The 72089-nt window shown below is 44.3% G+C and overlaps 1 long non-coding RNA gene across 2 annotated transcripts; it reads left to right on the plus strand.

Annotated features, from left to right (window-relative positions):
• The first annotated feature begins 14874 nt into the window (after positions 1 to 14874).
• LOC148773895 (uncharacterized) lies at positions 14875 to 55872 on the plus strand. 2 transcript variants are annotated; one of them, XR_016036368.1, is made up of 4 exons: positions 14875 to 14967; positions 23642 to 23804; positions 29446 to 31832; positions 32859 to 35074. It is a non-coding gene; the product is annotated as an uncharacterized LOC148773895 (long non-coding RNA). The 2 variants fall into 2 exon arrangements; XR_016036369.1 differs by lacking the exons at positions 29446 to 31832; positions 32859 to 35074 and adding an exon at positions 54580 to 55872.
• The last annotated feature ends 16217 nt before the right edge of the window (positions 55873 to 72089 follow it).

Consider the following 72089-nt stretch of genomic DNA (forward strand, 5'->3'; position numbering starts at 1 on the left):
TGCTCCCCAGAACAGTGAGCAAGTTATTAATTTCCAAGGGGAGAGAGGGAGTAGGAGAAACTGGGAGATTGGGATTGACATATATACCCTATTGACAGTATGAATAAAATAGATAACTGACGAGAACATATTGTATAGCACAGGGAACTCTATTTAACACACTGTGATGACCTGAACTGGAAGAAGTCCAAAAGGGAGGGGATATATGGCTGATTCATTTCACAGTACAGTAGAAGTTTACACAATGTTGTAGAACAACCATATTCCAATAAAAGTTAATTTTAAAAATAAAACATGAATTGCTTATTTCTGGAATGTTCCATTTAATATTACAAATCATGGTTGACCATGGCTAACTGAAGCTGCAGATATGGGGGGCCTACTGTACAGACAAAGCACTCACTAAGTGAATATTATTATTATAAAGTGTATGCATGGATATTAGACATCAGGAAAGGACATCAGGTATGAGATTGCTTCTAATCTTGAGCTCCTGGGGTATTTGCAGTAACACAAAATTGGACGACCTAATAGGGTTTCCCTGGTGGCTCAGATGATAAAGAATCCTGCAGTGCAGGAGACCTGAGTTAGATCTCTGGGTGGGGAAGATCTCCTGGAGAAGGGAATGGCAACCCACTCCGGTATCCTTACCTGGAGAATTCCCTGGACAGAAGAGCCTTGTGTGCTACAGTCCATGCAGTCACAAAGAGTCGGACACGACTCAGTGACTAACACTTTCACTTTTACAGTATCTATTAACAGGACAGTGGTACAGCCACAGTATGGACTACTATGCAGCTGGGAATGAAAAGGTGACAGAACACCATCTCCAGGGACAGAGCTGGATCTGCAACCACCATCCCTGTCTGCTCCCCATGGACACCATCAACACCGCCCCTTTACAGGAAATTGACTTCCTTTCCCCTGAGCTTGTTTTCATTTGATTTGTTCACAATTATATTTGTTCCCTTTTTTTAAAAAAAGGTGATAGAATTATACTGATTGTACGTGTAGCACAGAAAGATCCCAAAGACATATCATTAAATGAAGGTAAGGGAGAGAAAACAGCTTGTAATATGTAACAGATACAGATTATCTCACTAAAATATATATGCTAGGTCGCTATTTTAGTCAAGCCCAACTCTTTGCAACCTTGTGAACTGTAGCCCGCCAGACTCCTCTATCCATGGGATTCTCCAGGCAAGAATACTGGAGTGGGTTGCCACTTCCTACTCCAGATTCATGCATGTTATATAGGATGTGTTCAGAAAATGCAATCATTTTCTGTCCCCCCACAGGGGGACAAAGGAGGAGGAACTGTGCCCTGGGTGTAGGCAGTAAGTGGATGCATCAACCGAAGATAACGTGAAATGATAATTTTAAACAATAACTTGAAAATAATAATGTGTGTGTGTGTGTGTTAGTCGCTCAGTTGTGTCCCACTGTTTGTGACTCTGTGGATTGTAGCCTGCCAGGATCCTCTGTCCATGGGATTCTCCAGGCAAGAATACTGGAATGGGTTGCCATTTCCTTTTCCATGGGATCTTTCTGACCTGGGGTCAAACCCGGGTCTCCTGCATTGCAGGCAGATTCTTTACCATCTGAGCCACTAGAGAAGCCCTGAAAATAATGATAAGTAATAGTAACATCTACTTGGTATGCTTTTTATTATTGCCAAGAACTGTGGAAATAAACACTGCCAGTGATAAAATGCTACTCTCTGCCAGGAGAACCTCCTTCTCCCCCAACCTGTAACCCTGTATGCTCCTGCATCTCCCTAAATTCTTAGAAAAACTTAGAGCAGGAATTTACTTACAGTACTTACTAAGTAGGAGGATAATTTACACAAGGAAGTGGAGTGGAGTAGAGGTGTGTAAGATTTTTTTACCTTTTACTTATCAACTTATTTCTAAATTTTTTTGCAAAAAATATATTTATTTATGATTACTGGCTTGTACCATTAAAACATTTTTAATTTGTAAAAGAAATAACATGGTAGGCCAAAGGACTTTTTCTAGGAAGTCAGAAAAATGGAGTAACGATAGTAGCATATAACCATTTTCCCAAATATTTTAGTTCATGGACTACAAGTTTAGGTATAATGATTGCATTTTCAGAACTAAAAATCAGAAGCCAGAATCTTGCAAAAGAATTTTTGGTTGAACTTCTGAGTAGGAGAGGCAGCCTGGGACATTCAATCTGGATGCCAAAATAATAGAATTTTCAAGACAGTCTGATGGTTTATTATCTCAAATAGACTGCTTGATCTGGGCCTGTCTAAAAATCCCCAATCCCACTCCGTTTTTGGATCCTGTTGGCGCTGAACTCCTGACGTGATACCAGCTTAAAACCTACCATTCAGCCTCCTTACCCTAATCTCCCCTAAATCCCAGGCTTCACAGACTTTGCTCCCCCCGAGAACTGCCAAGAGCCCTGACAGAGCATTGCTAACACCTGAGCAGCTGACCTACCATCTGCCCTCACCTAAGAGGGTAGCTGTTTTCCAGACTATCTGCCCCCCTGTTTCCCTACTGACCTCCTGGACACCCAGCTTGGTCTCCTTCTGAACCCCAACTCTCCCAACTATCCCCCCGATCCCCCTGTCCCCCTTTGCGTGCAGCTGAGCCAGTCTGGCCGGAGCTACTGATAGCAATCTCGCTGGGGCTCCTGCGGACACTCTCAGGCACAGGGGCCGCTGAGGCCATGGAGATGAGATCGCTAGGTACAGAAAGGAGGAGGGCGACAGACCCAGAGAAACAGGCAAGAGTTCGCCAGAAGAGCAGGCTGAGTGGAAAAGAGAAGTCAGAGAAGGACTCTCAGAACATCTGGACTTCCCTGGTGGCTCAGCTGGTGAAGAATCCACCTGCAATGCAGGAGACCTGGGTTCGATCCCTGGGTTGGGAAGATCCCCTGGAGAAGGGAAAGGCTCCCTACTCCAGGATTCTGGCCTGGAAAATTCCATGGACTGTATAATCCATGGGGTCACAAAGAGTTGGACACGATTGAGCTACTTTCACTTCACTTCGCAGAACATCTTGGGGGTCAGTAAAGGAAGTGGGAGGGGGTGAGAACTGCGTGCACACAGCAGTTTCAGTTCTAAGCGTGAAAAAGGATGTCAAGGCAAGTGCATGGATTCATCACTGAGAAGGACAAAATGGAAAGGTTCCAGGGGACCCCCGGAGGGTTCTGCTAGGGTACAGGGTAAGAACATGTATCAGGAAGACCTATTCCCTATCCAGGCTGCGTGACGTTGAGACAGTTCATCTCCTGAGATTCACCTGCAAGTTGGGGGTCCTTTTTATTTTTTTGCCTGCACTGGGTCTTCATTTTCATGCGTGGGCTCTTTGTTGCCGTGTGTGGGCCTTCTCTAGTTGCGACACATGGGCTCTTGAGCATGTGGGCTCAGTAGTTTTGGCTGCAGGCTTAGTTGCCCCGTGGTGGATGAAAGCTTGGCTCCATGACCAGGGATCGACCCTGTCTCCTCTGCATTGGAGGATGTGATGAAAAAGTCTCTCAGTCCTGTCTGACTCTGTGATCCCATGGACTCTGCAGCCTACAGAATTCTCCAGGCCAGAATACTGGAGTGGGTAGCTGTTCCCTTCTCCAGAGGATCTTCCTAATCCAGGGATCGAACCCAGGTCTCCTACATTGCAGGCGGATTCTTTACCAACTGAGCCACAAGTGGATTCTTTACCATTGGACCATCAGGCAAGTCCTGGGGGTCCTTTTAAATATGAAATAACTTCAGGTAAGTAAAGCTCTTGGGCCACCATTCAGTAAATCTGAATTTCACTCTCCTTCCCTCAGCCCCTCACTACCCACTCCAGTCCCAGTTTTGAGCAGCGGACACAGAAAACAGTCACTATTTAAGGTAGATAGTGTGATAGGGGAAGAGAAGTGATTGTGATAAGAGGTTATATTTATCATTTGCATTTATATAACATTGCCTAGCTAGCAATGTTATATTTAAAGACTTTAAGGAAATCTCATGAGGGTTAGCTTTATAGCTATTTAAGCTATATATTTTTGTTTTATTCTATGCATAGTTCATCCCATGCATAGGGCTTCCCTGATAGCTCAGCTGGTAAAGAATCCACCTGCAATACAGGAGACCCCAGTTCCATTCCTGGGTTGAGAAGATTGGCTGGAGATGGAATTGGCTATGCAATCCAGTATTCTTGGGCTTCCCTGGTGGCTCAGCTGGTAAAGAATCCGCCTGCAATGCGGGAGACCTGGGTTCGATCCCTGGGTTGGGAAGATCCCCTGGAGAAGGGAACAGCTATCTACTCCAGTATTCTGGCCTGGAGAATTCCACGGACTGCAGAGTCCTTGGGGTCGCAAAGAGTCTGATGTGACTGAGTGACTTTCACTGTGCATAGTTCTGCATGTTGTATGTGTATTATATTTCATAATACAAGACATGAAAAAATCAAGGGAGCATAAAGAGGAGTCACAGTTCTAGATTTATGTAAAGAAATGAGTTGAAAAATAAACTGTTTCAATCCTCTGTATGCTGTGTGTTAGTTGCTCAGTCATGTCCGACTCTTAGCGACCCCATGGAATGTATCCCACCAGGCTCCTCTGTCCATGGAATTCTCCAGGCAAGAATACTGGAATGGGCTGCCGTTCCCTTCTCCAGGGAATCTTCCTGACCCAGGGATTGAATCCAGGTCTCCCTCATTGTGGTCAGATTCTTTACTGTCTGAGTCACTAGGGAAACCCAGAACAAGTAGGGGGAAAAAAGACAGTTACTATGGATGGAGGGCATTTTATTTGCAGGTTCTATTCTAAACCCTTTGCAGCATTAACTCCATCCTCACAACAACTCTGTGAAGTAGATACTATTAATTCTAATTTATGTATGAGAAAATTAAGGCTGAAAAAATTTAAGTAATTTGCTCAAGAGATATACCTAATAAGAAGCAAAACTAAAATAAAAATTGAGCTGTAATTGCAAACCCATGCTCTTTAACACTGAATCAACTACCTTCCAGTAGAAAAGCAGATAACAGAGAGAAGGCCTCCATGGAGATGAGCAGGAAGGCTTCTGTTGTCCTGTGTCCCTGTGTGGAGGATTGCTAGAGTCCTCCCATTTAATAGTGGGACCGAGGAAACGCTACTGATGAGCTGAAGTCATAACCCCCTCCCCTTCTGCCCCAGATGGGTGATGGCATCTGAGCGGAAGCCAAGCACATATGTACCCAGAGCAGATAAAGCTGTAGACAGGGGTAATGCCTCATGTTGTGAAAAGATCTTGCAATAAGAAGTGGGGCAATAAGTCCAAAGAGAAGGGTGATGAGTTGGCAGGCAGTCTAGAACAAGCTGACTCAAAGTTTGCCTATGTGACTACTGCTGAGTCTTCTCTAATTCCAAATGTTCCATCCTGGCTCTCTAGGCAAAGCCTAGAGAAAACTTGCGGTGAAGGAGATGCCACCCAAGTAATGTCAACCACTTGACCAGTAATGTCTATTTTGTAATGCCAATGATATGAGGGCTTTTGTTGTTGTTGCTAACTTTGGCGGCGTTGGGTCTTTGTGTGGTGTGCACGGGCTTCCTTAGTTGCGCATGTGGCCTTTCTCTAGTTGTGGTGCATGGGCTTAGCTGCTCCATGGCATGTGGGAGCTCAGCTCCCTGACCAGGGATTGAACTTGTGTCCCCCCACATTGAAAGGAGGATTGTTAACCACTAGACCACCAGGGAAGTCTCTGAGGTTTTTATTAAGGTTATAATCTTTACCACCACTTCATTTACTCACTCATATGTTATGAGTTACATAATATGACATATTCATATGTCAGTTCAGTTCAGTCGCTCAGTCGTGTCCGACTCTCCGCGACCCCATGAATCACAGCACGCCAGGCCTCACTGTCCATCACCAACTCCCGGAGTACACTCAAACTCATGTCCACAGAGTCGGTGATGCCATCCAGCCATCTCATTCTCCGTCGTCCCCTTCTCCTCCCGCCCCCAACCTTGACCCAGGCAATATTTATAGAGAGCCTCCCGTGCTCCAGGCCCTGTGCTACATGTTAAAGGTCACTAGGAGCTTAAGAGTAGTTGAGAAATGGTAGCTAGCAGGGTCTTTCAACACAGTCAGGTAAAGGTTCTGCTATCAGTGAGCGCCTGCCATGTGCTACACCAACCTTCCCTGCTAGCAGGCGATTGTGCCCTTCAGGAGTCAAGAAATGCCTCCAACAATGTGCAAGCCAGAAAGGGCCTTTGAGAAGCAGTCCAGCTCCCTCCATGCATAGAGAAGGAAGCCATGGACCTGAGTTACAGAAAGGATAAACTGCAAATTTAGACTGCTAAGCTGCTGCTAAGTCACTTCAGTCGTGTCTGACTCTGTGTGACCCCACAGACGGCAGCCCACCAGGCTCCCCTGTCCCTGGGATTCTCCAGGCAAGAACACTGGAGTGGGTTGCCATCTCCTTCTCCAATGTGTGAAAGTGAAAAGGAAAGTGAAGTCGCTCAGTCATGTCTGACTCGTAGTGACCCCATGGACTGCAGCCTACCAGGCTCCTCCGTCCATGGGATTTTCTAGGCAAGAATACTGGAGTGGCTTGCCATTGCCTTCTCCGAAATCTAGACTACATGTTGTCAATTGGGAGGGGAACTTGAGGGAGCATTTATACATGCATATGTATGGCTAAGTCCCTTTGCTGTTACCCTGAAACTAGCACGACATTGTTAATTGGCTATAACTGATTTATTTTATAACACAAAATAACAAGAGTTTTTAAATAAAGAAAAAAAATATTTGGATCTGAAGCATATACACATAAAAAAGACTACATATGCTAAGGATTAGCTGAGTGGCACTATCACAAATGTCCCAGGAGTTTAAGAGAGGCAAGTGTCACTGTGAGTCAAGAAGACTTCCCGGAAGAGGTAGGACATAAGCTGGGCTTTCCTGGGAAAAGAAAGGGTGTGTGTGTGTGAGTGTGTGTGTGTGAGTGTGTGTGTGTGAGTGTGTGTGTGTGAGTGTGTGTGTGAGTGTGTGTGTGTGTGTGTGAGTGTGTGTGTGTGTGAAGGGAAGAAACCTGGTTACAGATATTGATTGATTATTCCTTCAGTTTGTCTTATTTTCTTTTATCTGGTTTATTAACCACCCAAAGTCCTTCAGATCTGCAATTTTTTTGTTTGTTCTTTTTTTTTGAGAAGATGATGCCCCAAGATATGATATGATGAGTTGCACAGACTTTGGGGTCTGACAGACTTGGAGTCATACTCAGACCCCACCGTTTTCTAGTTGTGTGACCTTAGTTTCCTCATCTGTTAAGGGGGAATTGTAATAGAGTTGTTATGAGTATTAAATGAAATAATATACGCAAAGCATGTAGCGTAGGGCCAGACACTTAGGAAACACCTAGCAGAGTTGCTTAAATGTTACTATTTAAACTATTACTCACCTGCATGGACTGTTTGACAAATACTGTGCATTCATTCACTTTCCATTAATTATTTCATAAAACTTTTAGACATAGGGCCAGGCACCAGACTAGATATTGAACATACCCATGTACCAGACAGACATTTTCCCTGCCTGCTCTGTGCAGTCTAGAGGGATGTCAGACATGTGAACACCTGCTTGAACTCAATGTGAGTTGCACTGTTAATAGTGCATGGTGAGTAGTAGCTACTGATGATCAGTTCTGGGTAGGCTATGAATTTGAAAGGCCATACCGGGGCCCGTAGGGCCTGACTTCACCTGGATGCAACTGCCCTGGAGACCAAGCTGAAAGATGCCCTCACTAGCAAGGTCAGTGCCACTTCCTGACAGCTCTATGCTCCTGCATGTCCCACCCTTACGTATTCCCCTCCTGCATTGTACCACGGTTAGTTTTTGTGACCAGCAGAAAATGGCAGAAGTGATAGCATGGCACTTCTAAGGTTAGGTTATAACTTCTCTCTCATACACGCTTTCTCTCTCGGATGACTTGGTTTAGGGGAAGTCATGTCTTGAGCAGATCTGTGGAGAGGCCCACATGGCAAGGAAGTGAAGCCTCCTATCAACAGCCACATGAGTGAGCTTGGAGGTGGATTCTCTAGCCACAAATGAGTTTTCAGAGATGACATCCCTGGCCAACAGTCTGACCCTATGAAAGGCCCTGAGCCAGAAACAGACAGCAAAGCCATTCCCAGGTTTCCTGTTCTCAGTATACAGATGAGATAATAAAAGCTTGCTGCAAACTACTAAGTTTCAAGGTGACATGATTTGTAGCAATAGATAATTAATACAGTGACCCTCCTCTGTGCTTTAGGCATTCTGTTCTTCCCCTATCATGGTACTTACCACACTGTGTTGTAATTACCTGTTTACATGTCTGTCTCTTCCTCAAACTGTGCGCTTAATGGAGATTATGTCTTATTTTTTTTGTACTCTCGTCACCTGGCACGTGTCTGGTCCATAGCAGATGGTCAAAAAACTGAGTTGGATGAATAACTTGCGTTTGTATATAGTACATTAGAATTGACAAAATATTGATATCAAGTGATAACTTGTAATGGAAACTAATCCAAGGGGGGGTGGGATATATATATATATACATAAAACTGAATCACTTTGCTGTATATCTGAAACTAACACAATGGTGTAAATCAACTAACAGTTCAGTTCAGTTCAGTCGCTCAGTCGTGTCCGACTCTTTGCGACCCCATGAATCACAGCACGCCAGGCCTCCCTGTCCATCACCAACTCCCGGAGTTCACTCAAACTCATGTCCATCGAGTCGGTGATGCCATCCAGCCATCTCGTTCTCTGTTGTCCCCGTCTCCTCCCACCCCCAATTATTCCTAGCATCAGACTCTTTTCCAGTGAGTCAACTCGTCGCATAAGGTGGCCAAAGTATTGCAGTTTCAGCTTTAACATCAGTCCTTCCAATGAACACCCAGGACTGATCTTTTGAATGGACTGGTTGGATCTCCTTGCAGTCCAAGGGACTCTCAAGAGTCTTCAACACCACAGTTCAAAAGCATCAATCCTTTGGCGATCAGCTTTCTTCACAGTCCAACTCTCACATCCATACATGACCATGGGAAAAACCATAGCCTTGACTAGACGGACCTTGGTTGGCAAAGTAATGTCTCTGCTTTTTAATATGCTATCTAGGTTGGTCATAACTTTCCTTCCAAGGAGTAAGCGTCTTTTCATTTCATGGCTGCAATCAGCATCTGCAATGATTTTGGAGCCCAAAAAAATAAAATCTGACACTGTTTCCACTGTTTCTCCATCTATTTCCCATGAAGTGATGGGACCAGATGCCATGATCTTTGTTTTCTGAATGTTGAGCTTCAAGCCTACCTTTTCACTCTCCTCTTTCACTTTCATCAAGAGGCTTTTGAGTTCCCCTTCACTTTCTGCCATAAGGGTAGTGTCATCTGCATATCTGAGGTTATTGATATTTCTCCCGGCAATCTTGATTCCAGCTTGTGCTTCTTCCAGCCCAGCGTTCCTCATGATGTACTCTGCATATAAGTTAAATAAGCAGGGTGACAATGTACAACCTTGACCTACTCCTTTTCCTATTTGGAACCAGTCTGTTGTTCCATGTCCAGTTCTGACTGTTGCTTCCTGACCCGCATACAGGTTTCTCAGGAGGCAGGTCAGGTGGTCTGGTATTCCCATCTCTTTCAGAATGTTCCACAGTTTATTGTGATCCACACAGTCAAAGGCTTTGGCATAGTCAATGAAGCAGAAATAGATGTTTTTCTGGAACTCTCTTGCTTTCTCCATGATCCAGCGGATGTTGGCAATTTGATCTCTGGTGCCTCTGCCTTTTCTAAAACCTGCTTGAACATCTGGAAGTTCACGGTTCACATACTGCTGAAGCCTGGCTTGGAGAATTTTGAGCATGACTTTACTAGCGTGTGAGATGAGTGCAATTGTGCAGTAGTTTGAGCATTCTTTGGCATTGCCTTTCTTTGGGATTGGAATGAAGACTGACCTTTTCCAGTCCTGTGGCCACTGCTGAGTTTTCCAAATCTGCTGGCATATTGAGTGCAACACTTTCACAGCATCATCTTGCAGGATTTGAAATAGCTCAGTTGGAATTCCATCACCTCCACTAGCTTTGTTCGTAGTGATGCTCTCTAAGGCCCACTTGACTTCACATTCCAAGAGGTCTGGCTCCAGGTGAGTGATCACGCCATCGTGATTATCTTCATCATGAAGCTCTTTTTTGTGCAGTTCTTCTGTGTATTCTTGCCACCTCTTCTTAATATCTTCTGCTTCTGTTAGGTCCATACCATTTCTGTCCTTTATTGAGCCCGTCCTTGTGTGAAATGTTCCCTTGGTATCTCTGATTTTCTTGAAGAGAGCTCTAGTCTTTCCCGTTCTGTTGTTTTCCTCTATTTCTTTGCATTGATCGCTGAGGAAGGCTTTCTTATCTCTCCTTGCTATTCTTTGGAACTCTGCATTCAGATGCTTATATCTTTCCTTTTCTCCTTTGCTTTTCACTTCTTTTCTTTCACAGCTATTTGTAAGGCCTCCTCAGACAGCCATTTTGCTTTTCTTCATTTCTTTTCCATGGGGATGGTCTTGGTCCCTGTCTCCTGTACAATGTCATGAACCTCCGTCCAGAGTTCGTCAGGCACTCTATCTATCAGATCTAGACCCTTAAATCTATTTCTTACTTCCACTGTATAATCATAAGGGATTTGATTTAGGTCATATCTGAGTGGTCTAATGGTTTTCCCTACTTTCTTCAATTTAAGTATGAATTTGGCAATAAGGAGCTCATGATCTGAGCCACAGTCAGCTCCTGGTCTTGTTTTTGCTAACTGTATAGAGCTTCTCCATCTTTGGCTGCAAAGAATATAATCAATCTGATTTCGGTGTTGACCATCTGGTGATGTCCATGTGTAGAGTCTTCTCTTGTGTTGTTGGAAGAGGGTGTTTGCTATGACCAGTGCGTTCTCTTGGCAAAACTCTATTAGCTTTTGCCCTGCTTCATTCCGTGCTCCAAGGCCAAATTTGCCTGTTACTCCAGGTGTTTCTTGACTTCCTACTTTTGCATTCCAGTCCCCTATAATGAAAAGGACATCTTTTTTGGGTGTTAGTTCTAAAAGGTCTTGTAGGTCTTCATAGAACCATTCAACTTCAGCTTCTTCAGCATTACTGGTTGGGGCATAGACTTGAATTACTGTAATAATGAATGGTTTGCCTTGGAAACGAACAGAAATCATATTGTCATTTTTAAGATTGCATCCAAGTACTGTATTTTGGACTCTTTTGTTGATCATGATGGCTACTCCATTTCTTCTAAGGGATTCCTGCCCACAGTAGTAGATATAATGGTCATCTGAGTTAAATTCACCCATTCCAGTCCATTTTAGTTCACTGATTCCTAGAATGTCGACGTTCACTCTTGTCATCTCCCGTTTGACCATATCCAATTTGCCTTGATTCATGGACCTAACATTCCAGGTTCCTATGCAATGTTGCTCTTTACAGCACTGGACCTTGCTTCTATCACCAGTCACATCCACAACTGGGTATTTGTTTCACTTTGGCTCCATCCCTTCATTCTTTCTGGAGTTATTTCTCCACTGAGCTCCAGTAGCATACTGGGCACCTACCGACCTGGGGAATTCCTCATTCAGTATCCTATCATTTTGCCTTTTGATACTGTTCGTGGGGTTCTCAAGGCATCAAGGGATCTCAAGGTCATCAACTATACACCAATTTAAAAAAAGGAATTGACAAACACAGGTGCATTCATTCTCTCATATAGTCTTCTTGACAACTCTAGAAGGTAAGTATTAATATCATCCCCATTCAGGGAACTCCCTGGTAGGTCAGTGGTTAACAATCTGCCTTTCAATGCAGGGGATGTGGGTTTAATCCCTGGTTGGAAAGCTAAGCACTGGAAATTAATCCTGGGCACTGCCACTTCTGAGCCTGAGCACTCTAGAGCCCGTGGGCCACAAGAGAGAAGCCCATGCAGCTCAGTGCAGAACCTGAGTCCACAGTGAAGACCCAGCGCAGCCAAAAATAAATGCACAGCAGATACACACAAGACGACACATGAAGAGTGCCTGGTGCCTATTGGGTGTTTAATAAACATCGGTTGCTTTGTGTTTTGTTTTTTTTTAAATACCATCCCCATTCCACAGGTAGGGAAATTATGGCTTAGTGCTTTGCTTGATTACTCAAGCAATTAATTAATAAAATCAGGATTCAGATCCAAGTTCATCCAACTCTTAGTCTGTTTCCTCCCCTACACCAACTGGCTCCTCATTTAGCTTGATGGGTGGGTTGGGTGGGAGAAAAATTAATCTGGAGAATGGAGTGCTGTGAGCCTCACAGAAGGGACAGTGGACAAGAACGTGGCTTGTTTATGAACAGACCAGCTCTCTGTGGGCCTTCCCTACACCACACATTCAACATTTCATTTAGTCCTCAGAAAAATCCTAAACTAGGAAATCAATTCTTTTCCTGCCCACTTTACAGATGAGAAAACTAAGGCAAGAGCTTACATATGTTAAGTCATAAAAGCTGGGACTCAAGAAAATGTATTCAGATTCCTAGTTCAAGCTTCTTGTTGTAAAACTCAAACTTCCTCCTTTCCCCAGCACTGAACAAATGGGTTTGGAGTCCAGATAGAATCCCTGATTCCAGGCAGGGTCACGTGGGGTGAGATTTTATAGTGTCAGACAATGACTCACTGGACTCACTGGATCCTACATGTACAGCCATGTCCCACCTCACCTCCACACTGAGCTCCATCACGAATTCTCAGGCCCAAGGTCAAAGGCCTCACAGTATCCCTTTTGCCAACAAAAGGAAACAGGCTATTGTGCTTAGAGACAGTTTCAGTTTGCACATATTTAAAATGGGAAAAGAATGAGGGTGATGATGAAATGAGATGATGTGTGTAAAATGGTTGGTGTGTGATAGGTATTCACAAGCATGTAAATACTCTGCTCCCCCTGGCTCACTCCTGTATCCTTAGAGACATTTTAAAGATTACAGAACACACCTTCCTCTCTTCGCCCCCTAAGCTGAAGGCTCAGAAGTGGCAGTGGAAAGTGGAGGGAGCCGAAGGTACTTCTGAGGATTCTGTGCAGGGTCACCAGCGTGGAGGCAGCTCCTGGCAGATTTCTGTTTTGTGTCTGCTCTGCAGTGGGGCCAGAAATCGTCCATCCTCCGAGGCAGGTATCATGCTGAGAAGAAGAAGCCGCAGCTGTTGTGGGCGCCCCTAACGGAATATGGCTCGGGGCGCTGACGCCTCACTGGTCTGGGTAAACTTGGCTTGTTTGCTTCCATCCAAGAGACCTTTCACTTCCAGGGCTTAGGGACCAGAAAAACATTGCAGAAGCCAAAAATTTCCCATTCTCCAGGGAACCGGGGAACAGAGAGTTTCTGGGCTGGACATCAAGCGCTAATCCATGAACTGTAAGAGGGCCTCTGGGCTGAAGGCTCCATCTGATCCCTGGAAAGGGAGGGCCAGTTCCCTGTGCGAGAAGACACCACTTCCTGCTGGGAGGGGATCTGGGCTTTGTCCCCACATGTGCTGGCACTGAGATGTAGCTGTCTAGGCTTTGATGGGTGAGTTGTGGGGATGGCCAGACTCCAGCTGCAAGCTGGAATGAACCGGAGTGAACCTGACTCTTGCAGTCCTCATCAATGCAGCTCAGAGCAATGAAACGACCAAGTGAACACCCGGGTGCAGGCCTAAGAGGAAGTAGGTGATATTGTGGAAAGGCCATGGGCTTTGGAAGGGGCTTCCCTGGTGGCTCAGATGGTAAAGAATCTGCCTGCAGTGGGGGAGACCTGGGTTCAATCCCTGGGTCTGTTAGAGCAAACACCCTGACTGAAACTGCCCACCCTGTCCAGACACCATCGTATCTGTTTGTGTGAGTCATTTTTTGACAGGAGGTGCTGGAAAGGAACATGGAACTAATAAGCCACCACCAATGGGAAGAGTTCAAGAAAGGCCAAAAGGAGGCGTCACGTGTCCGGCCACCTCCCAGAATCCTCCTTGCTGGCATTCATCTTGGCTGAACAATGTGTGTGCCACCAGGAAGGACCCTGAGTCAGAATGATTGGCCAAAGACAAGCTGGAAACTAATCCCATCACCATAAAACCCAAGAGTATGAGTCGCATGGCAGAGCAGTCCTCCTGGGCTCCCTCACCCTCCTGCTGTCCGCCCGGGCGCCCCTTCCCAGTAAAGTCTCTTGCTTTGTCAGCACGTGTATCTCCTCGGACAATTCATTTCTGAGTGTTAGACAAGAGCCCACTCTTGGGCCCTGAAAGGGGTCCCCCTTCCTGCAACAGGTCGGAAAGATCCCCTGGAGAAAATGGCAACCCACGCCAGTATTCTTGACTGGAGAATCCCATGGACAGAGGAGACCATGGGGTCTCAAAGAATCAGACATGATGGTGCGACTAACACTTCACGTCACACGGGCTTTGAAATTTGAGGGACTTCAGTTTCGATCCCAGCTCTGTGACCAGGACTCAGGAAAGATCCCTAAACTTTTTGGGCCTCAGTTTCTTTATATGTAAAGTAATAGTAATGTCTCCTTTGTAGGGTGGAGATAAGGATTAAATTAAATTGTCCCATGTAAAAGGAAAATACAGCACCTGCTGTCTAACCAGTGCTCAGCAGACTATTTAAAGATTAGATTTCTTGGGGAGATGGAGCAGAGGGAACTAGCAGTCACAGTTAGGAAGACAGGACAAGTAAAATGCAATATAGTGCATATTTTTGTTTTCTAACAGCATATATTGGAGAACCTCTTCAGCACTAGCAACAAAAGAGAAGATATAAAAGTTATGACCCTTGACCTAGAGGAACTCAGTTTTGCAACGGAGATGGATGAGTAAGCAAATCACTTCTATCAGGGTTATACAGAGTCTGAGATAAACAAGTGAAAATGCCATGGGAGAAGGTGTTTATGTTGTCTGGAGTTAAAAGAGGCCTTGCTGAGTCTAAGAAGATGAACAAACAGGAACTCACCAGGTGAAGTGAGAGGGGAAGGTTACTGCTGATATCAGAGACAGCGGATAGAAAAGACACGGGGGCACAAAACAGCTTGGTTTGGGCAATGGGGCTTCCCTGGTGGCTCAGTCAGTAAAGAATCTGCCTGCAATGCAGGAGACTCAGGTTTGAACCCTGGGTTTGGAAGATCCTCTGGAGAAAGAAATGGCAACACACTCCAGTATTCTTGCCTTGGAAATCCCATAGACAGAGGATCCTGGCGGGCTATAGTCCATGGGGTCTCAAGAGTTGGACACAACTTAGTGACTAAACCAGTAACCAAGGGAAGTGGGGACCACGAAGTTAACTGGGTCTAAGGATATGGATAAAGGACAATCAGTCTTGAGAGATATTAAAAAGACCTTGCTCACGTACTAAGGAGTCGAAGCTTTGCTCTGGACTTTGCTTTGGAGGCTAAGGAGTTGAGACTTTGCTCTGGAAGTCAACATGGTTTTTACAATATGATTAATTTGTTTTCAGGAAAGGGTGGAGGAGGGAGAGCTAAGGGGGAAAACTGGAGGCTGGAAGCACGTGCAGATAAGAAGCCCATCTGTGTGACATGATTAGAAAGTTGGTGGGGGGTCAGGAAGAGAGGCTAGACCTCCTGGCTCCTGGTTCAAGCTTTTTTGATGAGATTGCTCCTCCCAGTACATCTTTGAAACCTGCCTACTAAGCAGACCTTGACTTCAAATTACAGTGCTCATACGAACAGGAAAATAAAGCACAAAAAATTGCAACTAGGTTTGAATTGGACTGAAGCACCTGCTTTTTGTCTTTGGTTTCAGTTCAGTCGCTCAGTCATGTCCAACTCTTTGAGACCCAGGACTGCAACACTTCCCTGTCCATCACCAACTCCTGCAGCTTGCTCAAACTCGTGCATCGAGTCAGTGATGCCATCCTACTATCTCATCCCCTTCTCCTCCTGCCTTCAATCCTTCCCAGGATCAGGGTCTTTTCCAATGAGTCAGTTCTTCCCATCAGGTGGCCACAGTATTGGAGCTTCAGCTTCAGCATCAGTCCTTCCAATGAATATTCAGGACTGATTTCCTTTAGGATTGACTGGTCTGATCTTCTTGCAGTCTGCCACCTTATTAAAATAAGTTCAGCAATTTTCTGGGCATCTCCACCCTGAGATATGTATTCCCAAGAAGAATACAAATCCTTGATGATTTGGGCCAATCATTCAACCACTTAATCCATTTATATGCGGATGCAGATTTGATCCCTGCATCAGGAAGATTCCCCTGGAGGATGGCATGGCAACCCACTCCAGTATCCTTGCCTGGAGAATCCCATGGAAAGAGGAACCTGGTGGGTTACAGTCCATGGGATTGCAGAGTTGGATATGACTGAAGTGATGTAGCATGCACGCATGTACATGTTCTAATCTGGGGCTGTGGAGATGGAAGGCAACCTTTGCCCTAAGAGAGCTCGCAGTTTAGTGGAGGGGGAGACAAAAGCAGACAGACAGGACAATCCATCGTGATAAGCACCATTCCAATGGGAGGAAAGTGCTAATTGCTCTGGGAGCTTGAAGCAGGCACTCTTAACAGACTAAGCCACCAGGGGGGGAGACCCTGGTGTCAAGTCTTAAATGGCAAAGAAGAGGCCACAGAGGTGCTTCAGTAGATAGAAGAACACGTGTTGTTTGGGGTCATGGTGCAGTGATAAGAATTCGAGAATTCAGCAGTCTTCCTAGTCCTGAAACCAAACACATGGTTTGCCCATTTTAACTACATTGTTGTCGTTTAGTCACTAAATTGTGTCCAGCTCTTTTTGACCCCATGGACTGTAGCCCGCCAGGCTCCTCTATTCACAGGATATCCCAGGCAAGAATGCTCTAATGGGCTGCCCTTTCCTGACTACATAAACCACACTCATTCTTTTTTAAAATATTTATTTGTTTGGCTACGCCAGCTCTTAGTTGTGGCATGTGAGATCTTTGATCTTCACTGCAACATGTAGTATCTTCAGTTGTGGTGAGTGGGATCTAGTTCCCTGACCAGGGATCAAACCCAGGCCTCCTACCTTGGAAGCTCAGAGTCTTAGCACTGGACCACCAGGGAAATCACATTAATTCTCATTTAACTTATGACTTCCCTCTGGCACCTCACTGTGCAAAACTAAGCCGGTGCCTACTTTCACCCAAATTACCAAATAGGCAGATTCTGCTTGGCCTTGTCTGACCTCTTTCAGCACCTGTCTCAGGGCATCTCCGCCTCTGGCCTCAGTGCGTTGAGTTGTTCCTCCAACGACTAAGGGTTCCCTGCAGGCCCTCCTGGTCCGTGGCCCAGGTTCCCAGCGGCTGTGCATTCTCTCTCACTTTCCCATCACGTCTTAGTGTGTTACACGTGTCAAGTCACTTCAGTCGTGTGCCACTCTGTGTTACACTATGGACTGTAGCCCGCCAGGCTCCTCTGTCCATGGGATTCTCCAGGCAAGAATACTGGAGTGGATTGCCATGCCCTCCTCCAGGGGATCTTCCTGACCCAGGGGTGGAATCCATATCTCTTACATCTACCTGTATTGGCAGGCGGGCTCTTTACCACTAGCGCCACCTGGGAAGCCCATCAAGTCTTAGCTTGTGGGTCAAGTTCTGCCCGGTTTTCAGATGACTTTGCATTGGGAACCTAGGGGTCTGCTGTCCACTCCACTTTGTTGGTATCCACTAGCCAGCTTAAAGCACTGACCCTGTCAGAGAGGTCCGTGCTCAGCGTTTTCTTGCCTCCCCGACTTGTCCTCTGTGAAGTCCATGACTTCATCTTTCTTCCACTTGCGGTTTTCTGTGACTTCCCATTCTCTGGGGTCATCTCCCTCTGGCAATCCCGAAGGTGAAGTTTTCACCATCTGACAAAGGCTCAGAGTTTTAACCATCTCCTTATTTTGATCTTCCCACAAAACGAAAAGCTTTGAGTCCTGCTCACTTTTCTCTCCAGGGTTCCTGCACACAGTGGCACTAATTAACATCTGATGAATGAATGAATGAGTAAAGGGATGGATGGAAGCGTCTGAATCAAACTTCTGCCAAGGAACAGAGGTAGGAATGTCAAGCGTTAGAGGTGGGTTGGAGGACCACCTCTTGAGACCTTCAGCGCCCCTCTGTGCTACAGGCCAGTGCCTACATTGCCTGTGTCTAAGGTTAGCTATGAGAAAAGAAGCACTGCTCCTGAGAACAGGGAAAATGCAGCCTCTTATCCCTTCATTTCTTTGAGCCTTGCTTGGCCTAATTTCCTCAGGCCCATTTCTGTGGGCCTGTGCTACTTTGTAGGGCTCTTATTCATGAACGAGGAACTATTAATGACACCCCAGGAGCTGATATTATACTTGACCTGAATTATGTTTGAACATTAATGCTGTGAAGTTTCACAGAAGAGAACTAAATTGAAGTTAATACTCACTTAAAAAGAAAATGAGTAGTCCCTGGTTTATTATTAGAAAAATCTTGGCCTCTGGTCTGAATTTTTTTTTTTTGTATTAAGATCCAAAAATATTAAAAGGTCCGACTGACTAGCCTTGTAAAGCATATGCTGAAAGTCCCCAGCCAAAGCCAAATATGAGAGAAGTCAAACAGTGTATAGAAAGCAAAGAAATGAATCACAGCATTGGGTAAACTGCTGGTTGGCAAGAATCCATGAACACAGACCAAAACATGTCTCTGTAAAGATGGGAGAAATATCTGTGGAAAATATCTCAGAAATAGATCTCAATTTGACCTGAAGTCTTGAGTATGACTGAACTTTGTCCTGCAGGGACAAAGCATCATTTCCCTTTAGTACATATTTGTTTGTTAATTTGTCCATTGATAGAGGTGCGACTGTACCCTGCAGGGTGAACAACGGTGGCCTTGGTCACTGCTGTGCATGGCCAGCCAGGGTCAGGATGACCCACAGCCATGGGAAGAAAAGGTAATAGAATCTGACGCTGGGAACAGTGGAGCGTGGCAGGGCTGGGAGCTGGGAACCCTGGGTCAAATAGCTGTACGCCACATGCAATGTTCCTTAAAAAGCCTTGTCCTTACCGCATACACTAGCATGCTGCTGACACAAGACTGTTTAGTCTAAGGTCCAATTTGACGTTTAATTACAATAAGCTTCCTTAATTCATGGAATCGCTTATTTCATGGTTCAAGTCATCTTGTAAATATTAGGGATGAAAAGGGAGGAAGGACTTGAGCCGAAGTTTTCTAACACCTGTCAGATAACTAGTTCTGTGTGCTAAGTTCTAGGCCCAAAAGGAGCTCCTCCTAAAATGAACAGGCACAAATCATCGTGTCCTCAGTGAGCCTAGTGTCTAGGAGGAAGCATGAGTCAGGACTATTCTATCTGTAAAATAAGATAGGAGAGGACTTCCCTGGTGGTACAGGGGCTAGGAACCCGCCTGCCAGTGCAGAGGATACAGGTTAGACCCCTGGTCTGGGAAGATTTCACATGCTGCAGAGCAACTGAAGCCCGTGGGCCACATCTAGGCAGCTTGAGCTCTAGAGCCTGAGAGCTGCAACCGCTAAAGTCCACATGCCTACAGCCTGTGCTTAGCAGCAAGAGAAGTTGCCACAATGAGAAGCCTGTGCACTGCAATGAAGAATAGCCCCCACTCACCACATCTAGAGAAAGCCCATGCACAGCAATGAATACCCAGCACAGCCAAAAATAAATTAATTTTTAAAAAAAAGATAGGAGGAGAGAAGTAATGATAGCTAGCATTTATTAAACACTTTCTATGGGCAAGATGCTATTATAAATGTTTTACATTTAAAGACTCAGGTAAAACTAACAAAAACCTGATGAGGTCAGTACTACCATTAGCTCCATTTTACAGATGAGAAAACTGAGGTGTGGAAAGGTTTGTAACTTGCCTAAAATCACAGCTGAGGGGTCAATAGCGATTTGAACTCAAGTGGTGTAACTGCAGATTCTAACTGGACTATTCTTGCCTGCCTGGGACCACCTGAAAGGTACATTCCAGAAGCTTTTGGGAGCTCAGCTGAGGGGCATATTCCATGCACCCAAGGAGAACGATTACCCACACTTTGTGGGAGAAGTGACCTTTGTGCTAAGCCTCAAAGGATGGGGAGAGTTTGGACATATACATGTTGACAGTCCAAGTGGGGGAATAATTCAGGGAAAAGGAGAGAAGTGTTTCCAGATTGAGAACAACCTTAATAAAACACTGAGCAGGATTTAAGGAAATAGTAAAGCTGAGTCTGGGTATTAGAATGTGCCAAAACAAAGTAGTGGGGGGTACTTCCCTGGTGATTCAGTAGTTAAAACTCTGCACTCCCAATACAAGGGGCTGTGGTGGCTCAGACTGTAAAGAATCTGCCTGCAAGGCAAGAGACCTGGGTTCGATTCCTGGGTCAGGAAGATCCCCTGGAGACGGGATTGACAACCCACTCCATGGGTCACAAAGAGTCAGACATGACTGAGCGACTAACACACAGTTTCAGTCCCTGGTGAGGGAACTGAATCCCACATGTCGCAACTAAGAGTTTGCATGCTACAACTAAAGATCCTGCAGCTGCAATGAAGACCTGGTGCAGCCAAATTAAGTAATTAATTAATTTTTTAAAAACAGCGGGGAAAGTGCTAGGGGTTGAGCCAGAGCTGGACTGGAAAAGTTTGCTTATAAAATTGATTTTTCTAACCTACTCCCAATGCTTTGCCAAACTAATTTATCACCAAAAGCCACTCTCAGAGAAAAACTTTGACATTACACATGAACAGATGAGAAAGTTAAAAAAAAAAGAAAGCTTTCCTCTAAGGACTAGCAAGTACAAGGGGACTCAACCTCTGGTTCCAGTTTTCTGTTTCTCAGCTATGAACATCCTTCCAGATGTTCTAAATCAGTTTTACACTATCAGATCATTAGATAAATAAAGGCATACATCACATAGTGTTGGCTTAGTTGCTAAGTCATGTCCAACTCTTTCAGCTGCATGGACTGTAACCTGACAGGCTCCTCTGTCCATGGGATTCTCCAAGCAAGAATACTGGAGCGGGTTGCCATTTCCTTCCCCAGGGGATCTTCCCAACCTAGGAATAGAACCTGCGTCTCCTACATCGGTAGGTGGATTCTTTACTGTTGAGCCACCAGGGAAGCCCACACATCACATCTTGGATGGTAAACAGATTTTTGGCAATGATCCTTAGTAATCATGAAAGATTCTAGAGCTTCTTTAGAAATAACTGGGGCTTGACTTAGTGTCATAGCCACACAAGTAATATGTAATTTGAGTGTAAAATAAATTCATGTATTTATTTTAGAGTCATAAGGTCTTTAGAAATCATGCCCACTTATTTTGCAGAGGAAGCAAACAGATCTGAAAAGGTTAAATGGGTTTAAGTCAATTCACCGAATCAACAGCAAAATCACTTCTCGAACACAACAGTTTTGGAATGTAGAACAAATGCTTTTATTGCACATTTATAACATCTGCACGTAGACCTGTGTCCAAAGTTCTCCTGTTCCATCATTCATTCATGAGTTTTTGAAATTTGGTTAAAACAAAACATTCAAATAAGAGACTTTAAAAATGTTGAACACAGAATGTTTTATGCTTTCGAAAGTGATCTTTTTCTTTTAGTACACCAAGTTACAAAATAATTCAGTAGAGATATTAAAGTTAACAATAGCTGACTAGGACTTTGCTGGTGGCCCAGTGGTTAAGAATCTGCCTTCTTAACCACTGGAGGAGGTGCAGGTTTGATCCCTGATCGGGGAACTAAAATCCTGCTGGCATTCAAAGTCAGATTCCCTGGGGATTCCCCTTCCCAGATCCCCAGGCTGGGCAGCCTGAGGTGGGGCCCAGAACCCCCACAACAGTGTGAGAACTTCTGGTATTATTGCTCTCCAGCTTGCGGGTCGCCCACCTGGCGGGTGTAGGATTTCTTTGTATTGTGATGGTGCCTCTCCTACTATCTCATTGTAGCTTCTCCCCTGTCCTTGGACGTGGGGTATCTTTTGGGTGGGTTCCAGTGTCCCCTTGGCATTGGTTGTTCAACGGCTAGCTGTGACCTTGGTGGTCTCTCGGGAGAAGCGGAACATCTACTACTCCTGTGCCATCTTGAACAAATCTCCCCCTGGTTGGAGAACTAAGATCGCACATGCCGTGGGGCAACTGAACCCATGCTCTAGAGCCTGTGCCCCACAACTTGAGAAGAACCGACACAACACAACTACAGAAGCCCATGTGCTGCAACAAGGGCCCATGCAGCCCAGCATCCCCCATGCCACAGCGAAGACCCTAATTGCCACAGCCAAGACCTGAGACAGCCAAATAATGCAATATTTTTACAAACCCATCTGACCCTCCTTGCGCACTTGCTCTGAGCACTTAAAACACTTCATCTTATATCATCAGGACAACAATCGTTAAAAAAGTAGTACTGCTGTTCCATGTTATAGTTGGGTTAACGTCAAGGGATTTAGTAGTGGGCTCAAGATTACACAGCTAGTGAGTAACAGTCAGTACTCAGACCCCAGGGTCGCCTGACTGCAAATTCTGTGTTATGAACTACTCTAAATAGGGGCTTCCCAAGTGGTTCAGAGGTAAAGACTCCGCCTGCCAATGCAGGAGATGCAGGTTCGATCTCTGAGTCAGGAAGATCCCTGGGAGAAGGAAATGGCAACCGACCCCAGTATTCTTGCCTGGAGAATCCCATGGACAGAGGAGCCTGGTGGTCTACAGTCCACGGGGTCACAAACAGTTGGATACCTCTTAGGGACTAAACAACAACAACTATTATAATACTTGAACTCTGTATGCAGCAGTGGACGGAACTTAACCTTCCGACCAGGAAATGTTAATTATTCAGACAAAGTATAGAAACTAGAAGGCTTAATCTTCAAGAATTTTTGCCGTTCACTGAAACACTTCTTTATTTTTTTATTTTTGGCCTCACTGCACGACTTGTGAGCTCTTAGTTCCCTGACCAGGGATTGAACCTGTGCCCCCTGCAGTGGAAGTATAAGTCTTAATCAATACATGGCCAGGGAAGTCCCCTAGAAAACCCTGCTAATAGGACTTTCTGTGTCACAACTGACCATCTTTGCGGCCCTTTGCTGGGGAGACCGACACCCCGGTTATTACACAGTCAGAATGCCAGTGGCCACTGTGCCTGTTAGCCTGTGGCCTACCCAGTGCCAAGGCCACAAAGAGCCGCCCTGCCACGAGTGAAGCCAGGGACCCTGGGCAGGAGACTAGAGGCTTGAGGAGCCCAGCCTTCGGCCCCTCCTCCCGGCCCCACCCGAGCTTCACTGACCACAGGCCCCACTGACTGCGCTGCAGCCATGGCCTTTGGTGCCTCTGCTTCTTCTCTGTCCCTGGCCACCGCCCTTCACCGGCAACCAGCTCTTGCCGTACATATTAAGTCGCTTCAGTCATGTCGGATTCTTTGCGACCCCATGGCCTGTAGCCCACCAGGCGCCTCTGTCCGTGGGGATTTCCTAGGCAAGAATACTGGCGTGGACTGCCATGCCCTCCTCCAGGGGATCTTTCCCACCCAGGGATCGAACCCAGGTCTTCTGTATTGGTAGGCAGGTTCTTTACAATTAGTGCCCCCTGGGAAGCCCCATCTCTTGCCAGGACTATTAGAAAAGGCCCTTATATCCTCATGCAGCGAACCTAACACTTCCAATTCATTCTCCCCTCTGCAACCAGAATGAGCTCTCTCAAATCATTGAAATGATCATGCCAATCCTCTACATTGAAATCTTTGATGGCTTCGTGTTTCCTGCAAAGGAGGATTCATACTCTCAAGCATGGCATTCGATGCCCTTCATGATTTGGCCCTTCCTGACCCTCTGGGACTCAGAAGATATTTGTAAGTGCTCTCCTGCTTGGGTATCGTGTTAGCAAACATTTCCTACACTTGTTATTCAACAGTCAGATCTGAGTATCCACAATGTGTTGAATTCTAATAATCACTATTTTTTTTTCTTTTACAGTTAGGAACATAGAATCTAGAGATCTGAGTTTAGGACCAGTTCTGACCCTTTCTCTCTATGTGAATTTGGGCAAGTCTTTTCCCTCCTCTGGACTCCAATTTTGCTATATGTATAAAAGGTGGATTGAAGTGATCTTTAAGGTCAGAACAGCCCATGTCTACCTATTCCGGTCCTTGATATTAGATTTTCCTTGAAAGAACAACCAAGAATACTAGCCCTTAATCAGCCCAAGGTGTGTGTTCTGTAGCTGAGTCCTATGCTTAGCAACTTGGAGACATGTTCGGTTTTGTTTTGTTTCTTTTTTTTTTTTTATGAGAAACTTAAGTCTATTTATTTATTTGGCTGCCTGGGTCTCAGTTGCATGATGTGAAATCTTCTGTTGAGGCATCCAGGCTTAGTTTCCCTGTGGCTTGTGGGATCTTAGTTCCTTGACCTAGTTTGGAACCCATGTCCCCTGCATTGTAAGGCAGATTCTTAACCACTAGACCAGCAGGAAAAGTAAATCCTTGGAGACAGCCTTTCTTTACCCTCTCACCACTTCAGCACTGTCTCTTGGACTCTCCTGACTGGAACTGCCCTGAATCTCAACACTAGCATTTACATCTTCAATGTAATAGAACCTGAAGCTGAGCCAATGGAGCGCTTAGAACCTTCAGCTGTGATCTCATCTTCTGACCAAGATTTTTCTTGGCCTGTGATTGCTCAGCCCCAACCAGGGGTGGGGGAAAAAAGCCCCTACTCCAGGAAGTGCTGGCGCTGACTCAGAATGTTGTAGGTCTAGATTGGAGCAGAAATGTGTGGACCAGCAGGGACCATGTAAGCTCCAGCAGGAAAGACAGAGAAAAAAAATCCAGGCAATCCCCAAGGGGAAAGAGACTTCCAGATATGGTGTGAGGGAGAAGTCCTCTGTTGAGAACCTTCTGTGTATCAAGAGCTTTCAATCTGAATTTCAATTTTGCAAGGCAGGTATTATTATCCTACTTTCAAAACTCAGATTCAGTAAGTTTTCCAGAATCCCATGACTAGTGAGTAGCTGCGGGATGCAAACCTAGGCCTTGAGAGGCTTGCGTTCTTTCACACATTCTGAGAACTATTGGGGAGGAACTTAGGAAGTCTTGAGAGTAAGACCGAAGGCTCAGGGAACACTCACTGGATGGCTGTTCCAAGGAAATGGGCAAAATACTGATGGGAAAATATTGAACCTGAAATTCCCAGCATTAACTATGAAAATTCTCCAAGACAGGCTTCAACAGTATGTGAGATATGAACTTTCAGATGTTCAAGCTGGATTTCGAAAAGGCAGAAGAACCAGAGATCAAATTGCCAACATCCTCTGGATCATCGGAAAAGCAAGAGAGTTCCAGAAAAACATCTACTTTTGCTTTACTGACTACACCAAAGCCTTTGACTGTGTGGATCATAACAAACTGTGGAAAATTCTTCAAAAAATGAGAATACCAGACCACCTGACCTGTCTCCTGAGAAACCTGTATGCAGGTCAGGAAGCAGCAGTTAGAACTGGACATGGAACAACAGACTGGTTCCAAATTAAGAAAGGGGTATGTCAAGGCTGTATATTGTCACCCTGCTTATTTAACTTATATGTAGAGTACATCATTCGAAATGCCAGGCTGGATGAAGCACAAGCTGGAATCAAGATTGCCAGGAGAAATATCAATAACCTCAGATATGTAGATGACACCACCTTATGGCAGAAAGTGAGGAAGAACTAAAGACCTCTTGAGGAAAGTGAAAGAAGAGAGTGAAAAAGTTGGCTAAAACTCAACATTCAGAAAACTAAGACCATGGCGTCCAGTCCCATCACTTCATGGCAAATAGATTGGGAAACAATGGAAACAATGACAGACTATTTTGGGGGCTCCAAAAATCACTGCAGATGGTGACTGCAGCCACGAGATTAAAAGATGCTTGCTCCTCGGAAGAAAAGCTATGACCAACCTAGACAGCATATTAAAAAGCAGAGACATTACTTTGCCAACAAAGGTCCATCTAGTCAAAGATTATGGTTTTTCCAGTGGTCATGTACGGATGTGAGAGTTGGACTATAACGAAAACTGAGCACCAAAGAATTGTTGCTCTTGAACTGTGATGTGGCGAAAACTCTTGAGAGTCCCTTGGATTGCAAGGAGATCCAACCAGTCCATCCTAAAGGAAATAAGTCCTGAATATTCATTGGAAGGACTGATGCTAAAGCTGAAGCTCCAATCCTTTGGCCACCCGATGGGAAGAACTGTCTCATTGGAAAAGACCCTGATGCTGGGAAAGATTGAAGGCGGGAGCAGAAGGGGATGACAGAGGATGAGATGGTCGGAAGGCATCTCTGACTCAATGGACATGAGCTTGAGTAAACTCTGGGAGTTGGTGATGGACAGGGAGGCCTGGTGTGCTGCAGTCCACGGGTTGCAAAGAGTTGGACGCGACTGAGCGACTGAACTGAATTGAACTATGAAAAGGGCTCCCCTGGTGGCTCAGTGGTAAAGAACCCACCTGTCAATGCAGGAGACAAAAGTTCTATCCCTGGGTCAGGAAGATCCCCTGGAGGAGGAAATGGCAACCCACTCCAGTATTCTTGCCTGGAGAATTCCATGGACAGAGGAGCCTGATGGGCTACCATCTATGGGGTTGCAAAGAGCTTAACATGACTTGGCAGCTGAGCAGCAACAACAAACTGTGAGGAACGGTAGAATGACACCACACTAAAGAGCTTCAGGTCCTTGGTGGGGGGAGGTGGACAAAATGATGCTGGTGATTCCATGAACACGAATGTGACTCAGAAGCCGGGTGTGGCCTCAGGCATCTGGTCCCCCCATCTGTCTGGGCAGGCTAATCTGTGGCTGGAGCCCCCGTCTGCCCGGGGGTGCGTGGCACTCTAATCTCCTGGCTTCACGGCCAGCTTGACATTTCTGCTGAGTCTGACTCACTCGCTCCCAGCCTCAACTGTTCTGTGCCAGTGCAGACTTCTTTTACAGTTGGCCTACTTAGAAACACAGGATGTTAGTGTTGGAAGGGATCTACCTCAGAAGTCACCTAGCATAACCCACCCCCTCCACGTCACAAATGAGAGAAGGGGCCCCAGGCGAGGGTTGGCGATGCCTGAGCTCGGGTGAGCTGAAGTGTGAGACATGGCGGGACCTCAGCCACACAGACCTGTGGGGCAGCTGGAGGACGCTGGGGTGCAGCAACCCTGGAGCTGGCAATGCGCATTCTGCCGCAGGATGTGGGGGGCTGGTGGGGGGCATGGAGAGTGCACCCAGCGCTCAGGAAGGACTGGCTGGGATGGAGAAGCAGAGTGTCGGGATCCTAGCCAAGCTCTCTGGAGTTCAGGGTGGTGTTTCTGTTCCAGCGTGGGAAACATGAGGTTTGGAGAGGAGAGTTAGGCTTGAAGGTTAGTTGTCAGGAATCAACCCATAAGTTCAGGAGTGTGATGGAGTGTGAAGATAAAAGTCATAATAAAGAGGCTGCCTCCCCGGTGGCCCAGGGGTTACGAGTCCACCTTGCAGTGTAGGGGACCCTGGTCTGATTCCTGGTCTGGGAAGAGCCCACCTGCTGAGAGGCAACTGAGCCTGCGAGCCACAACTACTGAGCCCCTGCACCGCAAGTATTGAAGCCCGCGTGCTCCCCAGCCTGTGCTCCACAACAAGAGAGGCCTCCACGGTGAGAAGCCTGGAGAAAGCTTGCAGGCAGCGATGAAGATCCAGCACAGCCAGAAATAAAAATAATAAATTAAAAAAAAAGAGGCTGTCAGGGTATGCAGAGTTCACCAAAAGCACAACCAAGTCCTGATTAGAGTCAGCACACCCCATCCCCGTTGGGGATTGTGGCTGATGCCCTTCTCACCCTTTTCAAGCAGGCCTCAGCGTGAAGCTGCAGGGAGCAACTGACTCCAGATATCGCTGGGGAGCCAGGGAAGATAGCCCCGAAGTGTTCTATCCATTCTGCCTCCCAGATGTCTCTGGAACGTCCCTGTCCTCCGTTTCTACTGTCAACATCCTGAGCCCACCTGAATTATTACAGCAGAGTTTTGGTTCTTGTCTTATGAACCAAAAGAGGTGGCTCACCCTCTGCCTCTACTAAAGCATTCTTACTGTCACCAGAGCAACGTTTCTACAATACATGAGGATGTCATTTGCTTTCTCTAAGTGTTGGGTGGCTTACTGTTGTCTTGTAGCCTTTCTCGACCTGGAGAGTCAAGCCCCACTGAGAAGAGGGCTGTTCTCTCTAGGATGGTATAAAGCTAGTATTATTCTAGGCATAGAGCGGGTATCTTGATTTGTACAATGGATATCTGGAGTCAAATGGGCTTAAAAAGTTCAAAAGTCTAAGCCTGACTTTCCAGGTCCCACATAGCCTCAGCCCAAGCTTCCTTCCCTCATCTCCTGCCCTCCCTGCCACGCCTCCTATGCTCTGGCCACCAAATTCAACCCATTCTCATGCTACTTTGCATTTCATGGTTTAATATTCTTCCTTCTACCTGGCCTCCCTATTGACTTTGTAAAATCTTAATTATCCTTCAGGGCCTAGCTCAGAGGTCACCCTCCTCTTTCTTTGAACTGGTGCCTCTATAATTGTCAAAGGTTGATCAAATTATTCTTTCCTCTATGTATCCATATTATTTGGTATCTGTGCCACTGTACAGAACATCACTCACAGTTGGAGGTTTCCTTATCTCTTTGTGACCAACAAAACCTCGAGTTTCTGAGCAGTAGGTAGCATCCCCCTCCCATCCCCTCCTCCAACCTGAATAGATGTTTATCGAACTGAATGGTCCATTAGTGTTAGTCGCTCAGTCGTGCCCGACTCTTTGCGACCCCATGGACTACAGCCCACCAGGCTCCTCTGTCCATGAAATTTTCCAGGTGAGGATACTGGGGTGGGTTGCCATTTCCTTCTCCAGGGGATCTTCCCAACCCAGGGATCAAACCCGGGTCTCCTGCACTTCAGGCAGATTCTCTACCGACTGAGCTGGTCCATAGCTCCCTAGAAATTAAAAAGCATTGGTAATTCTGGAACACAGGGGCCCTTGACTCTTAGTCCACCATTATTTGGGTTTCTGGGGCTTCCCTGGTGGTTCAGCAGTAAAGACTCTGCCTACCAGTGCAGGAGGTGCAAGTTTCATCCCTGGATGGGGAAGATCCCCTGGAGGAGTGCATGGTAACCCGCTCCAGTATTCTTGCCGGGAAGATCCCATGGACAGAGGAGTTTGGTGGGCTACGGCCTGGTGGGGTTGCAAAGAGCTGAACACTGAAGCAACTGAGCACAAGCATGCTTTGGGTTTCTACACATGACAACAACTAGATCAAACATTAAATATGCAGGTGCGCATGGTGATACTATGGGCTGGGAGGAACCTTCCTGAATAATTACTGACAGAGCAAGGTAGTAAGGGCTGGAAGGCCCCACTGGGAAGGGAGAATGGAAACAGAAGTCAGGATGAGGAGTTAAACCCCATCAGGACTGACTTTATCCCGCATGGGATTGACTTTATCATTTTTCCAGGAAATAAGAAAAGAAAAAGAAGGAGATGTAGTTGGTGGTGGGATTAAATGAAGAACACCTACATCGAGAACTGATGTTTGAAATGACTCATCAAAGCTGAAATGTGATAACCAAGAGAACTTACATTTGCATGTTGCAGAATTCCGTCACATATCTGATCTCATTGAATTCTCAGAATGACCGTGTGGCCGAGGTGATGGATAAGGGTGTGTGTGTGTGTGTGTGTGTGTGTGTGTGTGTGTGCGCGCGCACGCACACACTCTGTTGTTGCACTCCTCCCTTAAATTGGAGATGACTAAGGTTAAGAGAGGAGAAATGATGTGTCCACTGCCCCTAAGGAAAGCTGCTGGAACCAGAAGGCAGGCCTGCAGATCTCTCGGTCCAGAGCCACATCCCCTTTATTTAAGACCAGGGAGCCATCTCCTCTGGTCTAAAAGCTGAAGGTCTTTGTCAAATCAAATCAGATAACACATAGAGGTTTTTCTGAGTCATGACTCGGAGGGACTCGCCACAATCTCAAGACTTCTTAGGGTGTTTTAAAAGGAAGATAGAAACCCATGAGTCAGCTGACTTGCTGGCTGATACAGAGCAGTCCTCGGTTTGAACTGGGCAACAGTTTGACTTGACTACAGAATCTGGGGCAGGAGACAAGAGCTGGGGGTGGTTTGTTTTAACCTGCCTGTGGCAGCAGGAGGCATATAGGGCAGCGGATGAGGGCCCTGCTCCTGCTGTTCTTTTCGATCGGCTTCAGATGGAGCAAGAGAGAGAGTCAGGAAAATGGAGTGGAAGAGTGGAAATCACACGAGACTGCCCAGCTGGTCCTTGCCACCTCAGATTTACCCATGAACTTCGGAACCTGTGAGACCACAGAACAGAAGTACCACCCGGCTCCCCAGACATCCCTTCTGCTGTCATTTAGTATCTCTGTTTTACATGTCCTATCGCCCTAACAAAGTGATGAGACCTTCAGGGGCACACAATTGGTTTAAATAACTTCTCACCCCACTGTGTAGTGTTCTGAATGGATAAAACAAATCTCAGGGGACTTCCCTGGTGGTCCACTATGTGCTAGGTACTACTATGTGTGGGCAATGTGTTAAGTGCTAGGTTGTTGTTTAGTCGCTAAGTCGTATCTGACTCTTTGTGACCCCAAGGACTGTAGCCCACCAGGCTCCTTTGTCCATGGGATTTCCCAAGCAAGAATGCTAGACCGGGTTGCCATTTCCTCCTTCAGGGGATCTTCCTGGCCCAGGGATTGAACCCATGTCTCCTGCTTGGCAGGCAGATTCTCTACTACTGAGCCACCAGGGAAGCAGGTGCTAAGTATCTGGTGGTAAATAAATCTGCCCACCTTCTCGACAGTTAGAGTTCAGGTGATGTAGACTGGCTTGGCTGAAAGAAAGCCCAGAGATTGTCTAATTCAACTGCCTCATTTTAACAGTGAGAAAATGAAAGACCCAGAGAAGGGTGGTATCTTGCTGAAGGTCATACGACTAGTCCAAGGCAAAGCCAGATAAAGAAAATAGTTCTCCTTTTCAATTAAGATCTTGATCTGTAGTTATTCTGGAGGCCAAGAAAAGCATTATCTCTCTTCCCTTCTGTCCCAACTCAACAAATCTCTTTCTTGGCTTCTTGATTATTGGAGAAAGTGAATGTTTTCCTACCCTGTCATTTCTGGAACTAAGCAAGGTCTGTTAGCAATAAACCAGAGTTCCCTCATTCTCTGGAATTCTTTCTTCTATGTCCCTTGCAAACCCCGCTCTCCATTGAGGCTCTTAGTCTTGTAACTGGAGCCCCAGGACCAGGGGAAACAGGCTGCTTGACTTTTTTTTTTTTTTTAACAAGAAGCAGAATATATTAACTTCATCTCAGAAAACACCATGAAGTTCCATTTCACTGTTGTCTAAAAGATTCATTATGGAAGGAATACCCATACTATATGTATTAGGATTCTCTAGAAGACTCTTGAGAGTCCCTTGGACTGCAACAAGATCCAACCAGTCCATTCTAAAGGAGATCAATCCTGGGTGTTCATTGGAAGGACTGATGCTAAAGCTGAAACTCCAAACTTTGGCCACCTCATGCGACGAGTTGACTCACTGGAAAAGACTCTGATGCTGGGAGGGATTAAGGGCAGGAGGAGAAGGGGACCTGGATGGCATCAGCGACTCAATGGACGTGAGTTTGAGTGAACTCCGGGAGCTGGTGATGGACAGGGAGGCCTGGCGTGCTGTGATTCATGGGGTCGCAAAGAGTCGGACACGACTGAGCGACTGAACTGAACTGAACTGAGAGAAACAGAACCAACAGAGGAGTGAGAGACAGAGAAAGAAAGACAGAAAGAGAGATTTATTTTAAGGAACTTGCTCCTGTAATTATGAAGGCTGGTAAGTCCAAGCTCTGCAGGGTAGGCCAGCACACTGGAGACCCAGGGAAGAGCCAGTATTGTAGTTTAAATCCAAAGGCCATCTACTGGCAAAACTCCCTGTTGCTTGGGAGAGGTCAGTCTTTGTTCTAATCAGGCCTTCCATGGATTGAATGAGACCCACTCCCATTATGGAGACAATCTGCTTTACTTTAAATGTTAATCTCATTATCATGAGGTATCATGTTCATGCCCTCATAGAAACATCCAGAATAACATTTGAGCAAATATTGGGGCACCACGGCCAGGCAAGTTGACACATAAAGTTAACCATCAGAGGAAGTGCAAGAGGAAAGGAACATAGGTGTACCTAGAGCTGATTCATGTTGATGTTTGGCAAAAACCAACACATTGTTGTAGAGCAATTATCCTTCAATTAAAAATAAATAAATTTAAGTATTAAAAAATTAACCATCACGATAATATAAGCTGAAAATTTTACCACCCCTAGAGTCATATTAGGATCTTCCCTGGTGGCTCAGACGGTAAAGCGTCTGCCTACAATGCCTACCATGTGAGAGACCCGGATTCAATCCCTGGGTTGGGAAGATCCCCTGAAGAAGGAAATGGCAACCTACTCCAGTACTCTTGCCTGGAAAATCTCATGGATGGCGGAACCTGGTAGGCTAGTCCACGGGGTCGCAAAGAGTTGGACACGACTGAGCGACTTCACTTCACTTCACTTCACTTTAGAGTCATATCAGAATTCTGAAGTCATCATGTGGGTGTCAGTTGCTGGGGGAACCACCAGATACAAAGTCCTAGAGATCAGCATCAAGGGAGAAGGACGCCTGGGGAGACTAAAAAGCATCAGTGTACAGAAGGCTGATTCTAAAAGACCAATCAGAAGAGGGTTTCATTTTGGCAAACCTAGAGGCTCCCTAGCCCTCATTCTTTTTCTTTTTTCTATTCTGTGTCATAGATGAAGGGGAGGAAAATTCACAAACCAAAGACCAGATATGAGGACATTGCCTCACTCTTTTTTCAGATATGCCGGTGGACCAGAGTTCCAACAACCAGACCTTTTTGGCTGAGATCCTTCCTCCCTATATAGAGAACTGAGACACTTGGCTTTGCACTCAGAGTGAACTTGCAGCTGTAGAAGAAGGTCTGTGAGGCTTAGTGAAGCTGCAGCAGCCTTCCTGCACATGTCCCACGAAGGGCTTGGAACCAGGAGAATCATATGCAATCTACTAGCATCACTGTGCCAGCCACTGCTCCAGATGTTGGCTACACCACAGTGGACAGAAGCCACCAGAATCCTTGCTTTCCCGGAGTTTGCATTCTACTTTGTGAGGCAGACAATACACACTATACATAAGTGCAATGCAACCTAGAATATGCTAATGACAAGGGCTAAAGACAAAAATAAAGCAGGGAAGGGAACTGGGAAATGTTGGGGAATGGATGTTTCCATTTCACATAAGATGGCTAAAGAAAGCCTTACTGAGAAAATGATATTTGAGTAGAAACCATGGATTTCCCTGGTGGTCCAGTGGTTAAGACTCAACGCTTCCACTGCAGGGCATCCCAGGTCAGGAACCAAGATCCCACATGCCACATGGCATGGCCAAAAAAAAAAAAAAGACCAGACACAAGTGACAAAGTGAGGAAAAGTGTGGAATGCAGACATCTGGGGAAAGAGCATTTCAGGCAGGCAGAAGACCATTGTGGGTTGAATAGTTACCCAACAGATACCTTGAAGTTATATTTCCTGGTACCTATAAAATTTGTCCTTATTTGGAAACAGAGGCTTTGTAGATGTAATCAAGTTCAGATGAGGTCAGTAGGGTGGGTCCCAATCCAATAGGTATGACTGGCATCCTTATAAGAGGACACAGAGACGCAGATACAGAGCGGGAAGGCCGTGTGATGATGGCGTCAGAGACTGGAGAAAGGCAGCTGCAAGCCAAGGACGGCCAAGTATTCCTGACCGCCCTCAGAAACCGGGAAGAGGCAAGGAGGCGTCCTCCCCTACAGGATTCAGAGGGCACACAGCCCTGCCAGCACCTCGATTTTGAACGTCTAGCCGTCAGAACTGTGAGACAATTCATTTCTGAGGTTTCAAGCCACCCAGTTTGGGGCACGTTGCTAACAGCCACCCTGGGAAATGAATACAGCCATGAAGCAGAAATGTGCCTGGTGTGTTGAAGGAATACGGAAGCCAGGGTAGCAGGGTGGGAGTGACAGGAGATCAGAGAGGCTACATGACAGACAGTGAGATGAGAGCACTGTATGGTCAGAGAAGTCCTGTGATCTTTTCTTCCACGGGCTCACATGCACTGTGTTTATGGCGGAAAGGAAATGTACAGGAGAACCTGGATTACATTAGGTAGAAGAAACAATCCTAAGGAGTCATGAAAAAGTTCCCAAATTGTACAAATATGAATGCTTAGGATTAAATCTTTCATTTGTTCGTTAAGTCTATCTTTGTCTATAGTGCCAATGCACACTTAATTTTTAAAAGGATGAAACTTTTATTTTCAAAACAGATCATTAGGTGGCAAAGCATGAACTCTTATCTCTTATCGCTAGTTGATGACACCAGTGACCAACTGGGTTGTTCAGATCATAATCACATGACCCGAAAGTTCCAAATGTTGGCCTCAGTTGCCCCTCTACCACCTTACAGGTTTGGTGTCTGCAGCCAACACATCTGGTCTCTCTGTATTTCTTGGAGATCTGTGACCGAGCTTTCTCCTGGGTCAGATATCCACTTCTGAACCAAGGCCCAGATCAGGGCTGAGAACTGGGTCATTTTGGATGGAAAACTGTCCTCCATCCTAGACTGTGGGTGGAGAGTTTATTTTCTAAAAAAGAGGATACGTGAGTGGGAAGGATATAAAGGGCATCTCTAGCACAGAAATCTTGCCTAAGACTGTGCTCCCAATGCAGGGGGCCCAGGTTTGATTCCTGGTCAGGGAACCGAAACCCACATGCTGTAACTGAGACTTGGCATAGTCAAATAAATAAATGAATATTTTAAAAAAACCCTCGCCCATGGTATTACAGAAGAAATCTTCAACTTGAAGCCAGAGATCATCTTTGAGCTCCCCCTCTGCCATATTATTTGTATGATTACTTGTAGTATTAATTTGTATGATTATTATAATTATTATAAATAATTATAATAAATTATCTATAATAATTATACAACAATTATAAATTATATATTTTATTAAATTACAGGTTAATTATAATAATAAACATAGTAATAATTATAAATTAATTATTAATTTGTATGATTATTTGTATGTATTAATTGTATGAACTTGAATGGAGTCAATTAAACTTTGAGTCGGTTTCCTTAAATGAAAAAAAGAGGGAATACCCCAACTTCACATGTTTGCTTTCATTTACTTATTTTTCAAATAATTCTACATTTTTTGAGATGCTCACTAAGTTAAGCACCAGAAATACAGAGATTAAAGTTATAACCTCTGCTGCAGAGATGTCCACAGGCTAGTGAAGGAGGTAGGTAAGAAAACAAATTCCTTTTCTTTTTTTTTTTCATAGTCCAATTAGATTTCTTTTTTTTTTTTTTTTTCATTTAATTTAAATTATTTTTTTTCTTTTTATTTATTTATTTTTTATTGGAGGCTAATTATTTTACAATATTATATTGGTTTGTTTTGCCATACATTGACATGAATCCACCCCTGGTGTACATGAGTTCACCCTCCTGAACCCCCCTCCCACCTCCCTCCTCCCTTTATCCCCCCCCGGGTCATCCCCGCACACCAGCCCCAAGCATCCTGTAACATGCATCGACCCTGAACTTGTGATTCGTTTCACATATGACAACATACATGTTTCAATGCCATTCTCCCAAATCATCCCACCCTCACCCTCTCCCACAGAGTCCCAAAGACTGTTCTATACATCTGTGTCTCTTTTGCTGTCTCGTATACAGGGTTATCATTTGCATCTTTCTAAATTCCGTATATCTGCGTTAGTATACTCTATTGGTGTTTTTCTTTCTGGCTTACTTCACTCTGTATAATAGGCTCCAGTTTCATCCACCTCATTAGAACTGATTCAAATGCATTGTTTTTAATGGATGAGTAATACTCCATTGTGTATATATACCACGGCTTTCTTATCCATTCGTCTGCAGATGGACATCTAGGTTGCTTCCATGTCCTGGCTATTATAAACAGTGCTGCAATGAACATTGGAGTACATGTGTCTCTTTCAATTCTGGTTTCCTCGGTCTGTATGCCCAGGAGTGCAATTGCTGGATCATATGGCAGTTCTATTTCCAGTTTTTTGAGGAATCTCCACACTGTTCTCCATAGTGGCTGTACTAGTTTGCATTCCCACCAACAGTGTAAGAGGGTTCCCTTCTCTCCACACCCTCTCCAGCATTTATTGCATGTAGACTTTTGGATAGCAGCCATTCTGACTGGTGTGAAATGGTATCTCATTGTGGTTTTGATTTGCATTTCTCTGATTATGAGAGATGTTGAGCATTTTTTCATGTGTTTGTTAGCCATCTTTCTGTCTTCTTTGGAGAAATGTCTGTTTAGTTCTTTGGCCCATTTTTTGATTGGGTCATTTATTTTTCTGGAATTGAGCTGCAGGAGCTGCTTGTATATTTTGGAGATTAATCCTTTGTCAGTTGCTTCATTTGCTATTATTTTCTCCCATTCTGAAGGCTGTCTTTTCACCTTACTTATAGTTTCCTTTGTTGTGCAGAAGCTTTTGATTTTAATTAGGTCCCATTTGTTTATTTTTGCTTTTATTTCCAATATTCTGGGAGGTGGGTCTTGGAGGATCCTGCTGTGATTTATGTCGGAGTGTTTTGCCTATGTTCTCCTCTAGGAGTTTTATAGAATTTAGCTCTCTAATCCATTTTGAGTTTATTTTGGTGTATGGTGTTAGGAAGTGGTCTAGTTTCATTCTTTTACAAGTGGCTGACCAGTTTTCCCAGCACCACTTGTTAAAGAGACTGTCTTTTCTCCATTTTTATATTCTTGCCTCCTTTGTCCATAGGTGCATGGATTTATCTCTGGGCTTTCTATTTTGTTCCATTGATCTATATTTCTGTCTTTATGCCAGTACCATACTGTCTTGATGACTGTGGCTTTGTAGTAGAGCCTGAAGTCTGGCAGGTTAATTCCCCAGTTCCATTTTTCTTCCTCAAGATTGCTTTGGCTATTCGAGGTTTTTTGTATTTCCATACAAATTGTGAGATTATTTGTTCTAGTTCTGTGAAAAATATCATTGGTAGCTTGATAGGGATTGCATTGAATGTATAAATTACTTTGGGTAGTATACACATTTTTACAATATTTATTCTTCCAATCCATGAACACGGTCTATTTCTCCATCTATTAGTGTCCTCTTTGATTACTTTCACAAGTGTTTTATAGTTTTCTATGTACAAGTCTTTTGTTTCCTTAGGTAGATATATTCCTAAGTATTTAATTCTTTTCCTTGCAACAGTGAATGGAATAGTTTCCTTAATTTCTCTTTCTATTTTCTCATTATTAGTGTATAGGAATGCAAGGGATTTCTGTGTGTTGATTTTATATCCTGCCACTTTACTGTAATCATTGATTAGCTCTAGTAGTTTTCTGGTAGAGTCTTTAGGGTTTTCTGTGTAGAGGATCATATCATCAGCGAACAGTGAAAGTTTTACTTCTTCTTTTCCAATTTGTATTCCTTTTATGTCTTTTTCTGCTCTGATTGCTGTGGCCAAAACTTCCAGAACTATGTTGAATAGTAGTGGTGAGAGTGGGCACCCTTGTCTTGTTCCTGACTTTAGGGGAAGTGTTTTCAGTTTTTCACCATTGAGGATAATGTTTGCTGTGGGTTTGTCATATATAGCTTTTATTATGTTGAGATATGTGCCTTCTATTCCCACTTTCTGGAGGGTTTTTATCATAAATGGATGTTGAATTTTGTCGAAGGCTTTCTCTGCATCTATTGAGATAATCATATGATTTTTATTTTTCAGTTTGTTAATGTGGTGTATTACGTTGATTGATTTGCGTATATTGAAGAATCCTTGGATTCCTGGGATAAAGCCCTCTTGGTCATGATGTATGATCTTCTTAATGTGTTGTTGGATTCTGACTGCTAGAATTTTGTTAAGGATTTTTGCATCTATGTTCATCAGTGATATTGGTCTGTAGTTTTCTTTTTTTGTGGGGTCTTTACCAGGTTTTGGGATTAGGGTGATGGTGTCCTCATAGAATAAGTTTGGAAGTTTCCCTTCCTCAGCAATTTTCTGGAGAGTTTGAGTAGAATAGGTTTTCAGTTCAGTCACTCAGTCGTGTCCGACTCTCTGCAACCCCATGAATCACAGCATGCCAGGCCTCCCAGTCCATCACCAACTCCCAGAGTTCACTCAAACTCATGTCCACAGAGTCGGTGATGCCATCCAGCCATCTCATTCTCTGTCGTCCCCTTCTCCTCCAGCCCCCAACCTTTCCCAACATCAGAGTCTTTTCCAGTGAGTCAACTCGTCGCATGAGGTGGCCAAAGTATTGCAGTTTCAGCTTTAGCATCAGCCCTTCCAATGAACACCCAGGATTGATCTCCTCTAGAATGGACTGGTTGGATCTCCCTGAAGTCCAAGGGATCTCAAGAGTCTTCTCCAGCACCACAGTTCAAAAGCATCAATTCTTCAGCGATCCGCTTCCTTCACAGTCCAACTCTCACATCCATACATGACCACGGGAAAAACCATAGCCTTGACTAGACAGACCTTGGTTGGCAAAGGAATGTCTCTGCTTTTTAATATACTATCAAGGTTGGTCATAACTTTCCTTCCAAGGAGTAAGCCTCTTTTAATTTCATGGCTGCAATCAGCATCTGCAGTGATTTTGGAGCCCAGAAAAATAAAGACTGACACTGTTTCCACTGTTTCCCCATCTATTTCCCATGAAGTGATGGGACCAGATGCCATGATCTTTGTTTTCTGAATGTTGAGTTTCAAGCCAACCTTTTCACTCCCCTCTTTCACTTTCATCAAGAGGCTTTTGAGTTCCTCTTCACTTTCTGCCATAAGGGTAGTGTCATCTGCATATCTGAGGTTATTGATATTTCTCCCGGCAATCTTGATTCCAGCTTGTGCTTCTTCCAGCCCAGCGTTCCTCATGATGTACTCTGCATATAAGTTAAATAAGCAAGGTGACAATATACAGCCTTGACGGACTCCTTTTCCTATTTGGAACCAGTCTGTTGTTCCATGTCCAGTTCTGACTGTTGCTTCCTGACCGGCATACAGGTTTCTCAAGAGGCAGGTCAGGTGGTCTGGGATTCCCATCTCTTTCAGAATGTTCCACAGTTTATTGTGATCCACACAGTCAAAGGCTTTGGCATAGTCAATGAAGCAGAAATAGTATTTTTCCGGAACTCTCTTGCTTTCTCCATGATCCAGCAGATGTTGGCAATTTGATCTCTGGTGCCTCTGCCTTTTCTAAAACCTGCTTGAACATCTGGGAGTTCATGGTTCACATATTACTGAAGCCTGGCTTGGAGAATTTTGAGCATGACTTTACTAGCGTGTGAGATGAGTGCAGTTGTGCGGTAGTTTGAACATTCTTTGGCATTGCATTTCTTTGGGATTGGAATGAAGACTGACCTTTTCCAGTCCTGTGGCCACTGCTGAGTTTTCCAAATTTGCTGGCATATTGAGTGCAGCAGTTTCACAGCAGCATCTTTCAAGATTTGAAATAGCTCAACTGCAATTCCATCACCTCCACTAGCTTTGTTCGTAGTGATGCTTTCCAAGGCCCATTTGACTTCACATTCCAAGATGTCTGGCTCTAGGTCAGTGATCACGTTATCATGACTATCGTGGTCATGAAGATCTTTTTTGTACAGTTCTTCTGTGTATTCTTGCCACCTCTTCTTAATATCTTCTACTTCTGTTAGGTCCATACAATTTCTGTCCTTTATCGAGCCCATCTTTGCATGAAATGTTCCCTTGGAATCTCTAATTTTCTTGAAGAGATCTCTTGTTTTTCCTATTCTGTCGTTTTCCTCTATTTCTTTGCATTGATCACTGAGGAAGGCTTTCTTATCTCTCCTTGGTATTCTTTGGAATTCTGCATTCAGATGCTTATATCTTTCCTTTTCTCCTTTGCTTTTCGTTTCTCTTCTTTTCACAGCTATTTGTAAGGCCTCCTCAGACAGCCATTTTGCTTTTTTGCATTTCTTTTCCATGGAGATGGTCTTGGTCCCTGTCTCCTGTACAATGTCACGAACCTCTGTCCAGAGTTCATCAGGCACTCTATCTATCAGATCTAGTCCCTTAAATCTATTTCTCACTTCCACTGTATAATCATAAGGGATTTCATTTAGGTCATATCTGAATGGCCTAGTGGTTTTCCCTCAGTTCAGTTCAGTTCAGTCACTCAGTCGTGTCTGACTCTCCGCGACCCCATGAATCACAGCACGCCAGGCCTCCCTGTCCATCACCAACTCCCGGAGTTCACTCAAACTCATGTCCACAGAGTCAGTGATGCCATCCAACCATCTCATTCTCCGTCGTCCCTTTCTCCTCCCGCCCCCAACCTTTCCCAGCATCAGAGTCTTTTCCAGTGAGTCAACTCGTCGCATGAGGTGGCCAAAGTATTGCAGTTTCAGCTTTAACGTCAGTCCCTCCAATGAACATCCAGGATTGATCTCCTCTAGAATGGACTGGTTGGATCTCCTTGCAGTATAAGGGACTCTCAAGAGTCTTCTCCAACACCACAGTTCAAAAGCATCGATTCTTCGGCGATCAGCTTTCTTCACAGTCCAACTCTCACATCCATACATGACCATGGGAAAAACCATTGCCTTGACTAGACGGACCTTGGTTGGCAAAGTAATGTCTCTGCTTTTTAATATACTATCAAGGTTGGTCATAACTTTCCTTCCAAGGAGCAAGCGTTTTTTAATTTCATGGCTGCAAATAAGCATCTGCAGTGATTTTGAAGCCCAAAAAAATAAAGTCTGACACTGTTTCCACTGTTTTTCCATCTATTTCCCATGAAGTGATGGGACCAGATGCCATGATCTTCGTTTTCTGAATGTTGAGCTTCAAGCCAACCTTTTCACTCTCCTCTTTCACTTTCATCAAGAGGCTTTTGAGTTCCTCTTCACTTTCTGCCATAACGGTAGTGTCATCTGCATGGTTTTCCCTACTTTCTTCAATTTCAGTCTGAATTTGGCAATAAAGAGTTCATGATCTGAGCCACAGTCAGATCCTGGTCTTGTTTTTGCTAACTGTATACAGCTTCTCCATCTTTGGCTGCAAAGAATATAATCAATCTGATTTTGGCTCTTCTCTAAATTTTTGGTAGAATTCAGCTGTGAAGCCATCTGGACCTGGGCTTTTGTTTGCTGGAAGATTTCTGATTACAGCCTCTAGTTCTGTGCTTGTGATGGGTCTATTCAGATTTTCTATTTCTTCCTGGTTCAGTTTTGGAAAGTTGTACTTTTCTAGGAATTTGTCCATTTCTTCCCGGTTATTCATTTTATTGCCATATAATTGCTGATAGTATTCTCTAATAATCCTTTGTATTTCTGTGTTGTCAGTTGTGATCTCTCCATTTTCATTTCTAATTTTATTGATTTGGTTCTTCTCCCTTTGTTTCTTGATGAGTCTGGCTAGTGGTTTGTCAATTTTATTTACCTTCTCAAAGAACCAGCTTTTGACTTTGTTAATTTTTGCTATGGTCTCTTTTGCTTCTTTTGCATTTATCTCTGCCCTAATTTTTACTATTTCTTTCCTTCTACTGACCCTGGGGTTCTTCATTTCTTCCTTTTCTAGTTGCTTTAGATTTAGAGTTAGGTTATTTAGTTGACTTTTTTCTTGTTTCTTGAGGTGTTCCTGTATTGCTATGAACTTCCCCCTTAGCACTGCTTTTACAGTGTCCCAGAGGTTTTGGGTTGTTGTGTTTTCATTTTCATTCATTTCTATGCATATTTTGATTTCTCTTTTGATTTCTTCTATGATTTGTTCATTATTCAGCAGCGTGTTCTTCAGTCTCCATATGTTGGCATTTTTAATAGTTTTTCTCCTGTAGTTGAGATCTAATCTTACTGCATTGTGGTCAGAAAAGATGCTTGGAATGATTTCAATTTTTTTGAATTTACCAAGGCTAGATTTATGGCCCAGGATGTGATCTATCCTGGAAAAGGTTCCATGTGCTGTTGAGAAAAAGGTGAAATTCATTGTTTTGGGGTGAAATGTCCTATAGATATCTATTAGGTCTAACTGGTCTATTGTATCATTTAAAGTTTGTGTTTCCTTGTTAATTTTCTGTTTAGTTGATCTATCCATAGATGTAAGTGGGGTATTAAAATCTCCTACTATTATTGCATTGTTGTTAATTTCCCCTTTCATACTTGTTAGTAATTGTCTTACATATTGCGGTACTATGTTGGGTGCATAAATATTTATAATTGTTATATCTTCTTCTTGGATTGATCCTTTGATCATTATGTAGTTTCCTTCTTTGTCTCTTTTCACAGCCTTTGTTTTAAAGTCTATTTTATCTGATATGAGTATTGCTACTCCTGCTTTCTTTTGGTCTCTATTTGCATGGAATATCTTTTTCCAGCCCTTCACCTTCAGTCTGTATGTATCCCTTGATTTGAGGTGGGTCTCTTGCAGACAACATATATGGGGGTCTTGTTTTTGTATCCATTCAGCCAGCCTTTGTCTTTTGGTTGGGGCATTCAACCCATTTACATTTAAGGTAATTATTGATAAGTACGATCCCGTAGCCATTTTCTTTATTGTTTTGGGTTCGAGTTTATACACCCTTTCTGTGTTTCCTGTCTAGAGAAGATCCTTTAGCATTTGTTGGAGAGCTGGTTTGGTGATGCTGAATTCCTTCAGCTTTTGCTTGTCTGTAAAGCTTTTGATTTCTCCTTCATATTTGAATGAGATCCTTGCTGGGTACAGTAATCTGGGCTGTAGGGTATTTTCTTTCATCACTTTAAGTATGTCTTGCCATTCCCTCCTGGCCTGAAGAGTTTCTGTTGAAAGATCGGCTGTTATCCTTATGGGAATCCCCTTGTGTGTTATTTGCTGCTTTTCCCTTGCTGCTTTTAACATTTGTTCTTTGTGTTTGATCTTTGTTAATTTGATTAATATGTGTCTTGGAGTATTTCGCCTTGGGTTTTCCTGTTTGGGACTCTCTGGGATTCTTGGACTTGGATGATTATTTCTTTCCCCATTTTAGGGAAGTTTTCAACTATTATCTCCTCAAGTATTCTTTCATGGTCTTTCTTTTTGTCTTCTTCTTCTGGGATTCCTATGATTCGAATGTTGGAGCGTTTAACATTGTCCCAGAGGTCTCTAATATTGTCCTCATTTCTTTTAATTCGTTTTTATTTTTTCCTCTCTGTTTCATTTATTTCTACAATTCTATCTTCTAGCTCGCTTATCCTGTCTTCTGCCTCTGTTATTCTACTGTTTGTTCCCTCCAGAGTGTTTCTGATTCTGATCTCATCTATTGCATTATTCATTGTATATTGACTCTCTTTATTTCCTCTAAGTCCTTATTAAACCTTTCTTCCATCTTCTCAATCCTTTTCTCCAGGTTATTTATCTGTAACTCCATTTTGCTTTCAAGATTTTGAATCATTTTCACCACCAAAATTCGAAATTCTTTATCAAGTAGATTCCCTATATCTTCCTCTTCTGTTTGTGTTGGTGGGCATTTATCTTGTTCCTTTACTTGCTGGGTATTTCTCTGCCTCTTCATCTTGCTTATATTGCTTTTCTTGGGGTGGCCTTTCCCTCTTCTGGCAGTTTGTGGAGTTCTCTTTATTATGTAGTTTCCTTGCTGTGTGTGGGGTTGGACGGGTAATTTGTTAAGGTTCCCTGGTTAGGGAAGCTTGTGTCGGTGTTCTGGTGGGTGGAGTTGGATTTCTTCTCTCTGGAGTGCAATGAAGTGTCCAGTAATGAGATGTCAGTGGGTTTGGAGTGACTTTGGGCAGCCTGTATATTGAAGCTCAGGGCTATTTTCCTGTGTTGCTGGAGAATTTGTGTGGTATGTCTTGCTCTGGAACTTGTTGACCCTTGGGTGGTGCTTGGTTTTAGTGTAAGTATGGAGACATTTGATGAGCTCCTATCAATTAATGTTCCCTGGAGTCAGGAGTTCTCTGGTGTTCTCAGGATTCGGGCTTAAGCCTCTTGCCTCTGGTTTTTGGTCTTATTCTTGGAGTAGCCTCTAGACTTCTCTATCTGTCATTTCCTAGGTGGTTCCCTCTGTTTTAGCTTCTGTTTGCTGGTCTCGTCAGTGTCTAATTTCCGCCCTGACACTAGGGTGCAGGTGGACACTTTTTAAAGGCTCAGTTGTTCAGTCCTGTTCTGGGAAGGGAGGAACACTGCAGACAAATATATCTGGCGTCTGTGGGGAGTACTCGCAGCGTCTCGGCCACACTGGGTTTGCCCCCACTCACATCACGTGTGCTGTCCCAGTCTACAGTGCACAGGCTCTAGGTTGCTCTGCTGGGAACTGTCTGAGGCCGGCGCTGGGTTGTATGCACTTCCCAGGTCTGAGCGGCTCAAGTTCAGTTTCTTGGGTACTCCACAAAGGCGCAGACTTGGTTGGGCCTGCGTTTTGTGCCTTCCCCGGTCCAAGCAGCTCAGGTGGCCAGGTGTTTGGCGAGCGTGGTCGCTGAGACTTATCGCCTCCCCAGTCCCTTCCACTTGGTTTTCTGGGTGTACAACCGGCGCACCTTCTCGGGGATATCAACCGGCCCAAGCCCAAGAAGTCTTGATTAGCAACAAGCCTGCCTGCAGTTTGTATCGGATGCCTTTCTGGGGCCGCGGTTGCCCCCTCTGGCTCTGGCTGACCTCCCTGCCTGTCTCGGCGGGCGATGGGGGATGGGCCAACCACAGCCGGCTGGCTCTGCTCAGTCGTTTGTTCTGTGAGCGGGGCTGGTGGAGTCTTAGGTTAGAGCTTTCCGCCTTTTTGTGGGGAAGCTATCCCTAGTTCTGCTTTGCTATCCCCAGTTCTCTCAGATTGTTCTTGCGGCATTTAAGCCCAGTCCTCTCTCTAAGCAGTTCAGCCGGGTCCTCCCTGCCCAGCCCCTGCTTGCTAATGGCGTATGCAGGCGTCTGTGCTGCTTCTCCACTGGGAGTTACCATTTGGCGGGTAATCTGTGGGTTTTAAAAAAATCTTAAAAAAAAAAAAAGAGGGTTATGTGGCCCTCAGGTTGCAAGGCTCGCCACAGATTTGCCAGTGAGAGTGTTTCCTGGTGTTTGGAAACTTCTCTCTTTTTAAAGCCTCCCTTCCCGGGACAGAGCTCCGTCCTTACTTCTTTTGTCTCTCTTTTTATCTTTTATGTTTTTTCCTACCTCCTTTTGAAGACAATGGGCTGCTTTTTTGGGTGCCTGATGTCCTCTGCCAGGATTCAGAAGGTGTTTTGTGGACTTTACTCCACGTTCAAATGTTCTTTTGATGAATTTGTAGGGGAGAGAGTGGTCTCACTGTCCTATTCCTCCACCATCTTGTTCTTTCTCAACAAATTCCTTTTCTGATTAAAATAGCCAGAGTTGGCTTCTGGTATTTGCAACCAGGAACTCTGACTGATACAACTGGTGGGCCCAGGTAGGTGGTCCTGGATCCTAGGAAGCCAAAGGCCAACAAGTAACTTCTCCCTGATGCAAAGCCAAGACAGAGATACAGGGTTGCCTTCAGTCTGCTGTCCTTTTAGCTGTCCACTCCACATTTCATCCTCACAACAGCTCTACCTGTAGGCAGGTGGGCTAAGTGGAAAAACAAGATTTTAAGATAAGGAAGGTGAAGCTCAGTGAGACTAAATGGCTTCCCTGATGTCCCCAGACTTGTGACAGAACCCAGACTACAATCCAAATTTCTTACTTTCCACACAGAGGCTCTTTTACCCTGATAACACTGAATGAGCAACTTGTACTGAATTTTTAAAGCTTCATTCACAAATACTCATTAAAGATCTGTTAGGGGCCGGTCATTGATTAGGACAACGGGCTCTCTTTATCCTAGGCTACATATTATGTTCTCTGAAAAGTACTATAAGGATGAGTAGGAAGGAATTCCTTGGTGGTCCTGTGGTTAGGGCTCAGCATGTTCATTGCTGGGGTCTGGGCTCAGTCCCTGGTCAGGGAACTAAGATCATGCAAGTTGCATGGTGAGGCCAGACCAAAAAAAAAAAAAAAGTATTCCTAAACATATTCAGTTCAGTTCAATTGCTCAGTCGTGTGCGACTCTTTGTGACTCCATGGACTGCAGCACACCAGGCCTCCCTGTCCATCACCAACTCCCAGAGTTTACCCAAACTCATGTCCATTGAGTTAGCGATGCCAGCCAGCCATCTCATCCTCTATCGTCCCCTTTTCCTCCTGCCTTCAATCTTTCCTAGCATCAGGGTCTTTTCAAATGAGTCAGTTCTTTGCATCAGGTGGCCAAAGTATTGGAGTTTCAGCTTCAGCATCAGTCCTTCCAATGAACACTCAGGACTGATCTCCTTTAGGATGGACTGGTTGGATCTCCTTGCAGTCCAAGGGACTCCCCAAAGTCTTCTCCAACACCACAGTTCATTAGGAATATATTTATTAACTATACTTTTAGGAAGCAGCATGATGTTGTTAAAACCTGAGTCAGACTGCTTGGGACCACCCCCATTTCCCCCACTTACTACCTATGTAGTAAGAGAGCTTCCATGTCTACACCCTGAAATTGCCTACAGAGAACACCTGTGACTTCCTGCTTAAAGGGCGCGTTTGTCCCTTTTGCAGGAGAAACTAGGAAAAGTGGCTATTTTAATGAGAAAAGGAATTTAAGAGACATCCACAGAATTGGCAGGAAGGCTAGAGAGTCAAACCGGAAATGGACGTGAAGCAAAGGAGATCACCTAAAAAGACGGAAAGACCACATCACAGAAACAACTCAGTGCATAGGCTGCCGCTGCTCCCACCGAGCAGTGGACTCCAGCGCTGCCACAGCATTCAATCTAAGCTGTCCCCATGACTTAGGTCACCGGCTTCAAATTCAGGGTCTTGACAGGCACATAAGCAGGACCCAGCTCAGATCATATGCTTGCACTCCAGCTGCCAGTGATTCAGGAGAGCAACAGTCTGGCCTCTTTTCCAGCTTCCATAAGGGGAAGATATACTCTTGCCTCCCATGAAACCCATATTTCCTGCAGTACCAATTCCCCCAGACATAGAAAGGGGGCTCAGATGCTAGGCAGCCAATAAAATATGGAACCCCTGACAAATGTTCTATCCTAGAATTCTTAAAAGTCCCAACCAACTCAGGATGTGGGGAAAGTGAGGATGTGTGCGTACTGAGTCATGTCTGACTCTTCAAGACCCCATGGACTGTAGCCTGCCAGGCTCCTCTGTCCATGGAATTTTCCAGGCAAGAATACTGCAGTGGGTTGCCATGCCCTCCTCCAGGGGATCTTCCCAATCCAGGGATCAAAGTCAAGTCACCTGCGTCTCCTGCATTGGCAGGCCAGTTCTTTACCAGTTCTTTACTGAGCCACTTGGGAAACCCTGGTTCAAAATTGGAAAGCTAAAGCTAAGAGATCTTGATTTACTGAGTAGCAACAGTGACTTGAGACTTTATTTACCAGGAACTGTTCAAGGCACTGGGTACAAAGATGGCTAAGACAGAGATACTGGCCTCAGGGTGCTCCTGTTGGGTAGGGAAGAAAGATAAACAAAACACTAAAATAAAATATGATAAGGAAAATCCATAGGCGACAGACTACAAAGCAGAAAGGGAACCCAAGAGTAAAGGATTAAAGCTGGGGACCGTGGGGGTGGTCAGGAAAGCTTTCACAGAGAAGACAGGTCTGGGAGGAAGGAAGGGGAGAGGAGGAAAGAGCATTCGAGGCAAAGCCACGTCTGGTATGATTTAATCTTCTTCATCAGCCAAAATCTGGTCCTGGCATTTCCTGCTCGGTTCTTCCCCGCTGCCACCAACCACAGCACACATGTTACGATGATTAAGCTCTAAAATTAGTATCAGTACGGGCCGAGTGTCATTAGAGCACTGTTAGAACCTCGTTCTGCTTCTGCTGGTCTCCCCCCCTCTAATCTCCAGTGCATAATGCTATTGGCACACGCTTACTGCTGCTGCTGCTGTCCTTAGATACAACCAACCACATGCTCAGTCAGGTCTGGGTTTTAAATAATCGGCCAGCCATTGACTAATTGTAAGGCCTCTCCACGCCTCGATTTCCTGGAAAGTAAAATGGGAATCAAGCTTACTTGCCTCCCTAAGTCTGGATGGGAGGGGAGTTTGGGATACATGTATATGTATGGTTGAGTCCCTTCCCTGTTCACCTGAAACTACACAATATTTGTTTATTAACTGGCTATACCTCAAAACAAAAGTTAAAAAAAAACAAACTCATAGAAAAAGAGATCAGATGGTGGGTTGCCAGAGGAGAGAGGAGGAGAGAAGGGAATCGGAGGACGGTGGGCCAAAGGTACAGGCTTTCAGTTATAAAGAAGTACTGGGGTAATATGACATATGGCAAGAGCTTTTAAAAATATTTATTGATTTATTTGGCTTCCCTGGGTCTCAGTTGCAGCATGAGGAATCTTTAGTTGGGGCACATGGTTACTAGTTCCTTGTCCAGGGATTAAAACTGGGCCCCCTTCATTGGGACTGTGGAGTCTTAGCCTCTGGACCACCAAGGAAGTCCCACAACATGATTAATATATCTAAAACACTGCTCTATATTATAGATGAAAGTTGGTAAGACAGTGACTCCTAAGTGTTCTCATCACAAGGGAAGAATATCTTTTTCTTTAGTTCTGTATATATATGAGATGATGGATGCTCACTAAATTTACTGTGGTAATCATATCATGGAAGAAAAAGCTATGACCAACCTAAACAACATATTAAAAAGCAGAGAAACCGGCTCTGTGGTGCAATGGATAGCGCATTGGACTTCTAAAAAGTGGAGACATTACTCTGCCGATAAAGGTCTGTCTAGTCAAAGCTATGGAGAAGGCAATGGCACCCCACTCCAGTACTCTTGCCTGGAAAATCCCATGGATGGAGGAGCCCGGTAGGCTGCAGTCCATGGGGTCGCTAAGGGTCGAACATGACTGAGCGACTTCACTTTTCTTTTTACTTTCATGCATTGGAGAAGGAAATGGCAACCCACTCCAGTGTTCTTGCCTGGAGAATCCCAGGGACGGGGGAGCCTGGTGGGCTGCTGTCTATGGGGTCGCACAGAGTCGGACACAACTGAAGTGACTTAGCAGCAGCAGCAGCAGTCAAAGCTATGGTTTTTCCAATAGTCAGGTATGGATGTGAGAGTTGGACCATAAAGAAAGCTGAGCACTGAAGAATTGATGCTTTTGAACTGTGGTGTTTGAGAAAAATCTTGAGAGTCCCTCGGACTGCAAGGAGATCAAACCAGTTCATCCTGAAGGAAATCAGTCCTGAATATTCATTGGAAGGGCTGATGCTGAAGCTGAAACTCCAAAACTTTGGCCACCTGATACAAAGAACTGACTCATTGGAAAAGACCCTGATGCTGGGAAAGTTTGAAGGCAGGAGGAGAGGGGAATGACAGAGGATGAGATGGTTGGATGGCATCACTGACTCGATGGACATAAGTTTGAGCAAGCTCCGGGAGTTGGTGATGGACAGGGAGGCCTGGTGTACTGCAGTCCATGGGGTCGTAAAGAGTCGGACATGACTGAGTGACTGAACTGAACTAAACTGAATCATATCATGATGTATATAATTCAAGTCATTAAGCTATACTCCTTAAACTAGTCAGTTCTGGATGTCAAGTCTATCTCAATAAAACTGGAAGGAAAAACTACTTGCCCTCCAGGACTGTTGTGGGGATTAACTGACGTAATGTTTGCAAAGTGTCATAGCTCAGCTGTTAGCCATGATTGCTGGGTTGAGGCCCTTCTCTGCAAGTCTGGTGAAGATGAGAATACCTCTCTGTTCTTTTCCTTTGACCTAAAGGTTTTTGTAGAGAAGCTGAGGAGATCACAAGAAGGAAACATCTTCCACCAACAGATGAATGGATAAAGAAGACATGATACATACACACAGTAGAATATTACATAGCAATAAAGAGGAATGAAACTGGGTTATTTGTTAGACATGGATGGACTTAGAGAGTGTCAAACAGAGTAACGTTTAGTCAGAAAGAGAAGAACAAATACTGTATATTAACATGTATATACATAGAGTCTAGAAAAATGGTATGGACAATCTTATTTGGAAAGCAGAAATAGAGACACAGACATAAAGAACAAATACATGGATACGAAGGAGGAAAGGGATGGTGGTGGGAAGAATTAGGAGATTGGAATTGACACAAAAACACTATTGATACTGTTCAGTTCAGTTCAGTCGCTCAGTCGTGTCCAACTCTTTGCGACCCCATGAATCACAGCACACGAGGCCTCCCTGTCCATCACCAACTCCCGGAGTTCACTCAAACTCATGTCCACAGAGTCGGTGATGCCATCCAGCCATCTCATTCTCTGTCGTCCCCTTCTCCTCCTGCCCCCAACCTTTCCTAGCATCAGAGTCTTTTCCAGTGAGTCAACTCGTCGCATGAGGTGGCCAAAGTATTGCAGTTTCAGCTTTAGCATCAGTCCTTCCAATGAACACCCAGGACTGATCTGCTTTAGGGTGGACTGGTTGGATCTCCTTGCAGTCCAAGGGACTCTCAAGAGTCTTCTCCAGCACCACAGTTCAAAAGCATCGATTCTTCGGCGATCAACTTTCTTCACAGTCCAACTCTCACATCCATACATGACGATAACTAATATAACATATAGAGAATATACTATATAGCACAGGGAGCTCTTCTTAATGCTCTGTGGTGACCTGAATGGGGAGGAAGTCCAAAAGGGAGGGGATATATATGTATATATATGTGGGTGATCCGTTTTGCTGTACAGAAACTAACACAACGTTGTCAGGCAGCTATACTCCAATAAAAATTAATTTTAAAAAGAGAGAATTGTCTTCTGAGAAAGAAGGAGATAGTTTGTGCCAACTGAGACGGGAGTGATATGAAGTTTATTATGAGCTCTGAGCCCCTTTCAAAGCTTGACTTCATGGAGGGACTACAAGTCTGGTTCCTGGAGCTGAAGAAGGTTTTCCAGTCCCACAAGAATGATTTCAAAAGCAGTCCTCCTGGCACTAAGAATGTTTGTCTCTGCCCGTGATGAGGAGGAAATGACTTACCCAGATGCAGGCCTGGTCAAGCTCTCTTCTCTATCAAGATCAGGCAGCAGAGCTCAGAAGGGTGCAGGACAGCAAGCCCATCCACTGACCAGCCGTCTTCACACACTGTTCCCACACGGTCACCCTAACAGGTTGAATAACACTGGTGGAGTGACATGGTGTCCTTTCAGGATAATGAGCAGGATATCTGAGGGGAATTTGCTACAGGATGAAGTGGCTTAACAAATGGGGCATCTCCAGATGTGAAAACGCTGTGTGGCTTGGAACAGACACCAAATTATGCGAAGTATGAATTCAGACCCCCTTTCTGAAATTCCTGGTGTACAATTTGAATCTCTTCTTACTAATAAACAATGCTGTTCTAGTCCTACCTTGGATTTCTAGGTAAATTCTGATCGTTCATTCACTCCACAACTCTAACACTGAGTACTTAGCACATGCCAGGCGCTGAGAGATGGTTACTGGATTTTTACTCTGGTTCTGAAGGAAGGAGGGGAGATCAGTTTGTAAAAATTCAGAGGTCTTCCCCCTTCAAACAGTATTTGTGAGGGAAGTGTGAATGTCCCCCCACTCGCAGAGGGAAAAAACAATTTCATGCAGAATGGCTTAGTTCCAGTGTTCAGCGGGCTCCTTGGCTTGTCTGGGGGCAGGCTGAGGAATGGGACCGTTGCTATGGCAACTTGGCAGGAACACACCTTTGTCTTAGCTCCACTGTGTTGCCCCCAGATTACCTTTACAACCAGTCACATTTTCAGAACATGGAAGGCTTTTCCTAATGTCTACACAGCGAGATTCAAAGCATTATCCAGGGCAGATAGACAAGGGAGTGTCCTTCATTTATGACACTGAGGCTCTGCTGTCGCTGCTTCTTCAGGCACAAGTATAGAATCAGGATCTAAACTCTCGGTTTCTTTTAGGGAAGATTTCATTTTCAAATCTGTCTTATAGCCTATCTCATTTTTCACTGCCATGTTTTTTAACCTCAAGCTTAAGCAAATCAAAAAAGAAGAAAAATGAACCTCCTTAACATTTATGCCTCAGGATAACTATGTAGTTAGGACTTAATATCTCCCTTGCACAAACGAATTTTCCATGATGTGTCCACGGTCACATGGTTAGAAATGGTGAGATGAGGCATAGAACTACGCCTTTAGGTTCCAGATCTGGTGTCTTTCTGTTAAATCTCTACTGGCTCCCAGTCTCTTGCAGCCTTCATTGTTTTACAAAAACACAGACATATACAAAAAAAAGAAAAAAGGTGTTGCTTTGCTTTTTAAAAAATGGCTTTATTGAAATATTATATATATAGTTCATAAAATTCACCCATTACAAACATACAGTTCAATGATTTTTAAGATCTTTCTGCAATAGCTTTATTGAGATAAAATCATATGCCATATAATTCACCCACTTAAAATGTACAAGTGAATGGTTTTTAGTATATTCACAGAGTTGTGCAGCCATCACCACAATCCTCCAATTGTTAGAACACTTTTATCACTTCAGAAAGAAACCTGTGCCCTTTAGCTAGCCATCACCTCTAGTCCTCCCCTCTCCCCCCGAACCCCTGAGCAACCACTAATCTACTTTTTATCTCCGTTGATTTACCAGTTCTGGAGTTTTCATATTAATGGTATCATACAATACACGATCATTGTGACTAGCTTCTTTCACTTAGTATAATGTCGTCAAGGTTCATCCACGCTGAAGAATGTAACAGTACGTCATTGCTTTTTATGGCCAAAAAGGATTCCATCATGTGGATATATTCCATCTTTTATTTATCCATTCTTTAATCTATGGACATTTGGGTTGTTTCCACCTCTTGGCTACTATGAATAATATTGCTATGAATATTCATGTACACATTTTTGAGTGCACATAAGTTTTCTTTTTTCTAGAAATGAGATTGCTGTGTCAACTTTCATTCCTATCTCTCTAGGAATAATTTTAAATTTCTATCAACAATATGCAAGGGTTCTAGTTTCACAACACCCTCATCTTCATTTGGTGTGCTTTCTTTTTTTCGCTTAACACTATTTCTTACACATATTTCCATATGCACCGTGATTGTCAGTTTTAATGGTTACATAGTGTTCCAAAGCATTGGACGTTGTTTAAGTATTATGTTAAAGCTGAGGGTTAGTACTGTTTCCAGTTTTACTTTAAGTAGTGGGAGGAGGCTCTGTACCACTTACTACTTTTTTCCTTTAGTTTATATCCTTCAGATATGCTCTGAAGTGGAACAAAGGGCACACACAGCCCTTTGTCACTGCTTCCCAGGTTACTCTGCAAAGATTGGCTGTGGTAATAATGCCACCTGCAAATCTTATGCCTTCCCACTTCCCCATCGTCTCTGCCAACATAACACTTTATGGCTTTATTCACAGTACCCTTGATCTTAAGACAAAAAGCCAAGAAGCGATTTTATTGCTTTATTCATGTGTATTAATAATGCAATATATAATAGAATCTTAAAGTTCAATTTGCATCTCTTTTGTTGTTGGTTAAGCTTAACATTTTTTTTAACAGCCTTTAGTCAGTCTGAGTCTTTGATCTAAAGAGGTCAGGCAGTGCAGGAGCACCTATCGTCAGAGCAAAGGGTCGCAGAAGGAGCTGGGTTTGGGAATGTGGGTCCAGCTATGTTTGATTGGGGGCGGGGGTTGCAGGACCTCAGCAGTAGTTGAAGACAATGCTACTAGGGTGCTATGCTGACTTCGGCAGCTCCTTTTTCAAACTCCCCCTCCATTTGGCATCTCTTCTGGTTCTGCTCCTCCCTCTCTGACCTTTCCTTCTCAGTCCTCTTTGAGAGTTTCTTTGCCTTTACTTGCCTTTTAGAGATCGGTATTCCAAAAGATTTCATTCACGGGATTCTTTTCCCACTTAGTACTCTGCATAAGCTTAACCACTCCCATAGCAGGAATGACTACAGAAACGCTGACCACTCCCCAGCATTTATCTCTAGGCAAGGCTCCTCTCCTATGACATCCAGATACAGTAAGTCCTCTGCACACAAACCTTCAAGTTGTGAAAGACACAAATGTGTATTTGCATGTCCAGTCACCTAATTTAGTTCTATTGGAGGAGGTACTGTTAATTTTCAAGGCACAAGACCCGAACTTAAATTAGTACAAAGAATGTAGCAGCCGTTCAGAATGCAGGCCAGTGGTACTGTGCCATCTATGACAAGGAAAAAAAAAAAAAAAAGAGCTACTACCCAGAATCACTGGATTTTTTGTTCAAGAGGGTAGATAGAGTTGAATCCAGCAAGGAACCAGAACCTGTGCTATCAACATCAGGCAGGAGTGAAATTGCAGCCTGCCCTCCATCTCTGTTCCTGACGATCCTTCAGCTCTACCAACTCCCACCTCCACTTTCCCCTCCAGTCAGTAGCTCTTCTTGCCTGTTCACCCGATGCCAGCCCCCGTGTGCCTGCTGTTGTACTGTGCTACTGTACTTTTCAAGGTCCTGTACTGTAAGACTAAAAATGTTTTCTTTCGGATTTCCCTGGTGGCGCAGTGGATAAGAATCGGCTTGCCAATGCAGGGGATGTGGGTTCAATCCCTGGTCCGGGAAGACTCCACAAGCAATAAGTCCATGTGCCACAACTACTGAGCCAACATTCCAGAGCCGGAGAGCTGCAACTTCCGAGCCCGGGTGCTGCAACTCCTGAAGCTCCTGCACCTAGAGGCTGTGCTGCTCAACAAGAGAAGCCGCTGCAATGAGAGGCCCGCGCAGGGCAGTGGAGGGCAGCCCCTGCTCGTCACAACTGCAGAAAGCCCACACAGAGCAATGAAGACCCAGCGTAGCCAAAGATTAATAATTAACTTTAAAAATGTTTTCTTTCTTTTTGTGTTTGCTTTACTGGGTCTTACTTGTATGAAAAGTACTATAAACTTATTACTGTACAGTACTAGATAGCCAATTATATTAGGTGAGGACCTCGTCTTTGTAAGCCTAACTTTGCTAGACTTACGCACAAATTGGACTTACAAATGTGCTCTTGGAAGGGAGCTCATTCGTATGTAGGGGACTTTCTGTACATATGTCTAGCTTCCTGTTGTACATCTCCATCTGAATGTCCCCTCGACATCTCAACTCCAGTATTTCCCCTTCCAACCAACTCCTTCTCTTCTCACATCTTTGGTGATGGTGGCAACATCTACCCAATCACCCAAGTCAGAAACCTGGAAGTCACTCCTCTCCCACCCTACATATCCCTACATGTCTCTCAACTGAGTCTTCTTATCTCCAAACCTATTGCATTAATTTCATTCATGTTTTCATTATTTCTCCCAGTAATTGTAGCAAATAATAATGTCTATTAGATAGGGTTTTATTGGTCATAACTATGTCATTTGAAGAAGGAAAAGAAAAAAAGATTTTACTGAATGGATACACATGCATGGAATCAAAGGAGGAACTGAGCAATCATGGGAAAGGCAACTCCAGGGCTGCTCCAGGGACCTTGAAAGCAAGGAGGTTGCCCATGGACTGTCTCTCGAACAACCGCTATGAACGTGACTTGGTTCCAAAATTGCTTAACCTCTGCCTCTCTCAATTCAAAGTACTAAATTTCTGGGAGAGTCTGGAGACCAGTGAAGATCCTGAGGGTGGAGGGATTGAGTCATGTGAGAGAAAAACAGATGCTGGAGGATAGTCTTCACGTATCAGAGGCAATCATCAGAGGAAAAGAGAGGGTGTGAGATGGACAGTCTTTCCAGAAATTGTCTACTATATTGTCACAATCTCAGGACTGTTCTTCCTGCTCTAGCCTTTCCCTTCACCACCACCCCCCCACCACCCCCCAGATATGCCAGAATGATCCTCCACAATACAAGTCCAGGAGAAAAGAGAAGTATCGGGGAAAGCGTGGGCCCGAAATCCTCACTCAGCTCTTACTAAGTCTGGGACTTTGAGCAAGAAAAACTCCCATCTATTTGAGTCCTTGCTGTTGGCCAATGCTGTGTGGGCACTTCGTATCTGTTATTTCTGCTTGTACAGTTCTGCAAGGTGAATACTGTAATTTTTGTGCAGGGGAGCGCAACCTCAGATGGCAGAGTAGAAAGCCCGTGAGCTCACCTCCTCTCATGAACATACCAAAATCACCCCTAACTGCAGGACAATCATCAATGAAAAAGACCGGAACCTACCAGAAAAGGTCCTTTACAATTAAAGTCATAAAGAAAGGACCACAGTGAGGAGGGTCAGAGCCAGGGACTCGTGCTGTATCAAATCCCATATCCCCCAGGTGGATAACCCCACAAAGCAGAAAATACATATATTGAGGAGAATCCTCCCACTGGAGTGAGAGTTCTAAGCCTCAGCCCATGGGTCTGGCACTGGAAGGATGAGCCCACAGAACATCTGACTTTGAAGACCAGTGGAACTTAATTGCAAGAGCCCCACAGGACTAGGGGAAGTAAATTTTGTTTTTTTTTTTTCCCTATCTTGAGGAATCTCACAGGAGTTCTGTAGGGGGAAAGCCAGAGAGAGCCGGAATGAGAAATACTCAGTGATCAGAGGCCCCTTGTCTTAGACTTGTCAGTAAGCATTATGGTTCATGCTGGACTATAAAGTTCTTAGAGAGATGGGAACACCAGACCACCTTACCTGTCTCTTGAGAAAACTGTATGCAGGTCAAAAAGCAGCAGTTAGAACCCTGTATGGAACAACTGATTGGTTCGAGATCAAGAAAGGACTACGATAGGGTTGTCTCCTGTCACCCTGTTTGATTAACCTATATGCTGAGCATATCATGAGAAATGCCGGGCTGGATGAATTACAAGCTGGAATCAAGACAGGCAGGAGAAACAACAACCTCAGATAGATGGATGATACCTTTCTCATGGCAGAAAGCGAAGAGGAACTAAAGAACCTCTTGATGAGGGTGAAGGAGAAGAGTGGAAGAGCTGGCTTAACACTAAATATTAAAAAACCTAAAATCATGGCATCTGGCCCCATTGCTGCTACTGCTGCTGCTAAGTCACTTCAGTCGTGTCCGACTCTGTGTGACCCCACAGACGGAACCCCACCAGGCTCCCCCGTCCCTGGGATTCTCCAGGCAAGAACACTGGAGTGGGTTGCCATTTCCTTCTCCAATGTGTGAAAGTGAAAAGAGAAAGTGAAGTCGCTCAGTTACGTCCGACCCATAGCGACCCCACGGACCGCAGCCTACCAGGCTCCTCCATCTATGGGATTTTCTAGGCAAGAGTATTGGAGTGGCTTGCCATTCTCTGGCCCCATTACTGCATGACAAATAGAAGGGGAAAAGGTGAAAGTAGTGACAGATTTCCTCTTCTTGGGCTCCAAAATCACTGTTGATGGTGACTGCAGCCATGAAATCAGGAGACAATTGCTAATCTTGGCAGGAAAGTGATGACAAACCTAGACAGTGTGTTGAAAAGCAGACACATTACTCTGATGACAAAGGTCCATATAGTCAAGGGTATGGTCTTCCCATTGGTTACATACAGTTGTGAGAGCTGGACCATAAAGAAGGCAGAATGCCAAAGAATTGCTGCCCCTCCACCAGGAAGCCTACGCAAGCCTCTAGACCAGCCTCACCCGCCAGGGGGCAGACACCAGAAGCAAGAAAACGATGTTCCTTCAATGCAGGCTGGATGCTCCCCTGGGACCAGCTGGGCCCTGCTCCTGCCAATGCAACATTAGGGACACCTCTGACCCTATACCCAGCCAGTGATCTGAAACAAGCTCTGCGATCCCTGGGCCCTGCAGCTAGACTCAGGAACCAGCTCTGCCACCAGGGTGTGTATGCGTGCTTTGTTGTTTGCTCAGTCACTAAGTCGTGTCTGACTCTTTACGACCCCACAGACTTCAGCACACCAGGCTTCCCTATCCCCCACCATCTCCCAGAGTTTGTCCAAGTTCATGTCCGTTGAGTGGGTGATGCTGTCCAACCATCTCATCCTCTGCCACCCTCTCCTCCTTTCGTCTTTCATCTTTCCCAGCATCGGGGTCCCCATGGGCTTCCCTTCTGGCTCAGTTGATAACAAATTCCGCCTGCAGTGCGGGAGACTTGGGTTCAATCGCTGGGTTAGGAAGATCCCCTGGAGAAGGGAAAAGCTATCCACTCCAGTATTCTGGCCTGGAGAATTCCATGGGTTGTATAGTCCATGGGGTCACAAAGAGTTGGACATGACTGAGTGACTTGCACCCACCCAGCATCAGGGTCCCAGCATTAGCGTGCGTGAATGCTCAGTTGCTAAGTCATGTCTGACTCTTGGCAACCCCATGGACTGTAGCCTGCCAGGTTCCTCTGTCCATGGGATTCTCCAGGCAAGAATACTGGAGTGGGCTGCCATTTCTTTCTCCAGGGGATCTTCCCGACCCAGGGATGGGCAACAGTTCCAGAGTCTTTGGGACCCTGACGCCACCACCAGTGAGCCAGCGCTAGTCCAGAGCTCACAAGGCTTCCAGAACCAGCCACCTCACGGCCAGCACCCACCAAACAGTGGCCAGCACCATCTACACAAGGTTGGACCTGATAACCAACCAGACTAGGGGCCAACCAAGCCTCCCTGACCACCCACATAGTTAGCCCACCACAACAGAAGGACCCACACAAGTCTCTTAGGGGGAACCCCTAGAGCATGTGGCTTAGGCGGCCAGAGGGGACTGCACAGGTGGGATGCATCAGCCAAAGGGCCACTTCTCCAATGTAACTCACTCACTACACACACAAAAATAAAAGCGGAACTTACACAAAATGAAGCAGCAGAAGAATATGTTCCCTTTGAAGGAACAAGAGAAAAATAACATGAAGAAGGACTAAGTGAAGTGGAATGGACAAAAGCAATTTACCTGAGAAAGAGCTCAGAGTAATGGTAACAAGGATGATGTGAAATGAAAAAATAGGACGAAAGTTAAGTTAACTCAGTCATGTCTGACTTTTTGCAACCCCATGGACTATACAGTCCATGGCATTCTCCAGGTCAGAATACTGGAGTGGGTAGCTGTTCCCTTCTCCAGGGGATCTTCCCCTCACAGGGATCGAAGCCAGGTCTCCTACATTTTAGGTGGATGCTTTACCAGCTGAGCCACAGGGGAGCCCAATAGAGGAGCATAAGATGGCCCCTTGTAAGGTAGTTATTAAAAGTTTCAAGTCAACACCAGCAGAGCATTAAACCAAGTGCAGATCGCTCCTAAGTGTGGGGTTTGTGTAACTGCATAGGTTGAACACCCATTAAGTTGGTCCTGGAGTTAGGGTTAACGTACATGTGATATTTTGTGCAGAATAGATGCTCTTTAAATTATAGTTGTAATAATTATATTAGCTTCTTTTTGCTGCTGTAAGAAATTACTATAAAATTAGTAACTTAAAGCAACACAAATTTACTCTCTCGCAGTTCTGGAGTTCAGAAGTCCAAAAGTTTTACAGGCCTAAAATGAAAATGTCAGTTAGGGTCACATTCCTCCTAGAAGCTGTAAAGGACAATCCCCTTTCCTGTCTTTTCAAGTTACTTGAGGCTACTTACATTCCTTAGCTCATGGCCCCTTCTTCCGCCTCCAAATTCAATCTCTCTCTCTGACCTTTGTTTCCCTTGGCATACTTCCTTCTCTGACTTTGACTCACATGCCTTCCTCTCACAAGGACTCTTCTGATTACATTGGACCCACCCTGATTATCCAGGAAATCTCCCCATCTCAAGATTTTTACTCAATCACAACGGTAAAGTCCCTTTTGCCATATAAGGTAGCACATTCAGAGTTTCCAGGAATTAGGATGACAACATCTTTGGGAAACCAGTATTCAGACTATAAATAACAATATTTTGTCATGGCTGCATTGTTCCTTTATTGAAGTATAGCTGGATTTACGAAGTTATGTTAATTTCTGCTATACCAGCAAAGTGATTCAGTTTTTATACACACACACAAATATATGTAGGGGCTTAGGGGCTTTCTTGGTGTCTCAGACGGTAAAGAATCTGCCTGCAACTCAGGAGACCCATGTTTCATCCTTGGGTCAGGAAGATCCCGTGAAGAAGGAATGGCTACCCACTCCAGTATTTGCCTGGAGAATTCCATGGACAGAGGAACCTGGCGGGCTAGTCCATGGGGTCACAAAGGGTCGGACACTCCTGAGTGACTAATACACCACACTATGTATATGGCAACCCACTCCAGTACTCTTGCCTGGAAAATCCCACTGACAGAAGGGCCTGGCAGGCTACAGTCAATGGGGTCACAAAGAATCAGACACATCTGAGTGAATAAGCACACATGGCACACATATATATTATATAATATATCCTTTTTCCATTTTCTTTTCCATTATGGTTTATCACAGATATTGGATGTAATTTCCTGTGCTATATAGTAAGACCTTGTTGTTTATCCATCCTATGCATAATAGTTTGCATCTGCTAATCCCAAACTCCTAATCCTTTCCTCCCCTACCCCTCTTTCCCCTTGGTAATCACAAATCTGTTCTCCATGTCTGTCTGTTGTTGTTTCATAGATAAGTTCACTGGTGTCGTATTTTAGATTTCACTTGTAAGTGACATCATATTGTAATTGTCTTTCTGTTTCTAACTTACTTCACTTAGTAAACAGTCTTTGCTGCTGCTGCTGCTAAGTCACTTCAGTTGTGTCCAACTCTGTACAACCCCATAGACAGGCTGCTCACCAGGCTCCTCCATCCATTTCCTTCTCCAATGCATGAAAGTGAAAAGTGAAAGTGAAGTCGCTCAGTCCTGTCTGACTCTTCAAGACCCCATGGACTGCATCCCACCAGGCTCCTCCGTCCATGGGACTTTCCAGGCAAGAGTACTGGAGTGGCGTGCCACTGCCTTCTCCAACAATAATCTTTAGGTCCATCCATATTGCTACAAGTGTGGTATTATTTCATTCTTTTTAAGACTGAGTAACATTCCATTGTATAAATACACCACTTTTTCTTTATCCATTCATCAGTTCATGGGCATTTAGGTTGTTTCCATGTCTTGGTTATTGTAAATAGTGCTGCTATGAACATAGGGGTGCATGTAGATTTTTAAATTATAGCTTTGTTTGGATATATGCCCAGGAATGGAAGTGTTAGATCATATGGCAACTCTATTTTGTTTTTTTTAAGAACCTCCATACTGTTTTCCATAGCGGCTGCAATTTATGTTCCCACCAACAGTGTAGGAGGGTTTCATTTTCTCCACACCCTCTCCAGCATTTGTTATTTGTAGACTTTGTAATGATGGCCACTCTTACTGGAGTGAGGTGGCATCTGATTGTAGTTGTTTTAAGTTTTTAATCGGAGGATAGTTGCTTTACAGCGTTGTGTTGGTTTCTGCTGTACAACAACATGAATCAGCCATAAGTATACATATATCCCCTCCTTCTAGAGCTTCCCTCCCATCCTCCACCCCCATCTCACCCCTCTAGGTCGTCACAGAGCACCAGGCACGCATATATATGGAATCTTTAAAGACGGTACTGATGAACTTATTTACGGGGCAGGAATAGAGATGCAGATACAGAGAATGGACCTGTGGACACAGTTGGGGAAGGAGAGGGTGGGACAAATTGAGAAAGTAGCGTTGAAATCTATGCATTGCCATATGTAAAACAGATAGCTAGTGACTGCAGTTTTGATTTGTGTTTCTCTAATAATTTGTACTCTCCTTTTTTCAAGGACTTTAAAATTTTGTACTTATTTATTTTAATTGGAAGATAATTACATTACAATATTGTGATGGTTTTTGCCTACATCAACATGAATCAGCCATAGGTATACATGTGTCTCCCCCATCCTGAACCCCCCTCCCCACCCCATCCCTCTAGATTGTCACGGAGCACTGGCTTTGGGTACCCTGCTTCATACATCAAACTCAGACTGGTTATCCATTTTACATGTGGTAATGTATATGTTTCAATGCTATTCTCTTAAATCATCCTACCCTCTCCTTCTCTCACTGAGTTCAGAAGTCCTTCAGCAATTTCAGGATAAAGTCCAAACACTTGCAGGACATGATAGCTCACTGTCATCTGACCTGTGCTTATCTTTCTAGCTTCATTCACTTCTGCTCCCCCATGTGCATGGAACACTCCAGGAACACTGAAGCACTTGTAATTCTTCTATTGCAATCTGCTTTTATTCGCTAACTGGTCTCTTTTCTACTGTTATTTCTGCACAAAATACACTCTACCATTTTCCCCCTTCAACAGCCTTCTTTCCTTTCAATTCCTTTTATTACTTTTTTTAACATTTAGCCCAGATTTTCTCCTTGGGAAATCTTCAATTTGCCACTTACCAGTGACCTTACTTCACTTCTCTAAGTCTCAGTTTTCGTACCTAAAGAATGAGAATAATAAAATAGTATTACGTTATTGTAAGGATCTAATGACATAACCCACAGAAAGCTCTTAGCCGACTGCCTGTCAGGTTTAAGTGCTCACAAATAAGTCATCTACAGTTGTCATCATAAAGATTTCTCCCAATGGGATTTAAGAGCTTTCTCTTCTGTCTTCTATTAGCAGACAGTACATGGAAGAGAGTAGTCTCTCCCATTACTGCCTGCTGATTTGTAAGTCTTTTCTGCTGTACTGACCATTCTTTGAGATCAAGGATCAATCATTTATTTCCATATCCCCAGTGTCTAGCACAGGATTTGTGCCTGTAGATTAGTATTTATTGAGGCAAAATAGGAAAATAATTATTAGGAGGACACTGTGCTAAATCACTTCAGTTTTGTCTAACTCTGTGTGACACTATGGACTGCAGTCTGCCAGGCTCTTCTCTCCATTGGATCTCCCAGGCAAGAATACTGGATGGATTGCCATTTCCTCTTCCAGGGGATCTTCTTGACCCAGGGATCAAAGGATCTTCTCTTTCGTCTCCCTGGATTGGCAGGTGGGTTCTTTACCCCTAGAGCCACCTGGGAAGCCTTATTTAGGAGGACACATGCTAATTCTACTGTCAGAATATTTCTGTAAAGTGTTCATTCCATGTTTATCTTCCTGAAGTAGCAGTCTGAAAAGATTTCATTTGTCTACCGTCAATTTATTTTTATTTATTTATTTGTTATGTGCAGCTGTGTTGGGTCTGATTGCTGCACTCAGACTTTCTCCAGCTGTGGGCTTCTCTTGGCAGTGGCTTCTCTTGTTACAAAGCCCGGCTCTAGAGCGTGGGCTAAGTAGTGGTGGCACATGGGCTTGGTTGCCCTGTGGCACGTGGCCCAGGCATAGGACCGGTGACCCCTGCACTGGCTCAGATGGTTAAATAATCTGCCTGTAATGCAGGAGATCTGGGTGATATCCCTGGGTTGGGAAGATCCCCTGGAGAAGAAAATGGCTACCCACTCCAGTGTTCTTGCTAGAGAATCCCATGGACAGAGGAGCCTGGCAGGCTACAGTCCATGGGGTGACACAGAGTCAGACATGACTGAGTGACTAATGTTTTCACTGCCTTGGCAGCTGGATTCTTAACCACTGGACCACCAGGGAAGAACAGTCTACCTTCAATTTAAATAAAAGTGCAGCCTTAACAAAACTGAACCTGTTATACCAAATTTCCTTTTGTCTTCCTTTGCTCTAGCCACTTCCTCCTGGTCAAAATCATCTCTTTCTGTGTCATAATCCCATCTTTTTTTTTAAATTGGTGACAGTCTTTCTGAAAATTTGCATTATTGCAAGCTCCCCAGAAAGCTGTGAGTGTTACCCATAACAAAGAAGACCCATCCTTCCTTCTGCCTTCTTCCTACAGCCGTTTGAGTCACCAGGGTTTCTGGAATCTTAGCACAAGGTCAGTCCATGCTCCCTCTCCCTGAAGGTTACAGCCATGCTAGAGTTCGACAGGGATTAGAATATCGCAGGTACACATCCAGGCATTATTGTAAAGAATGAAGTGCTCTGTGACTTCAGATTTGAGGAGGGGATCTGGCTTGGAGAACACTCTTGAGAGTCCCTTGGACTGCAAGGAAATGAACCAGTCAATCCTAAAGGAAATCAGTCCTGAATATTCATTGGAAGGACTGATGCTGAAGCTGAAACTCCAATACTTTGGCCACCTGATGGAAAAGACCCTGATGCTGGGAAAGATTGAAGATGGGAGGAGAAGAGGATGACAGAGGATGAAATGGTTGGATGGCATCACTGACTCGATGGACATGAGTTTGAGTAAACTCCGGGAGTTGGTATTGGACAGGGAGGACTGGCGTGCTGCAGTCTATGGGGTTGCAAAGAGTCAGACACAACTGAGTGACTGAACTGTGTGTGGCTAATATATTCATGAAATCATGCACTTGACAGGCCTCACAGAGCTCTGAGGCCTATCCTTTCATGTAGCAGAGAGAAGCTGCCCAGTTCAGTGGAAAGAGTGCTGACTTTAGAGTCAGGACTTGACTTTGAGCCCAGTTTTACCACTACCTGGCTGGCTATTTTTATGGTAAATCACCAATAAGCGATCACTTAGCAATACACACAAATACAGGGTCATTATGTTGTATTCTTGAAAACAATGTATTGCTGTATGTCATGATGCTTTAATTTTTATAAATCAGGCTTTCCCATGACTGATGTCCTCTTTTAGGGTCACCTTCTCTAGCTGGACAGGAGATTTGAGATTTGAGGTTGATTATCTCTAATGAGAGTCTCTTTTCCTTCCTTCCTTTTATTCCCTCTTTTCTAGGAATTGAGTAAGGAACCCTTGCTGTGCTAAGTCACTTCAGTCATGTCTGACTCTTTGCAACCCTATGGACTGTAGCCTTCCAGGCTCCTCGGTCCCCTGGAATTCTCCAGGCAATAATACTGGAGTGGGTTGCTATGCCCTTCTCCAGGGGAATCTTCCTGACCCAGGAATCGAACCCACATCTCATGTTTCCTGCATTGGCAGGTGGGTTCTTTACCACTAGCACCACCTGGGAAGCCCAAGGAACCTATAACTCTCTCAGTTCAGTTCAGTTCAGTTCAGTCGCTTAGTCGTGTCCAACTCTTTGCGACCCCATGAACCTCTCTGCTTATCTGTAATTCAATCAAAAAGTTTGTACTTTGGCATCACCTTAAAGTCTCCTGACTCTAGTCTTCTAAGGTCCTGACCTTAAATTATTGTCTTACTTTTTCTCCTGTGTTCTGTTTGTATTCATGGTTGATTCCCAATTGTTCCAAAACTTATTGATTTAATGGCTTAGCTCTATAATTCAAACTTACTCTGAAACTCGGGCTCAGAAACCTAAAAATAAGGGCCTGTCACCTAATATAGATTGAGCTCAATGTTCTTAAACTACTTGTAATCTAATCATGGATGTGTGATTTATACACATCAAAGTAAAAGATTGGGTAGAACTGAACTCTAAAATACATCAGTTGGTAAAAAAAAAAAAAAAGGCAGTAAGGTGTATTGGAAAGAAAACTAAGTCCAGGAGACATGCGATCTAGTTCTGTCATTAATTAGTTGTAGCTTTGGCCAAGTCTCCGAACCTCAACCATGAAATTGGATTCTATATGATTTAGAACTTAGAACTCTGTCACTCAGTGCTATGTGGCTGAAAAAAGAGAACTGCTTGGGTGGCATTTGTCGGATAAGCCTTCAGGGGAGAAATAAAAAGGAATTTAAGATGACTCTTACAGATGGGTGGGGTTTTTGACTGGGAAGAAAAACCTGAGCACACTTGTGAGTTGGAGTGTGAGTTGGAGGGGAAATCATTAGTCAAGTAGGGAGGTAGGAATGAGTGGAGTGGTTTATGGCACAACTAACATGCAGACCTGAACCAAGAGTTGGGGAAGCTGGATGGGCATGTTATGGAGGACACAAGACTGACGGGTAGGAGAGGATCCCTGAGGACGGAAGAGTGGTCTGGGAGCAGTGGGTGGGATGGATTGGTAAGAGAATATACTGGCAGTGGGAGATTAGATGGTGACAGTGGACAGGTGTTAGTTAAGTAAGTTTGGATCAGAATAGGTGAGGTGTGGGCTGAGCACATTTTGAAATCTGGGAGACATTTTGAGGAAGAAATGAAATGAAGAAAAGAAGAGAAAGCAATCCAGGGTTGCCCCCAAGAGCGGAAAGGTATTTCTCTAGGGTAGGGTTGGTGTGCTGGGGAGTTTCATATTTTCATTTTTAGACAAGAACATGTCTGAATGAAAGAAAGCTGAGCACTGAAGAATTGATGCTTTTGAACTGTGGTGTTGGAGAAGACTCTTGAGAGTCCCTTGGACTGCAAGGAGATCCAACCAGTCCATCCTAAGGGAAATCAGTCCTGAATATTCATTGGAGGGACTGATGCTGAAGCTGAAACTCCAATACTTTGGCCACCTGATGAGAAGAATTGACTCACTGGAAAAGACCCTGATGCTGGGAAAGATTGAAGGCGGGAGGAGAAGAGGACGACAGAGGATGAGATGGTTGGATGGCATCACCAACTCGATGGACATGAGTTGGAGCAAGCTCCGGGAGTTGGTGATGGACAGGGAGGCCTGGCATGCTGCAGTCCATGGGGTCGCAGAGTCAGACAAGACTGAGCAACTGAACTGAACTGATGTCTAAATAGTTTTATTGAAAATCCTCTATGGTGAACACTTCTTTGTAGGCAGTTAGAAATGGGAATATGATTGTCAGGACCAGATACACAGAGTTTTCAAAAGTCATTCGCTCTGAGGCAGTAGTTGAAACCATATGAGTGAATGCTGGGTATGAAGAAGAATATTACAAAGAGAGAGACACACAGACAAAGTATCAGAAAACCAAAAGAGCATTATAAGTCTTTTATGATTCCCAGAAAGTCTATTTTAGCTTTCATTGTAGTGTTTACATCTCATATGATACTCCTCTGATTTACAGTACTACAATCTCTCTCTCTGCAAAAATGTTAGCAATCTTTTCATCTCAGGGTACTTGTGTTAGTAAAATAAGCGAACTTATACTTACATTCAAAGTCTCAGTGGCTGAAAAAGTCCTTCTCATTCACTGAACATGTTTGTCACGTCCACTCACATTTTATTGTCCAAAGAAAGTCACAGAGTCATATTAATCTTCCGAAGAGGTGGAAAGCACATATTCCAGTGTGCATTAATAGAGAGACAGTATTGGTGAATAATTCTGACAGTGAACATGATGACAAACTTTTTTCCTTAGATTTCTATCTACAACCATGCTTCCTCTGCCCTCTTATGTGTATCATCACTAAAATGTTCCTGGTATCAGCGTTTTATAATCTATGGCACAAGAGCAGAATTCCCCTGCAAACAAGTAAGTTATTCCTGCTTCTATTCTCTTTGTTTCCTCCTTACTTTGATGTTGAGCCTCCCTTTGGTCCCATGGTTGGCTCTTTACCCTTCATTTTCCTATTCTTGGAATGAAAGAGATTCAAGAAAATGCTCCCCCATAATCAAAACAATCTTTACCCGCTTTTTCTCCTGCCAATGGTTCTGCTGCTCTTTCTTCTTTTGTAAGAATGAATTCCTCCCCTCTGGGTCCTGCCACACTTCCTTCTACCCACTTGCTTTCTTATCACCCAGAGTTTAAGGCCATCAAAGAGCAAAATAACCAAAATAGATATTACTCCACCCACGATTTATTCTGTCCAACGTAAATTAGCAGGTTGCCCCGATTTTCAGTCTGTGCACATCTCATATGTTGTTGACTTAATTAATTCTGATCAGAATTAATCTTGTTTTCCATGAGAATCCTATAGAATGCTATTTGAAACCCTAATATGATTGCCACAGTCTGCCTTGTCTCAGGGTTATTTTTATATATTCTTCCTCATTAAATCATGACATTCTTATAGATTAAGCTGTGACTTGCAAGCAATAAAAACTCAATAATTGTTAACTCACTGGTGAATCTTATATTTAACTGAACTATTGGTTTTGGTAACATTTGGATATATCTTGATTCAGCAGTGGACACTTATTAGACACTTGCTCATGTCTAGGAAAAAAGGAATAGACATGATTTTTTTAATTGATGACCTCTAGATTTCTCACATTCCATTTTGAAGTGTAGTATTATTGTTTGTTTACAGTTCATACTTATATCTACCACCTAGAAGATTTTGAAAAATAGATGTATTAGTAAATCCATTTATTCACTTATTCATTCATTGATTTATTCAATAGTCACTTCATGAGTGCTTATAACAAGCTAATAAGACATAGTAATCTCTTTCAAAATCTAGGAGCAGGTGGGAGACAGGTAAGTAAAGCAATTTGATAAATGCTGTGGCTTAGAGGAAAAACACCTAAAATCATACAGGGAATTCTTAGGAGACTGGACCCCAGAAACTAACTTTGAGGTTAAGAGAAAGAAATAGGAAGCTGGAGTGAGACATGAGCTATTTATGAGAAGGAAACAAGCCACATGCAAACCCTGAGATGGGAAATTAAATCACTTGCTCCAGAAACTGCTCACGAAATTCAATATGACTGAAACGTAACATTCAAGTTGAAGGAATGCCGGCAACAAAGCTAAAAAGAAGAGCAGGTGTCAGATCTAAAATGGGCTTGTGTGCTAAACTCAGGAATTTTAATTTCAAAGCTTTGGAGCATATCTGAACTCTCCCAGGCAAGTGGGATCAGGGATGCTATTCTGGGACTACAGTTCCAGAGGCTGGGTCTGGTTATGGGGGGTGTGAGACTTCCTCATAATGTACAGGAAATAGAACTAAGAGGATTTGAAAGCGATGGCCCGGGTCCTGGGGTGGGGGTGGGGAGTGGGAGGTGCAAATCCAAGATTAATTCAAATTTGAGAGAAAAAACCAGAAGTAGTTAATATGGAACATGAGCCAGAGCAAAGAGGTCAAAATAGAGGACCAGAGGCATAGCCAGGTGTGATTTCTTAAAGTCTCCTCTTCCCTTTCCAGGCTCCTTCAGCCATAGACCTGAAGCCTTTCAAGGACTTGAAACAGAAGAGTGATAAACTCTTGTTCTCTTCCTATCTAGGCATGCCGCATCTTGTCATGTCCTGTAAGCCCTTCCCCAGGGTATCTGACCCACAATAAGTCCTCAGTAAGAATTTAGCAAAGGATATGGACTTGCTGCTAATTGCCAAGCACAGAAATGCTTTCATTGAGATATTCACATGTTGTGTGGGTCCGTTGTTGTTCGTGTTGTTTAGTCGCTAAGTGGGTTTTCATTCCTTCGCTAGGGGATCTTCCGGAGAAGGCAATGGCAAGCCACTCCAGTACTCTTGCCTAGAAAATCCCATGGATGGAGGAGCCTGGTAGGCTGCAGTCCATGGGGTCGCTACGAGTCAGACATGACTGAGCGACTTCACTTTCACTTTTCACTTTCACACATTGGAGAAGGAAATGGCAACCCACTCCAGTGTTCTTGCCTGGAGAATCCCAGGGACGGGGGAGCCTGGTGGGCTGCCGTCTATGGGGTCACATAGAGTCTGACACGACTGAAGTGACTTAGAAGCAGCAGCAGCAGGGGATCTTCTGAAACCAGGAATGGAACCTGAGTCTCCTGCCTTGGCAAGCGTATTCTTTACCACTGAGCCACCAGGGAAGTCTGTAAGGGACAAGAAAATGGATTTCATACAAACTCACAAGAACTCACTCTTCTCTTTAATAAATTCACTCATTTAATAAATGTGAACTAAAGTCATGTTATTTACAAGACATTCAGATGTAAAACTAAACTTTTTTCCAAATGTCTTAGGCAAATCACATCATACGCACTAAGAAATAAAACAATAGAAAAGAAGCCACCCCACCCCCAAGAAAAAGAGTAAAACAAAAGAACACAAGTAGTCTAGCAGTAAGGTGGTATGACTCCGGAACAATAGTAATCTAGAAACAGTGGCCGAGGTGATTGTCAAACATGTTTGAACCATAAAAAGCTGCTCACAAATCTGTATGTACGCATGTGTGAGTTACCAATTGTCACAGGATAGGTGGCTCAAATTAATGGGAGCAATAACAAGCTAGAATCCTCTGGGGGAGAAGCCTCACTATTTGCCTGCCATTCTGAAGTCAGGGGCAATCAGATAAGCTTTAGTCCAGTCCACCAGGAGAGAAAGCTTTAAACCCAACAGTTGAGCAGGGTGTGGCCAGCCCGTACACATGTCACAATGGTGCCATCATGAGACAAGTCCACGTAATATAAAAAGTAAGGGAGGAAGTACAGACTTCAAGTGAAGACCAAGCTGCTGAAAGTTGCAAAGCCTCCTAAATCACCCTTTCCCCACAGAACATGCATCTTGTGATGTGATGAAATGTTGACCATAAACTATTTCAACATTTAATAAATTCAGGCATTTAAACCTGTACTATGATTGCAGTAATTTCCATGAACTTTCTGTCTCAGATTTCAGGATGATTCCCTCATATTTAACATCACCAGAGAACAGGAAGCAGCATTCTTTTTCTGCAGTGGTATTCCTTGTCGTATAATAACAAAGATAGTAATTCTTTTAAAAGTACTTCCATCTATTTATTTAACAATGTATTTATTTGTGGCATCAGGTGTCTTAGTTGCATCATGTGAGATCTTTCCTTGTGGACTCTCTACTTATGGCATACCGGTTCCAGGATGCACCGGCTCATTAATTGTGGCGCTCAGGCTTAGTTGCCCCGGGGGCACATGGGATCTTTGTTCCCCAACTGTGGATCAAATCCATGTCCCCTGCACAGCAAAGTGGGTTTACAAGTACTGGACCACCAGGGAAGTCCCAACAATTCTTTTTTAAAAGTATTCGATCTTTGTCCCCCGTTCCTGGAACAAGCTCCTTGGAGAGATGAGTATCTTTTGTATGCTAGTGAAATGACTGGTGACTGGGGACCTGCAGAAAGCTTCAGGATAGGGGTGGCCAGAAAGACCAAAACTTGATTAGACGCTTGGAACTTTCAGCCTCAAACTCCAAACATCCAAGCAGGGGAGAAGGACTTAAGACTGAGATCAGTCACCAATGGCCAATGGTTTCATCAATCCTGCCTACATAATGAAACGTTCCTAAAAACTTCTGTGCCTCCCAGGTGGCTCAGTGATAAAGAATCAGTCTGCCAATGCAGGAGTCACAGAAGATACAAGTTTGGGTCAGGATATCCCCTGGAGGAGGTAATGGCAACCCATTCCAGTTTTCTTGCCTAGAGAATCCCATGGACAGAGGAGCCTGGTGAGCTATAGTCCATGGGGTCACAAAGAGTTAGACATGACTGAGTGACTGAAAACACACACACACACACACACACACAAACTCCTAAACAGTGCGGTGTGGATATCTCCCAAGTTGATGAACACATCAGGGTGCTGAGATGCTGGCCACTCCAGTTCCATGGGAATGGAAGCTCCTGCCCTGGGGATACTTTTGCACCTCGAACTATGTACCCTTTCATCAGGCTGTTTATTTGTATGCTTTATGATAAATCAGCGAACATAAGGAAAGTGATTTCCCAAGTTCTGTAAGCAATTTTAGCAAATTATCGGGCTTGATGAGAGGGTAGTGGGAAGCCCCGGTTTACAGGCGGTCAGTCAGGAGTACAGGTGATCTGATGTTTGTGACTGGTATCTGAAGTGAAGGCAGTCTTGTGAGACTGAGCTCTGAAAACTGTGGGTCTATCACTAAGTCCAACTAAGCTAGTGTCAGAATAGAATGAATCATGGGACACCCAGTTGGTGTCCAGAGAATTGGTTGGTATGAGGGGAAAAAACCCCATAAATTTAGTGTCAGAAATGTTATGAGTAAAAACAGCTCACCATGGTTAACCATACCTTTCTAATCTTACCATGGGCTTCCCTGAGGGCTCAGTTGGTGAAGAATCCACTTGAAAAGAAGGAGTAAGTAAGTAACTGTTAGTTGCTCAGTCATGCCCGACTCTTTGCGACCCCATGGGCTGCAGCCCACCGGGCTCCTCTGTCCATGAGATTTTCCAGGCAAGGATACTGGAGTGGGTAGCCATTTCCTTCTCCAGGGGATCTTCCCAACCCAGGGATCGAACCTGGGTCTCCTATACTGCAGACAGATTTTTAAGGGAAGCCCAATGCAGGAGACAAAGGAAACAATGCAGGAGACCCCAGTTCAATTCCTGGGTTGGGTGGGAAGATCCCCTGGAGAAGGGAATAGCAACCCA

Source organism: Moschus berezovskii, chromosome 25, assembly GCF_049115385.1.
Source record: "Moschus berezovskii isolate FMDL1 chromosome 25, NW_MosBer_1.0, whole genome shotgun sequence".
Lineage (NCBI taxonomy): Eukaryota > Metazoa > Chordata > Mammalia > Artiodactyla > Moschidae > Moschus > Moschus berezovskii.